This window comes from Miscanthus floridulus, unplaced genomic scaffold (assembly GCF_019320115.1).
Source record: "Miscanthus floridulus cultivar M001 unplaced genomic scaffold, ASM1932011v1 os_2306_1_2, whole genome shotgun sequence".
Lineage (NCBI taxonomy): Eukaryota > Viridiplantae > Streptophyta > Magnoliopsida > Poales > Poaceae > Miscanthus > Miscanthus floridulus.
Genome location: NW_027098220.1, coordinates 61858 through 133946, shown reverse-complemented (window position 1 = coordinate 133946; position 72089 = coordinate 61858). Strand labels below are relative to the sequence as shown.

General features: G+C 43.1%; 1 protein-coding gene, 1 long non-coding RNA gene and 1 pseudogene across 2 annotated transcripts; all 3 read left to right on the top strand.

The window, feature by feature from the left end:
- The first annotated feature begins 2426 nt into the window (after positions 1-2426).
- On the top strand, positions 2427-3140 carry LOC136534803 (uncharacterized; annotated as a pseudogene).
- A 42183-nt stretch (positions 3141-45323) lies between these two features.
- On the top strand, positions 45324-46518 carry LOC136534799 (uncharacterized). The gene is made up of 3 exons (XR_010778820.1): positions 45324-45368; positions 45464-45550; positions 46428-46518. It is a non-coding gene; the product is annotated as an uncharacterized lncRNA (long non-coding RNA).
- Positions 46519-57884: 11366 nt separating this feature from the next.
- Positions 57885-59142, top strand: LOC136534800 (peroxidase 5-like). The gene has a single exon (XM_066527164.1). The coding sequence runs from the start codon at positions 58357-58359 to the stop codon at positions 58936-58938; it is 582 nt and encodes a 193-aa protein (XP_066383261.1). The 5' UTR covers positions 57885-58356; the 3' UTR covers positions 58939-59142.
- Positions 59143-72089: the final 12947 nt, after the last annotated feature.

Here is a 72089-nt window from a genome sequence, read left to right as displayed (position 1 = left end):
TATCCAAAAGTGAACGTTACAAGTATGTATACAAACATATAAGCTAATGAGGATTGTCGATATGTATACGTCTTGAGAATCGATATGAAGTCTTTGTATGTCACCGGATCCCTATCTATTCAATCAAAGACCCTTACCATGCTCCTCCTGACATCGACGGCTATACAAATCTAGTGGTTGCTGCATGGATTTAATCATAGAACTAGATAAACTCTTTTGCATCGAATAAAATATATCGAACAAAGCTTTAAGTATAGAGTTGAACTTACTCGAAGTTGTATGGTAGCCATATAGTAGAGTGTTGTTGGAGATTTTTGAAAGCCATGGCAACGTATGCTATACTTCCTCTGACCCTTTTTTATGTGATGATGTCCTGGTTTGTTAACACCATACGTGATGACATCCTCCAAACATTTTCAAATTTTTACCACCGCATATGCATGTGATATCATGACATCTCGCCAAGTTTCATGATTTTCGGGATTCGTTTGAATTTTATAGAATTAAATAACCACTCGCACGCAAGTTTGCGACGTTGCCCCGTGAGCACGTTGATCGAAATTTGGAGACAGTTCCTAGATTTAGCATAAAGTGACACTAACAAACAAGAATAACATTTTTGGAATGGATCAAAACTATTATTCGATGCACCTGCAGTTCAAACCTACATTTTCCGGAAAATTGCAAGAAAACGAAATAAAGTGAAGAAATATAGCAAACAACAATGAAATTGTGCCAAATTTGAACATGTTGTTCATGGTATAAATACAAATCTAAGAAAAAAAAGTTGGTGGCAAAAAACAAAAAAAAATTATTTTGCCGAGTGCCCAGGTTTGGCACTCGGCAAAGTGAATATTTTGCCGAGTGCTAGCCCTAGGCACTCGGCAAAGCCAGGACAGGATTTTTTTTTAATTTTTTATTTCACCGAGTGCCAGATCGGGGGCACTCGGCAAAATACTTTCTTTGCCGAGTGCCCCGAATCTGGCACTCGACAAAGAGGTTTGAAATATAAAAAAACAGACACACACACAACACGCACACACCACGCACACACCACACACGCACACCACACACACACGGCACACACGCGCGCTGCGCGCGCCCCGCCGCCGGGCCATAGCCGTGCGCCGCCGACCGGCACCCGGGACTACCGACTCCTCTCCGCGTGCGCAGCTCTCCCCCCGTGCCACACCCTGCCGTGCTCCTCCCGGCCTCATCCTCACCCCACCCCCTCCCCCGTCTGGCCCCACCCCACGCGGGCCTGCAGTAGGAACGAGGCGAGGTAGAGGAGAGGAAATAGGAAAGGAGTAAGAAGAATGGGGAGCGAGGGAAAAGACAGCATATCCCGTCCTCTCGGCGTTCATTCTTCACGCCGGATGCTGTCTTCTCCTTTTCTTTTTTCGCTCTGACGCCTTTGCTTCTCTCTAGTCTCTGCCGATAAAGAGAGAGAGAAGAAAGGTGCCGCCTCGGTTCGTCGACCCTCACGCTGTAGCGTATCGTCCCCATTGTTGTCGTCGGCCCTCGGTCTTCGCATTCTTGCTGGCAAGGTATGCCCTAATGTTAGTATTAGTTAGTAAGTAGTAGTGTTAGTAGTAGTAGTTAATTAGTAGTGTTAGTATTAGTTAGTAAGTCGTAGTGACAGCAGTAGTTGTAGTTGTTGTTCATAGTTTTAGTGTTAGTAGTAGTTATTGTTGTATGTATGTGGTTGATGGCCTTCGTGCCTATGTTTGGTATACATGTGGTTGTTGGCCTTCGTGCCAATGTTTTCTGTAGGTTTTGGGAACCTCTCCGTGCAGGGGAGGTGCTACCGAAATTTTCAATGGAGTCTAACCATTTGCCTTTTCTTTGCAGGACGAGGACCGTTGGGAGGCACTCGGCGACCCCGATCGTCTTCGTCGGCATTGCGGTTCTGCCTACACCACGTTGCCTCGCCACTGCAGTGACTCGCCATCGCCCCACTAGCCTGACCTCACCGACACCCTAGGTATAACCCATCTTCCATTCTTGTATCTCGTGTAACCCTAGTTAGGCGTCTCTCGTCCGAAAGAGATACGGTCGTTGGTATGCAGATCTTTGCATACCAAATTCCGTACCTATTTCGGATTGTCCACATTTTCTGGACAGCCCGCGGATGCGTAGATGGGTTGGTTTCCATGGCCCGCTCCTATTCGAGACAGAGTTTTGGCACCACCTCCTCGTTGTTCTCCTGATACACAATCTCCCCGCCAGGACATGTATCAGGAGAACAGCGGGGAGGTGCTGTCGAAATTCTGTCTTGGATAGGAGCGGACCATGGAAGCCAACCTCATCTACGCATCCTCAGGTGGGATTAGTACCTATCCTTCACCTATTAGATGTATAGTAGGAACACCTTGTGGATTTACCTACAGTTTTTATTACTCGCTTACATATGCATGTGCCAGAGGATGGATAACCATGAGTGGATGTACACGGGCCACGCAAGTATGACCCTAGAATGGATGACCAAGACCAATGCTTTCCTAGAGCATGCATTTGGCGAGGCTGCTAAAGGGTCAGCCCGGATGCCGTGTCCGTGCAGCAGATGTGGCAACAAGAAAAGAAAAATTAAGAGGCTCGTGGGGGAAGATCTTATCAAGTATGGATTCACGGCAAACTATACCCGCTGGATTCACCATGGTGAAGCCGATCGTATTAGAGAGGAGGTGGTGAGACAGCGTCTCGAGGATTATGATGGAGATGGCGGGGTAGCAGACTAGATGGATGACATTCAGCAGGCACGGTTCGGTGAAGGATTGGAGGAGAAGCCAGAGGAAAGCGCAAAGACGTTCTATGATATGCTGTCTTCAGCGCAGAAGCCCTTGCACGAAAAGACAACGGTATCATAGCTGGATGCAATTGGATGCATCATGGGGTTGAAGTCGCAGTTTAGCATGAGTCGGGACAAATTCGATGGTATGTTGGCAGTTTTTGGATCCCTGCTTTCGGAGGATCACATCCTGTTGAAGAACTTGTACGAGTCACAGAAACTTCTTCGTGCACTTAAGATGCCGTATGAGCAGATCCATGCTTGTCCGAATGGATGCGTCCTTTTTAGGAAAGATCACGAGGGAGCAACGCATTGTCCAAAGTGCAAATCCTCTAGGTACCTGGAGGTCGACACTAGTGATGGCAAGAAGGAACAATTGAGTATCCCTACGAAGGTCCTATGGTACCTTCCTTTCATACCGAGGATCCAACGGCTGTACATGACAGAGGAGTCCGTGAAACAGATGACATGGCACAAAAATGGCAAAAGGTACAATCCGGACAAGATGGTACACCCATCGGATGGCGACGCCTGGACCCATTTCGATGGCATACATCATGTTAAAGCTGAGGAGGCTCGCAATGTACGTGTAGCGTTGGCAACAGATGGGTTCAACCTGTATGGATTGTCCACGGCCCCATACACTTGTTGGCCCGTGTTCGTGATACCCCTGAATCTCCCCCCCGGTGTCATCTTTCAACCCAAGAACGTATTTTTGTCGCTAATAATTCCTGGACATCTGGGGAACAATATGGGTGTGTTCATGGAGCCTGTGTTTGATGATTTGATCGATGCTTGGGAAAAAGGGGTACTGACATACGACCGAGCTACAAAGAGAAACTTCATAATGCATGTGTGGTACCACTACTCCCTGCATGACTTCCTGGTGTATGGCCTATTCTGAGGGTGGTGTGTTCACGGGAAGTTCCCATGCCCAATATGCAAGGCAGGTGTGAGGTTCACTTGGCTGAAGAGTGGTGGCAAGTTTTCTTCGTTCGACCAACATCGTCAGTTCCTCCCCCTTGACCATCTATTTAGATGAGACATCAAGAACTTCACGAAAGGTGTTGAAGTCACCGATCCTGCACCTCAGATGATGACCGCTGCCGAGATCCGCGCTGAGATAGAGGCTCTCAAAGTTGATAAAGAGAAAGGTCATTTTGATGGATATGGTCAGTACCACATGTGGACTCATAAATCGGGCTTGACTAGGCTTCCCTATTTCAACGATCTTCTTCTTCCACACAACATTGATTTAATGCACATAGAGAAGAATATCGCCGAGGCGCTTTGGGGAACACTCATAGACACAGAAAAGTCAAAGGACAATGTTAAGGCAAGAGTGGACCTGGCAGCACTGTGCGATAGACCAAAGCAAGTGATGAAGACTCCCGCGCCTGGCAAGAAATGGAAAAGGACTTCGGTCGATTTCATTTTAAAGAAGGACCAAAGGAGGGAAGTATGTCAGTGGGTTCAGTCGTTAATGTTCCCTGATGGGTATGCGGCGAATCTGAGGAGGGGAGTGAACGTGTCCACTTGCCGAGTGTTAGGGATGAAGAGTCATGACTTCCACATATGGATTGAGCGACTCCTTCTAGCGATGACCAGAGGTTTCATCCCCGAGCATGTGTGGCGCGTCCTGGCAGAGTTGAGCTATTTCTTCCGCTAGCTTTGTGCCAAGGAGCTATCTCGGGCTGTGATTGATGACTTAGAGAAAGTGTCACCTGTGTTGCTCTGTTAGATGGAGAAGATCTTCCCACCCGACTTCTTCCTCTCAATGCAGCATCTAATTTTGCACCTGCCTCACGAGGCACAAATGGGGGGGCCCGTGCAAGCCCGTTGGTGCTATCCAATCGAGAGATGTCTAAAGGTTCTTTGAAAAAAGTGTAGAAATAAAGCCAGAATTGAGGCATCCATGGTAGAGGCATTCATTCTTGAGGAGGTGTCAAACTTCACAACATCATACTATAAGAATAGCCTTCCCAGCGTGCACAATCCAATCCCTTGTTACAATACCGACGAGAGGTCATCAAATCTCAGCTTTTTCAAAGGTCAACTTGGCAGGGCAAGCGCTTCGAGCACCAAGACCTTGCGGAATGATGAGTGGCGCACTATCATGTTGTATGTGTTGTTGAACCTTGATGAAGTGAACCCTTATGTGCAGTAAGTTCTCAATGAGCTTGTTACATACGCCGTCACTATCGTCTATCTATCCAACCCCCTTGTCTCTTGCTTTTTTAGGGAATTTCTGAATACATACTGGACAGGAAATAGGGATCCTTCCCCTCAAGAACAAGATAGTCTTCTCAAAGATGGTGTGCTCGATTTCATTTCATGGTTCGAAAAGAAGGTACCATCCAATTTACATCGTTCCATCTGTGACATCCCACTTTGCTCCTACGAGCGAGTAATGATCTATCCGCCCTCACCTTACAGGCACGCACGGATGCGGAAATGGATGAAGAGTTGAAACAGGTTATCAAAGGCTTCCCCTATAGGGTCAAGTCATTCACCGTATATGATGTGAATGGCTATCGCTTCCACACAAGAAGCCACGAGCTCAGTCGGCCCAATCGAAAAACCACAAATACTGGAGTTCGTACGCCCGACACCGATGACCGCGACTACTACAGCATAGTCGAAGAAATATACAAGCTCAACTTTGAGCTTCGCGGAGGTCATAAGCCAGTCGTATTCAAATGCCATTGGTTCGATCCCAATGTCACGAGAAGAGCCCCTGAGATTGGACAAGTTGAAATTCGACAAGATTCCCTCTATCAAGGAGACGATGTCTATATTGTGGCTCAACAGGCCACGCAAGTTTATTATCTTCCATGGGCGTGCCAAAAAGATCCCACTCTTGAGGGTTGGTACCTTGCGCAGTTGGTATCACCGCATGGCAAAGTGCCTGTCCCAAACGATAAGGATTACAACTTTGACCCAAACACATATACAGGGGAGTTCTATCAACCCGAGGGGCTAGATGGCACGTTTGACATAGACATGTTTTCGCTAATGGGCATGGAAGTAGACAATGACATTGATGAGGACGATGGAGATGAGGACGATGGAGAAGAGGTGCAAAATGCCAAAGACTTAGCACTGCTTGAGCGATTACGGTTTGGCGTTGCCATTGATGACAACGATGGAGATGAGGCGGAAATGTTAGACAATATTGATAGTGATGACGACACTTATGATCCGGCCACTGCCGATCCTGAAGATTATTTCTAATTCATGTAATACTATATTATTATTATTTTCTAGTTATGTTTCGTTCATTTTGGATCTCTATATTTGTCTATATTGTGCTAACTGGTTTACTCTTTGTATTTGTAGGCACTCGACAAAATGCCGGGCGGAAGGCGGACCCGGACCTGCAACTCGCTCTACGCGAGGACGACTCAGGAGGTGGAGGCGGAGGCGAGGAGCCATCTAGCCCGCCGCTCCCGCGGCCGTCCGAGGAGGGCGGTGCAGTCGTCTGCCGTCCCCCGCCCGAGGAGGACCGAACGACGACCACTGACGACGAGGACCAGCAGCTGGCCCCCCAGACAGGAGGGGGTGACACTTCCTCTGAGGGGTGGCGGGGGGTGACACTTCCTCTAGGGGGTGGCGGGGGGTTCCACTTTGAGCACCTCATCGGTACCGTACTTGCACGGGTCCTCACAGCTCCCGGCGCGGCCGATCCCATTTCAGAGGAGGCCGGTGATTCGTCCCAAGGGCGACAAGTAAGTATCCGTTCATTTTGCATCTCTTCTTGTTCATATGCTGAAAACCGAACTGCGGACTAGCAATTCTTCTTACTGACTCCTGTAGGAACTGGGAACTTGTGTCCGGGGGCGATCATCGGTAGTGCAATGGGATCCTCAGTGGCCTGATCCGCCTACACTAACCTGGTTTGGTCACCCACGCCTAGGTTGAGTCGCCTCCCTGGATGTGGGACCACTTCAACTCCGCCGTGGATGCCGTGTACGGCACCGTACAGGAGCGGATCAGGCGTGAGTTCTGGGTGAGTCTACATCACACTACATTGCTCAATACTATGAATTCATTAGACGTTCTTGAAATAATGAAAGGACACATGATGTCTGTATGCAGGACTTCTTCACATTGGAGGAGGGGCATGACCCCGCCTGGGTGACGAAGGTGCAGGACAGGGCATGCAGGGGCCAAGTCACGGACCTATACTATGAGGCGAGGCTGTAGTGCCACATCAACCACTCGTGCGACGTCCTTGGTCGGTACCCGGGGAAGAGCGAGGCCAGGACCATGACACTCACCAGGGAGCAGTACCTCGCAGTAAGTTATAAAACATTGTTACTGACTCATTTCATGAAGAATAGGTAGCCTTCATTTTATATTCTAACATTTCTAATACTTGATGGCATGCAGATATGTCCTTCTTGGTGCGCCACCCACAGAGATTGTTGGGCAGCCATCGTGGACAAGTGGGTCTCCGATGAGTGGAGGGAGAGGCACGCCCTTCGTCGGGAGTGCCGCCTGCAGATGGGTGGGCCGGCGCACCACCAAGGCAACCGGCCCCTCAGTTCGTACGCCCAGGCCTGGGTACACGCTACGCACTTATTTATTTATTTGTTCTAACGCTCAATTCTCATTACTTCTAATCGTCTTTGTGTTTTCCTTGCAGTCCCAGTTGCATGATGGCCAGGAATGCAATGAGTTCATGGCGTACGCCATGGCACACAAGGGCAAGGCGACAGCCCCGGACACCATCTACAACCCGGAGGATGGGCCTGAGGCGTACAACAACACGAGCGTCCATAGCAAGCTCACCGACTACACCTCGGCGGCCCGCGAGCGGCATGGGGAGGACTTCGACCCCGCCACCTAGCCCCTTGATACCGACCTCGTGATGAGGCTCGGAGGAGGGAAGCAGCACAGCCGGTACTGGATGGCCTCCAACATGGTCGACTCGACCTCTGTGCCCAACCTCGCCCAGATCCGAACACAGAGCATGAGCTCCTCCGTCCCCATTCGACCTCAGCAGGCGAGCACACTGCAGCAGATGGTGGCACTCTAGGTTAGTTCTATTTCATTCGCCGTTCATTACTTTTACACATGTACCTTGCATTTGCATTGTTTAAACGTTGGTGATTGAATATTGCAGGCCACTGTGGAGAGGATGGAGGCTGAGAGGGTCGAGAGGGAGAGGGAGAGGGCCCAGAGGGAGGCCGAGAGGGCCGAGTGGGAGGTCCTGAGGGCCCAGAGGGCAGCCGAGGCGCAGAGGATGCATGACATGTTCTCATTCATGTCGAGCCTCGGCACCACTCTCCTGGGTGTGGTGGTGCCCCAGTCGCTGCTCGCTCCAGTTGTGCCTCCTACTCCTCTAGCTCTAGGCACTCTGGTGAGTATATATATATGGTTGATCAAGTCATTTAGCTTGTGTAGATACTAATGAATTCAATTCTCCTTTGTGCAGCAACAGTCGTCGGGTTCGAACCTGACTCCTTCGCCTCAGCACACACACCCCGGCTGGACAGGCCCACCACCGCACGGAGGTGCCCCTTCAGGCTCCCATTGGGATCAGTGGTAGTAGGTGGTGCCCCTTCATGTTTCATTGACTTTTCTTGATCTAGGACTTATGTTGGATAAAGACTTCTTAGATGTTGTCATGGATTTGCACATTGGATGTGCGTGTGATGGATTATGCAGGAGGATGTGCTTGTGATGGATGTTGGATGTGCTTGTGATGTATTATGGATGTATGTGATGGATTATGTATGCGTTTTGTGTGATGCTAAATGCCTGTGTGCTGTCTCATGTATTATATATGAGTTTTGCGTGTTTGCTTTCGAAGGAAAGCAACAAACAAACAAAATAGCAAATTTCCCAGCTTTGCCGAGTGTCAACACTGGGCAAAGAAGTCTTTGCCGAGTGCCAGGGGTGTGGCACTCGGCAAAGCTGGAAAAAAATACTACAAAAACAACCACTTCCCCAGTTTTACCGAGTGCCACAGCCTGGCACTCGGCAAAGAGGTCAATTTTGCCGAGTGCCAGGTGGTACCACTCGGCAAAGACTATTTTTAAAAAGATTTTTTTTAAAAAATGGTTTCTTTGCCGAGTGCTGAGCCCTGGCTCTCGGCAAAAATTCAAATTTTATCGAGTGCCAGTCCCTAGGCACTCAGCAAAGCCGGCGTCAAATGTTGACGGCAGTTATTTTTTTGCCGAGTGCGGGCTTGGCACTCGGCAAAGACTTTGCCGAGTGTCGATTTTTGGCACTCGGCAAAGAAATTTTTGCCGATAAAATCTTTGCCGAGAGACCTTTGCCGAGTGCGGCACTCGGCAAAGCCTTTGCCGAGTGCTTGGCTGGCTTTGCCGAGTACCCCCAGCACTCGGCAAAGAGGGCGTCTGCAGTGGTGAATGATACTGATTATATACCATAAATATTATTATTTCATGTATGTATTCGATCAAAGTAAAGTTGAGTATGTTTGACTTCTCGGGAGTGAATTGAAAACAACGGTTAAAAACGAACAGAGGGAGTATCTCTAAAGGTACATAAAAACCACAGATAAAAGTTAAAACGACATGTGAGTAGTAAAATTTAGAAGGGAGTGTCAATAATAAAACAATAAAATGAAATACGGTAGGCGATGCCGTTGCAATGTACACTAGCACAACAGCTGTAGTAGGGTGCAACAAATAGCACAGTAACGTCAACGAGTTGTACATGCAGCGTTGCAGTAACAAGACGAGTAAAAGAAAAGGAAGAAAAAGAGAGATCGGGGGGACGCAACAACGAAGGAAACGAAGCATGCAGAAAGTGGAGGACACTTTTGAATTTTCCATTCCATCCATCTCGGGCCCAGCTTTGGTCGCTGACACGCGGTCCCAGAACCAGACCCGGCCGGGGCCCACCGCACCTTCTGCTCCAACGGCCTGCAGCGCCCAGTTTTGTCTTGCGTACAGGCCCCGCGTACCGGCCGCTCGCTGCTGCGTGGGCCCGCACGTCGCGTGGTCACGCCGGTCAGAGGGCTGGCGGCTCCAGCTCAGCTCAGCGGAGTTAAATGGCGTCACAGGGTGAGCAGGGGAATGAGAGCCTGCGCTGCGCCGACACTGCGGCCTCTGCCCACTGGCCACTGCCAATGCACGCCGGCAGGCAGCAGGCTAGTGCCTGCGGAGTGGGACCCATCCAAGGCCGTAGCTGGGGGCCGTCCTGCATAGTACGGTGTTTGGTTCTTTAGTTGCTTCTAAAATTTATGTCACATCGAATATTTAGATACTGATAAGGAGTATTAAATATAGATTAATTATAAAACCAATTACATAGATGGAGCCTAATTTCTGAAATGAATTTTTTAAGCCTAATTAATCTGGCATTAGCATATGTTTACTGTAGCACCACGTTGTCAAATCATGGACTAATTAGGCTTAAAAGATTCGTCTCGCAAATTAGTCACAAGTTATGCAATTAGTTTCGTAATTAATCTATATTTAATACTCCATGCATGTGTCCAAACATTCGATGTGACAGAAATTTTAGGAGGTCCTGCAGGAACCGAACAGCCCCTTACTCAGTAACTGTTCCACGGCTACGTAGGCGTGTAACTTGTGTCAATTTGTAATAACCTCTACTACTATGAGATAAAAAAAAAACTCTTGTTGAAAGCTAGCTTTGCAAGGGTGGTTACGGTCTTAATAAGCCTATCAGCATGGGGGGTCTCAACCATAAAATCATTATGTAGCCTCTATAGCCGTCATGTAAGCAACATACACATCATTTATTTTTTTCACGCAGACCCCACTTGAGTTGTTGTTAGTAACTGTCTTCCCCTGCCTTCCCATATCATCTCTCACCTAAATCCATTTCTCTCCTTTTGTCTTCTTGGCTAGGCATATATGGCTGGCTATCGCTAGGTGAACGTGGGTGGCGCATGACCATGGGAAGCTCAATGAGCTAGCATGGGCAGATGGTACATCCAGGTGTCTAGATCCGACGTAACATGGGGGTCCGTGGGGTGTAAATGATGTCAGACGCCTAACACAAAGGCCGTGACTTCGCACTTAAGAAATGGTTTCCCCCTCTTTTCTCCTCTCTTTTCATGAACTATGGTGCTTTTTTTGCTTGTCTGACATGATATTTAATGCTATGATCGAAAACTATCAATGATTTTAGGTTGGAACTAGCCTTATAAACTTTCTCCTTAATAAAAACATGTTTAGACTGTTAGATTGATCTCTTAACCAATAAGCCCAACGGCCTATTGGGCCTTGGTCACGCGCCCTGATCGGGGGCGCCCAACCCTACATGGTTGGTGGGCCCCCGTCGCACTGCGCTATATATAGAGGTGGGGGCCGGCGGCTCGAGGTACGAGGTTCGCCGTGAGCCGCAAACCCCACCGACAAACCCTAGATCGATCTAAGAGGGCGCGCAGCCAGCGACGGGAAGCTCCGCTGACTTCGCCGTCGTCACTGCTACGCCATCCGTCTGCACTGCATCGACGTCCGTGCAACCTCTACTCCACCCGTCGTTGTCCGTGTGCTGCCTCCATCAACGAACCAGCGATGGCCAGCTCAACTGCGACTTCCTCCGAAGGATCAGGTTCATCACCAGCACCCCTCTCCTTTCTCCCAATCTCTCCATTGTTCTAGTTCATCATGTTCAACGGCAAACCGGCCTAGATCTACCCTAGTTGATCCACAGAAACAAACATTGGTACCAGAGCCTTTTTTCTAGCGGTAGATCTGGATCGGGGAAAGAAAGAAATCGAACCCTAACCCTAGATCGGGTTCGGGAAAAGAAAGAAAAGTTACCCGAGAAGAAATCAAATCGGGGAAAAGCTATCCAAACCCTAACCCTAATCCAGGAAGGGGAAGAAAGGGAAAAGGGTAGCCTACCTCGCGTTTGCGTGGCACCGCAGTCACGCCGGCGCGTGGGGAAAAGATAGGCCGACCGGGGGCATAGCTCGCCGGGATCCGGCACCCGCTCGGTGACTGACTGAGAAAGGAAAAGAACCGATTTCAAATCGGAAAAGCAAACCCTAACCCTAAAAAGGAAGCCTACCTGGGCTTTTACCCACCGCCGGCGGCATCGCCACTGCACGGATAGGAGACCGCGGCGTCGCTCCCGAACGGCGCGCGGGACAGAGCCAGGATCCGGCCACAGGGGCGCCGCGGCCAGGCCACTCGATGGCGGCGTGCTCACCCGCTGGGGAGCGCGCACGCCGGCGAGGGGGCCGGCGATGGCGCCGGGACCTCGCTGCTTTGCCGTTGTCGCTCGCTCGGTGTTTGACTGAGGAGAGAAGGGGAGAGCAGTGAGGCGAAGAGAGAGAGTGTGCGAATGAAAAATGGAGCTAGGGTTAAGGGAGGCGCGGCCGGCCGGGGTTTTTGATGCCCCGAGCTGTGCGCTCCACCGTTCGATCTGGATGGACGGACGGAGATGATCGGGCTAGCGCCGCAGCCCAGGCGGGAAAGGTCGCGAGGCCGAATTCCCAGCCCAGGCCCAGGTTGCGGCCTGGGCGCGGGGGAGCGCTGGCGCGCGTGGCTGGGCCGCGGGCAGCTGGGCCGGGAGCGCTGGCGCGCGCGCGTCAACCAGGCCATAGGCCGCATTTCGCTGGGCCGCGCACACTGTTTGCTGGATCGGGCCGAAATGGCCAAATAAATAGTAAAGTCATAGTTTTTGATTTTTTTATTTTCCAGAAAACAATTTGATCAATTTGAATTGAATTTTTGTGATAATTTTCTGTACAAAATTTATCCAACGATAATTTTTGTTCAGTAAATAGTAAAGTTGCTTCTGGAAAATAGGAAAATGATTATTGAATGTTAATGTTTCCGCTGCGTATTTAAAGTAATTATGGACTTTTAATTAAATTCGAACCAACGGGAGAATTTGATTTTAAGAGCCAAGAGATAAATATGAGTTGATTATGATATTGTTATTTTCTGACCAACGTTGTTAATAGCAATATTATAATTCTAATGATTATGCATTATTTCTATTTCTGCCCAACGGTGATGTAGATTTAATGTATAAAATAATTGTATGTTTTAATTTTGACCAATGTTAAACTAAGGCATGCAATTATTATTGTTATTATTTGTGTTCTCACACTATTTGAATTGTGTTTTCAGGAGGATACAACTTGATGAGTTGTATCAAAGAGATCCCCACTCTAAAAGGTGATAACTATATTGAGTGGAAGAAAAAGATAGACCTGGCTTTCATCCTCGCTGAGGTAGACTGGGTTGTCACCACACCGTGCCCCAGAGAACCTATGGCACCAGTGAGGGAGATAGATGAGACTGATGCTGCATGGCAGAACAGAGAGCGGGATTTTACTCCCGTAAAGATGTCCTATGACCTTGAGCATAGGAAATGGGTCACTGCCAATAAGAAGTGTTTGGCAGTGATAAAGAACACGATTGAGCCTGCTATTGTGGGCTCAATTCCAGACTGTGACACGGTCACAGAGTACCTAGAAAGAATAAAGAGTCAGTTCACTGGCTCTTCAAAGACATATGCAACCTAGCTAATCAAGTAGCTGGTAACAGAAAGGTACTCTGGTGGCGGCAGTGGCATTAGAGAGCACATACTGAGAATGAGCAATCTGGCATCTAAGCTCAAACCAATGGATTTGGCACTCAAGGATGAGTTTCTTATTCATTTGATTTTTGCTTCTTTGCCCAAAGAATTTGACACCTTTGTTGTTAATTACAACATACAGCCTGAAAAATGGGATTTAGAAAAGCTCATAGCCATGTGTGTGCAGGAGGAGGAAAGAATAAAAGTTTCACAAGGTGGTACTGTCAACTACCTAAAAGATAAGAAAAAGAACTATAATAACAGTTCTTCCTCCAAGTCATCTGGAAAAGGTCCTATGCAACAGTCTCAGAACAAGCAATTCCCAGTGGATAAAGATCAGTGTCTCTACTGTAAGAAGACGGGACATTATAAGAAGAATTGTCCTAATTTCCTAAAGATGATAATGAAAAATAAAGGTGAGAACATTATTACGTTCGTAAATGAATCATTGTATGTAAAGTTTTCAAAATCTACTTGGTGGATTGATTCAGGTGCAACTATTCATGTTGCTAATTCATTACAGGGATTCCGTTCGATGAGAACTTTGCAAAGAAGCGAAAGTTTCATTAAAGTCGCAAATGGAGTACAAGCAGATGTTGAGGCTGTTGGCGATCTTCCACTAGAGCTTGCTGATGGCTTCATACTTATTCTTAGAGATGTTCTTTATGTACCTTCTTTGCAAAGAAATTTGATTAGTGTATCAAAGTTGGACCATGATGGTTATAATTGCCATTTTGGAAATGGCAAATGTCAGATATTGTTTAATAATAAATGTGTTGGTCTTGCCTTCCGACAAGACGAGCTATATTTGTTATCACTTCGTGAAAATGTGAATTCCGTATGTGATGTGAATGAAAATGTATCCTCATCGAACAATGGAAACATAAAACGAAAGAGAGCTCACGATGCGTTGTCGAAATTATGGCACTGTCGTTTAGGCCATATTTCGAGGGGGAGAATAGAAAGACTTGTTAAGAATGATATTCTTCCTCCATTAGAGCTCTCAGATTTAGAACAATGTAGAGATTGCATAAAAGGAAAGTATATAAAGAAAATTAAGAAAGATGCCAAACGAAGCGTAGAAATTCTACAGATTATTCACATAGACATATGTGGTCCTTTTCCTGTGAAAAGTGTGGATGGTTATGATTCATTCATAACATTCACAGACGATTACTCTCGGTTTGGCTACATTTATCCAATTAAAGAAAGAACAGAAGCGTTGGATAAATTCAAAATATTTAAAGCAGAAGTTGAAAATCAGCATGATTTAAAGATTAAGATAGTCAGGTCTGACCATGGGGGAGAGTACTACGGTCGGCATACCCCATATGGACAAGTTCCTGGACCTTTTGCAAGGTTCTTACAGGAGAATGGTATAGTCGCCCAGTATTCAACACCGGACGAACCTCAGCAGAATGGAGTAGCTGAAAGGCGTAACCGTACCCTGATAGATATGGTGCGTAGTATGATAAGTTACTCCACTTTACCGATGAGTCTGTGGATAGAGGCGTTAAAAACCGCCATTCATATTCTCAATAGAGTACCAAGTAAGTCGATGTCCAAAACACCCTATGAGTTATGGACAAGAAGAGTACCCTCACTTAACCACTTACGTGTGTGGGGGAGCCCTGCTGAGGCTAAAGTTTTTAACCCAAACATTAGGAAGCTAGATCCCAAAATAGTGAGTTGCCATTTCATTGGCTACCCAGAAAAGTCAAAAGGTTTCTGTTTCTACTGTCCTAACAGACATACAAAGTTTGTGGAAACGAGACACGCTGTCTTTCTAGAGGATGAAATGATTAGGGGGAGCATGGTAGCTCGAGAAATTGACCTTGAAGAGAAGCGGGTGTATGCACCCACTCTGATCATTCATGAGCCATTTTTCTCACTACCTGCTGTTGCTGCACCGACAATGCAAGACACTGTGGTGCCAGCACCTGTTGTTATCCCGCCTGTGGCAATAATGAATGAAGATGAGGAACCTGTGCCTCAGGATCCTATAGAACCTATTGCCACACATGAGGGGGAGCAAAAACAGCCTCAAACAGAAAACATGCCAATTGAGGAGGCCCCTAGAAGATCTCAAAGAGTTAGAAAATCAGTTATTCCTGCTGATTATGAAGTGTACAACACTGAAGAATTTCAAATGGAGGATGATCCCACCTCATTTGAAGAAGCGATGAAAAGTGATCATTCATCAAAGTGGCTTGAGGCCATGGAAGATGAGATGAGATCAATGAATGCAAATAAAGTTTGGGATTTGGAGATAATTCCTAAAGGAGCCAAAACAGTAGGCTGTAAATGGGTCTACAAAACAAAACTTGACTCTCAAGGGAATATAGAAAGATATAAAGCCCGACTTGTGGCAAAAGGCTTTACACAAAGAGAAGGGATTGATTACAATGAGACCTTTTCTCCAGTCTCGTGTAAGGATTCCTTCAGAATCATAATGGCATTAGTGGCACATTACGATTTGGAATTACATCAGATGGATGTAAAGACGGCATTTCTCAATGGAGACTTAGAGGAAAATGTTTACACGGCACAACCGAAAGGTTTTGTCATGGAAGGAAAAGAACGTTTGGGATGCCGCCTAAAGAAATCCATTTATGGATTAAAACAAGCTTCAAGACAGTGGTACTTGAAGTTTGATCAAACAATAAAGAATTTTGGGTTTAAAGATAACGTTGAGGACAATTGTGTCTACGCAAAGTTTAAGAATAGGAAGTTTATCTTTCTTGTCCTGTATGTGGATGATATCTTACTTGCTAGTAGTGATGTCAGTCTACTACTGGAAACAAAGAAGTTTTTGTCCTCAAAATTTGATATGAAAGATCTTGGTGAAGCTTCGTTCGTTCTAGGGATCGAGATTCACCGAGATAGAAGTAAAGGGGTATTAGGACTGTCACAAAAGGCATACATAGAAAAAGTCTTAAAGAAATTCAGTATGCACAAATGTAGTCCCTCACCTGCTCCTATAGTCAAGGGCAACAGATATGGGGATTTTCAATGCCCTAGGAACCAATATGAGATCGATCAAATGAAAGTGGTTCCATATGCTTCAGCTGTCGGAAACTTGCAATATGCTCAAGTATGTACGCGCCCTGACTTGGCATTTGTTACCAGGTTACTTGGTAGATTCCAGAGCAATCCTAGAATAGAACACTGGAAATTGGTAAAGAAAGTCTTACGTTATTTGCAAGGAACGAAAGGCCTCATGATGACGTATAGAAGATCTGATTCACTCCATATAGTGGGATATTCAGATTCTGATTATGCGGGAGATAATAGAAAATCCACATCTGGATATGTGTTCACTCTCGCAGGGGGAGCTATTTCATGGAAAAGCTCAAAGCAAACCGTCACTACATCGTCCACAATGTATGCCGAGTTTGTAGCGTGTTATCAGGCAACGGGGCAGGTGAACTAGCTAAAGAAGTTCATACCCGGTTTGAAGGTGGTTGACGACATCAATAGACCACTGAAGTTATACTGCGATAATAATCCAGCAGTACAGTATGCTCACAACAATAGGTCAAGTGGTGCTGCCAAATACATTGACATAAAGTATTATGTTGTGAAGGATAAAGTCCGGGATCAAATGATAAGTCTTGAGCATATAAGTACCGAAAAGATGCTCGCAGATCCGCTTACAAAAGGCTTACCACCCAACGTGTTCAAAGAACATGTAGCCGGCATGGGGTTAAGGGAAAGCCTATGATTCCTGGACTATAAAGGGCCCAAAAGTTAAAGTAACTATTTCAGATTAGAGACGTGCATTGTAGTTGTTAAATTTATCGGCGATTGACCGTGACGATGAGACATGCTCTATGCATCATCTGTGAAGAAATGAGTAAGGATAAAAGGATTGAAGTTTAAAATTTAAAGATAAAAGTAATAGTGAGATCAAGGGGGAGAATGTTAGATTGATCTCTCAACCAATAAACCCAACGGTCTATTGGGCCTTGGTCACGCGCCCTGATCGGGGGCGCCCAACCCTACATGGTTGGTGGCCCCCCGTCGCACTGCGCTATATATAGAGGTGGGGGCCAGCGGCTCGAGGTACGAGGTTCGCCGTGAGCCGCAAACCCCACCGACAAACCCTAGACCTATCTAAGAGGGCGCGCAGCCAGCGATGGGAAGCTCCGCTGACTTCGCCGTCGTCACTGCTACGCCATCCGTCTGCACTGCATCGACGTCCGTGCAATCTCTACTCCACCCGTCGCTGCCCGTGTGCTGCCTCCATCAACGAACCAGCGATGGCCAGCTCAACCGCGACTTCCTCCGAAGGATCAGGTTCATCACCAGCACCTCTCTCCTTTCTCCCAATCTCTCCATTGTTCTAGTTCATCATGTTCAACGGCAAACCGGCCTAGATCTACCCTAGTCGATCCACAGAAACAAACATAGACACGGCGGGTGCGAAAATAAAAGTAGGTTTCATTACACAAGCTCCAACAGATTCAAATGGCTTACCAGCTTTTAACTATATGTAGCTTAGATTGTGCCAATCCAACCATAATCCACCCTCCTTTAAGTGTCCCTCGCTTTTGACAACCCAGCCTTTACGACCTACGATGTCCAAAACAACCTTTCATGTCCTCTATGATCCAAACGGGAGCTTAGCTATTACTCCCTCTATCCCAATATAAATCAGCTCCTAAAATCATCCTAAATAAAGCTATCTTACATTTCACCAATTTTATAGAAAAATATAACACCCATAAAACCAAATAAGTATATTATAAAAATATATTTCATGATTTCTCTAGTGATACTACTCAGTGTTATAAATATTGGTGTTTTTATAACTTTGGTTAAACTAAAATTATTTTGACTTATGACAACTCTAAAAGTTAATTTAATTTGAGAGGAAGGTAGTTCGGATCGAAAAACAGAATTACAAAAAGAAGGGAAAAAAGTGAAAGACGTGGAAAGGACATCAAACTGCGGTCATGCAATGCACTATATTACATGGATCGGATAACCTTAAGAATGCTGTTCCTTTGTGTTGAAATTATGAGATGTTTTGGTTTTTTTAGATATGTTGTTTTTACTATATATCTAGATATAATGTATATTGCTTTTTTATTTAAGATATAATATATATCTAAATGTACATTAAAAGCTATGTATTTAAAAAAAGCTTAAATGTCTTACAATTTAGAATCGGGAGAGTCACCTCGAATCCGAGCCGGCGCTTTAATTTGATCGGCTGCTATTACTATACTACTACAGTACTGTGCACAGCGAGCTCTAGCTACCGGCTGTGTACCAGCTACTGTCGTCGATGAGGCACGCATCAGGCACCAGTGCACCACGCACGCTTTACACGTACCGCACAGTGTGTGCACGCAGTGCAACACAGTTTCAGCTCAGTTGTGTAGCTAGCCAGCCGTTTCCTGCTCCTGTAGCTTACGTTGAACACACAGCTCCTTCACACCGCTTAACGGGTACATGCATGCTTTCCTCATGTATGTAATCCTTGTTGAAATGGCGGCTAACCGTGACATCCATGCATCATGGTGTACATATACGTGTGTGTCTGGAACGGGTGACACGTCGACGTCGTCCATGCATGTATGATGTAGAGCCAATAAATAATCGTACGAAATTGATTGACAGTGCTATATACACACACGATATATAAGGCTTAACTTTGATTGCTTAGTCAGGCAGGCAGAGGCAGGCAGCTTTGTTTGACTAATCTATAGTTGATGTTGTGTGCATAATAAATAAACTGGGCCATGCATGAGTGCATTTTAGGCATGTAAACTGCTATATGGCGCTCAAAAAAAAATGGCACCAACAATAATGGAGCACGTGTTTGGATTCTCAGGGCCGGGGTTCAGGTTACACGGGCGGCAAATGAGGGTGCGATGGAGACCATACCGAAAGCGACCAGACACTGCACAAGCAACGAACATTGAAATATACTTGTACTAATATATGTATGTATGTGTATATCTCTATATCTAGATATCTATTTCTCTCTCTCTATATATGTAATAAACATATAACTCATCTTTTGCGTAGTCTGCTAGGCGGGGATGAGCTCATTGTAAAATCTTTTGCCCCGCCTAGCGTGCCCAAGAGGCGCGTTAATGTAAAAAAACACTTTTCTTGATCTTAATACAATAATGTACAAATCTTTTGTATATTGAAGAAAAAAACATATAATTCATCGGTCACGGTTTTAACCCAGCTACCACAAACGTAAACAAATGACTAATTAAACGATTGACAAGTACAGAAAGGGACTAGCTAGCTCCCAAGAACATGGTGTGTGGTGTGGACGGATAGAAACGATAGAAGACACAGCCCTCGATCTGAGCTCTTTCTTTCAGGCCCCCTCGCGTTTGCTTTATTTTCCCTTTCTATTTGCTACATATGTATATTCAGCCCGTTCGTTTCGTCGTAAACGATTGTGGATTATTTACTGCTGACTGGTTTGGCTGGTTTGATGTGAGAGAAAAATACTGTTCCAGCTTATAATCCACGATTGTATACGATCGTATAAGCCCAGCCGAACAGGCTGATTACCTCTGGATCCATGTTCAACTTTCTTGGTGTTCTAACTTCTAGTAGGAATATAGTTGTTTGATATTGTAGATGTTCGTGCTTTTTTCTAAAAAAAGGTCAAAACTAGAGAAATTTAATTTAAGACAAGCTGAAATTAAACGACTTGTAATTTAAAATAAATATCTACTAGTACGGACGTACACGTATTTTTAGGCATGCTAGAAATGATGGGGGGAGACGGCGGCCACGCGCCGGAGCCGCCACAGCCTAGCTACCACTAGCTATGAGCTGATGATGATTGGCGCTGGTGCGCGCTCACATTGAGAAGTGTAGCTAGCCAGCCCATGCATCAACCACACCCCCCGGCGGCCGCCGCCCCGGAGCACTGGGTGGTAGCCGTCGCAGTGGACGCACGCCGCCGTCGCCGGCGGTTGTACTGTACGTATTCCCTCCGTACCGAAAGTCGTTCAGAACAGCATTTAGCATATTAATGAGTGGTTAACTAGGGTGTATTTTTTCTTATTTGTCCTTATTAAATAGGGCTACGGGTATTTTCATTATAACAATCGGTGGCAGATGGATTGGTTAGTGCGCTGTGGCCTGAGACTGGAGTAGCAAGGTTCGCGGCCTGTTTGGCCCAATTTTTGCCTGATTGGGCGCTCCGGTTTTTGCCGTTCGTGATTTTGCCTCTTTTTTCTTGCGACCGTTCGTGATTTTGCCTGATGCGTGATTTCTGCTCTCAACTTTACCGATGTGTTCTAGTGCTCTGTATAGAGCGAGTAGGGTGAGCCCCACAGCACGTAGCTAGTAGTACTCTCCAGCGTGCTCCCCCATATTGTAGCTAGCTCCCAGGATGGTCCATGCATGCAGGCACCGTGTATGGAGATGGAGCCAAGAAAAAGACGCCGGCAACAAGCACGGCACGTAATTTCCCACCTTGCTCTGACTGCATTGGTGGCGTCCATCATCAACCAACTGGATCCTTTGCGACTAGCTACTGCCTCGTGCCACTATCTCCAAACTACTCCCTCAGTTATACTAATTAGGTCAAAATATCTTATGTTAACAATTTTGTCGGGTTCATATACTCGGGGTCCTCAATGGGCCCGCTTCACAGCAAAAGCTCGGGCCAACAGACGGCGTAGCGACAACACGCGCCTCCCGGGCCAGCCCAGATACCTAATGACAGGCCGGGAGATCGATCCGATCTCTGACCAGAAGGCCTGGCAAAAGAGGGGATGTCGTCCGACTCCGACCTCCTTTTCCGACCAGGGAATACGCCGGACCTCTGCTGACCGTAGGCTAGCTCCCATATCTCCTCTATGAAACCATAGTATGTCGCCTGCACATTGCCGTTTTCATCGTGAGCATCAAAACGAACACCATAATTTTGGTATGTGCTCTTTTCATCTTGCTTTTTTGTGTAAAATGTGAATCCATTGATCTCATACCCTTGGTACTTAATATATGTACTCGAAGGTCTCTTGGCTAAGGCATCCAGTTGATTACCCAACTTTATTCCAAGCAAGCGGCGTCGCAACCAGTTGACAAATTCCTACTTATGTTTTTTATATAGCCAAGCCTGTGACCTACTCGGAAACAGAGTTTGCAGCGATTGCCTATGCTCGTCAATATATGGCATCACACCCTCGGCTTGTTGGAGAACAGCGAACTATGCCTGTCTAAAAGAAACATAGTCGTCTACTGTAACAGATTTCTCCCTGATCGTTCCTTTGCCACGTAGTCTTTCCCCGTGACGAAATTCTAGGAACTCTGACCATTTTGATGTCCAGATAATATGTGCAGAACTCAATGGCCTTCCTTCATTGACCATCCTTCAACCATGCCTCCTTCTGGCCTGAATCTGTTCCTAACATACCTTCTAAAAACTTTCATCAATCTTTCGAAAGGGAACATCTGATACAGGTACATTGGGCCAAGGTCTCTAATTTGGTCAACAAGATGAATGAGCAGATGCAATGAGATATTATAGTAAGTTGGCGGGAAATGCATCTCAAGCCTAACGAGAGTTTCGGCTATGTCCCGCTACAACTGCTCTAGTGTGGACACATCAATGACCTTTTTTGAGATCGTGTTGAAGAACGAGCACAACTTTATGATTGAGGCATGGACCTTTGGGGGGAGGATACCACGCAGGACAATAGGGAGCAACTGAGTCATAATGACATGACAACGATCGTCCTTCATAGGGCCATAGTTGAACTTGAGTTCTCTCATGTTCACTAGTCTCTTTGGGTTCGCATAGTGGCCTGTCGGGACTTTGAGTTCATTGAAGAAAGAAATAAGCGCATGCTTTTCTTCCTTCTTCAATGTTCATGACGCAACCGGAAGTTCGAACTGGCCATTCTCTAGCTTCATAGGATGCAACTCCTTCCTGATTCCCAAGTGTTGCATGTCCAGGCGTGTGGCTAGTGAATCCTTCGATGCCCCCCCGGTGTCCATCAAGGTGTTAAGCGTGTTAGCGCACACGTTTTTAGTGATGTGCATGGGATCAAGACAGTGGTGTACACTCAGAAATGGCCAGTAAGGTAGTTTCCAGAAAACAATTTTTTTCTTCCAAACTGCTCCCATCAGGCGCTGCTACTGCATTGTCCCCCTTTTCAAGGACAACCTCTAGTTTGTTTAGTTCTCGAAGTATCGCATGCCTGTCTCGGTATTTTGGAGCTAAGCGTTTCTCAATAGTACCATTAAAATCTTTTCTGTTCCTGTAGTAAGGGTGATTCTTCGGTAGAAACTTACGGTGTCCCATATAAACTATCTTTGAGTTATTTGACAGATTTACCATATTGGTGTCGTCCAAGTACTCAACACATCCAGTATAGCCTTTTGTCTTCTCTCCGGACAACGAACGTCGACCTAGGCAGGTCGGTGATTGTAGCGATAAGTACTCCCTTGATCGTGACATGTTCCTTTTTGTACTCGTCCCAAACATCCAGCACACCTTTTTCAAACATCTCCACTAGTTCATCGATCACTGGTTTCCAGAAACACATCGATATCATTCCTAGGTTGTCTTGGCCCTTGGATTAGTAGTGGCATCTGGATGTACGACCGCTTCATATAGACCCAAGGTGGAAGGTTGTATATACAGAGCGTCACTGGCCAGGTGTTATGATTACTTCTAACCTAGATCGACATGATTTATCCCATCTGTGCTTCAAAGCAAACTAAAGGTGTCTTACCTCTCCACCGATGTCCTTATAGAATATAGTGTTGACAGTCCTCCAGTCATGCCCATCGACAGGGTGTCTCATCATTGTATCTTTCTTACGCTCTTCGTCATGCCAGCGCAATAGTTTGGCTAACTTTGCACATACAAACAACCTATGCACCCGGGGAGCTATAGGGAAATACCAAATGACCTTTATAGGACCTCCTCTGGTCTTGGTACCCTCATTTGATGGTCCTTCCTTGTACCGTGGAGCTTCACACTTGGGGCACTTGTCCAAGTCTTTGTATTTTTCTTTCACGGTACAATATGTAATCATTGGAACACGCGTGGATTTTTTTAACCTCGAGGCCGATGGGGGAGATCATTTGCTTGGCCAAGTATGTCTTTTCTAGTAACTCTTTTTTATAGGAGTATTTTCCTTATTATGCCTAACAACTAATCGCTGAAGCTTTTATCGCTCAATCCGTTTGTCAATTTAAACTCTAACAGCATGATGTCGGTTTCTAGTTTGCTCATTGGACAATTCTTATACAATGGTGTTTTACCATGTTGTCTTATTTTCTCTAGCTTTCTCAGCTATCTTTCACTAAGACATCTGGTCTCTATATTACGTAGTAGCTGAGAAATGCCATCAGTTATCCTCGGTGTCGTCTGCTAGCGTGTTTCCTAAACATATTATTAACTATGGCCATAGGTTCTATGTTGACACTGAGTTCCTCAGTCAGCATCATGGATGGCTACGTCAGACATGTCCACATCATCATTATTTTCCTATGGAACATTCACTACCAACCTCGCCATGTATAGTCCATATTGTATAGTTTGACACGAACTCCCTGATAATCAAGTGCGATCGTATAGACTCAATTTGATAAAAGTTCATTTGATTCTTGCAATCTTTGCATGGGCAGAAGACAGGGTTCTCATTCCAGCATGGGCTTTGGCATCGGTGATAACCTGGCTGACGCCATGCATGTACCGCTTGTCCGTTTGGGATAGATGCATCCACTCTTGATCCATCTTTGCATAAAAAAAATATTAAGACTATAATTATAAAGAATTAATAAGAAATCGAGCTTCATGAACAATAATTGTAGCTCGAAAGTATCATTTTTGGAAAACATTATTGTACACTAATTATTGAAAAATTGAAATTGGTAGCCCCAGCCCTGTAAATTAAAAATCATAGTAAAAAACAATTATTGCACAATAATAAAGAACAACTATTCTACTCCATGCCACATAAAATAGAGACACTTATTTAAAAAAAGACTAAAATTAGAGACATGATCATGAACAATAATGTAGCTCCAAACAATGCCCATATAAATTGAAAAAACGCAGCCCTATAAAAAAATTATTGCACAATAATGAAGAACAATTATTATACTCCATGCCACATAAAAATGGAGACACTAATTTTTTTTTAAAAAAGTCTAAAATTGGAGACATGATCATGAACAATAATGTAGCTGCAAACAATGCGTTGGTATGTGACACATAGATTAATTTTCTCAATAAATTGTAAAAGAATCTACTCTACTTCTAAGAACTAATTATAGCATCACATACTAACAATGATGATCTTGACCACCATAGAATAATTAGCTACGAATTTAAATGTGTTCATAGACACCAACATTTTGGATGATGGATTCACCATAATTTGAGCCTTGCACAAATGTCCAATTGAAAAAGTGCTCTCTAGAATGGAGAAAGAACTAGAATGAGAATCAAGTAATGTAGCCATCAAAACGAAGCTAATTAAGCAACAAAATCAATAGAGTGGATGTTTGTTACTAACCTTAAAGCAAAAAGATCAAGCCATTCTTTAAAATCCAAGTGCTAGCTTCATGGTGAAGAGCCGGCGCAACAATGGAGGGAAGGGACCAAACGCTCGTCCCTGTTCTCGGGATAGAAGAGAGGAGAAAGAAGAGGACGACTGCAGTCTTTTTGTGCTGTAGACTTATCACCATCGGTTTTTGGTTAGAATCGACAGTGATAGAGCCCAATCACTGTCGGCTCTTGGCTTGAACCGGCAGTGATATGTGACCGTCAATCCACTGCCGATTAGAGACACAAACCGGTAGTGATAGTTGTCATCACTATTGGTTCGGTCACATCCCAAATTAATTTCTGATTTTTAGGGGTAAGAACCGGTAGTGAAGGGTCAACATTGCCGGTTCTCCTAATTCCTGGCAGTGATGAGGCCTGACAGTGAAGTGCTATTATGTAGCAGTGGTGGCACACCCAAAGAGATGCTCCATATATATTTTTCTTTGTGTGTGTGTGTGGAGCTGTTCCATCGTGGAACTTTTGAAGCAGAGTAAATAATTTTCCCTCCTTTCGACAACGTGCTTAGAATGGTCCATCAATACATGCATAAAATTTAGAGGACTAAAATGAACATGGTAAAAAGAGAAGCCCATTCACATTCAAATGCTCCTTCCGTCCAAAGCAATTCCCATTAGACTATGCCATTCTTTGACGGAGTTTCAATCAGCTCTAGCTTATTCCTATAGTAGCCAATGAAGCTGAAGTCGGTGAAGTAAATAATAGTGGCTTCACTGGCTTATAGTTGTGGGGAGGAGAAGAGATAAAAGAGCTTTATGACTACTGCAGAACAATGCAGTGCTAGGTGAAGCCGAAGCCCCTAAGATCTCTACCAAAGAAGGCTTATATGTCCCAACCTCCTTCCTACAATTCAAAGTAGGACGTGCTACGGATGCTTTAATGAGGAGCATAAAAAGTTTTTTTTTCTTAGGGCTCTAGTTCCTCCTAACAGGGCTTAGGCTCAGGCATGTCTTGTAGAGTAACTTATCAGGGGGAGCTAAAGTCATTTTAGAAAACGTTTGAAAACAACGACTTTAATGGCAATTTTGTTATGATTCGTTTCCAATTGTGAGGATGAGACGAAGAGAAACCATATTTTCACGGCTCTAGTTCCTCGGTCTTCTAGTATGGAGTTGTTTTGGCATCTAACGTTTGGCATGTCTTCGCGACAGGAGCCGTTAGGAGCTCGAGCCAGCGCAATGCCAAACGGAGCCTTGATCTGTCCAAAAAAAATATGAAGAACGCTAATACGCATGGATGGATGTGAGTATGGTGCTGTAAATTCACATGCTCACCATTTATGATCACCATATATGCAGTATGCATATCGATTCACAAGAAAAGGCAAAGAAAGAAAGGCAAGATGATCAGCAAGTCGTTGTCTTGCTCATGGACATTGGCTAGCTAGCTAGGTAGCTATACTCACCTATATATTCACACTTCACTTTCATGACATTGATGGAAATTTTCAGCATGTTCGCTTGTTGGTTTCAGTTAGAGCTTATCAGTCAGCCAACGGTATTTTTCTCTCATAACAAACCAGCACCAGCCGAGCTTATCAGCCCAGAAACCAACCAACGAACTAGGCCTTTTGATGGAAGAAGATCCCAACTCACATGAAGAGGACGTTTCTGGTTTCACATTTAAGTTCTTCATGTTTTCATGAGAAGTAGAGATGCTACATATATACTGGAACAACATAATATTATTGCCCCCTATGCTTTATTTCCAATAGAGATATTTATTTATTTTGTGAAGAAACAGAGATTTTTTAGAGTCCTTGAAAAGAAACAAAAATAATAATTTGAGTGTGATATATATACCTGAGGTACCAAATTTTTTAAGCTCTCTTAGGTTATATTCAGTGGTTACTTTTCAAGGTTAATAAAGAAAATCTCGTGCTAATAAGCTTGGAACGAGAAACAGCAAACACTGACACTACTACAAAAACTGATTTGTAGCAACGTCTTGCTTTCTTTGTAGGGGCGGCTCTATATTGAGCCACCCCTACAAATGGTTGCCAAATGAGCCGCCCTTACAAATGGATTTGTAGGGGCAGCCGGTGTTATCAGCCGCTCCTACAAATGGCCCGATTTGTAGGGGCGGCTCTATATCCAGCCGTCCATATAAATCGGATTTATAGGGGCGGCTTAATATTGAAGTGCCTCTATAAATAGACGCTGAGTATTAAAAATTAAGCACTAAAATTTAAATTTTGTAAATGACCTCGGATGGAGAAACAATCAAAATAAAAGTTGTAGATCTCGAAAAGTTATGAAACTTTGTAGTTGACAACTTTTTCAGTTGAGATCATTTACTACTTGAAAATACTGTTTGAAATTAAAATTTGAAATTATTGAAGAACTCTGATTTCTCTTTTTAATCTCTGGCTAAAATTTGTAACTAGTCTTTCTCCCTCATACTAACTTCAAATTTGATGATTTTTTTTTCTAAAAATTTCTAAAATCATGCCCTATTAATTTATTGTGTTCTTATCACTATTATTTTATCCATCTTTTCATGTGACCGTGTTTTATCTACTTGAATTTTGAATTTCAAAAAATAACAACTTCAAACGTTATTTTGGAACACTATTTGATTTCAGATGAAAAAATCATGAACATAGAAGTTGCAGAACTTATCAAGATCTACAAGTTTTATTTTGGTCATTTCTCCATCCGATAAAGTGGTAATAACATTGTTCATAAAATTTACATATCTCTCTTATAGTTTCATATACAATAAGAGGGATATGTAACATTTGTGAACAATGTTACTACCACTATGTCGGATGAATAAATGATCAAAATAGAAGTTGTAAATCTCGAAAAGTTATGAAACTCTATAGTTGACAACTTTTTAATTTGAAATCATCTTGTCAAGGAAAACTACATTTGAATTTCAAAAAATTTAAAATTTGAATTTTTAAAATGACCTCGGATGGACAAACAACAAAAATGAAATTTGTAGATCTCAAAAAGTTATGAAACTTTGTAGTTGATAACTTTTTGATTTGAAATCATCTTGTCATCGAAAACTACGTTTGAATTTCTCAAATTTGAAATTTGAATTTTGTAAACGACCTAGGATGAAGAAACTACCAAAATAAAAGTTGTAGATCTCGAAAAGTTATAAAACTTTGTAGTTGACAACTTTTTCATTTGAATTAGTTTAGGGCCTCAACTAATCAATTTATGCTCAGTTTTGTATAATATGTGGGGAACCAAAATGGAACGTAGACACAAGTCATCATGAGGTGCAGTGGTAGAGAAGTTTACGCACGAGCGAGAGATCGCGGGTTCGAAACCCGGCTGGCACAAAGTGTGCAAAAATCATGAAAAAATGCTACCTCCCTAGAGTTAGGGCGTGTGTGGCTGCCGGTGGGGTCCTCCTTGGATTAAAAAAATATGCTATTTTTTGTCTCCTTTTTCGTGATTTTTGGAAATTAATTTGTAGGGGCGGCTGATAACACCAGCCGCCCCTACAAATCGATTTGTAGGGACGGTCTAGGAACCGCCCCTACAAATTAGTGATTGGTAGCTACCTTTTCATAGGGGCGGCTGGCAAAACCACCCCTACAGAGGCTTACCAGCCGCCCCTAAAAACCTTTTTCTACGTAGTGTGATCCGATCGCTAGCTACACATATATACCTGTACCTATAGATGGTCCCTCTTAATTCCTTTCTAGTGCAAAACTTTCATATTTCCCGACATGTATATGCAACAAACCTACTAGTTCAACAACGGTGAGTCAATTTGATATATGAAGCAACAAATATTTTAATATATATAGATTAATCTTATGAAGTGCTGTACATTCCCCACCCCCTAATCCAACCCAACCTAATTTCTTATGACACGTGCTGACTGTGAGTATTTCTTCCATATATTCATATATATGAGCCCATGTACCAGTTTTATTATGAATCACAAGTTCATGTGATCAATCAAAAAGAAATAATTTGATAATCTACAGTTAAGGCAAAGGAACTATGTATTCATGGAATGATCTTCTTAATGAAAATGCACACGGCTAGTTTAATTATCTTTGCTGCAAATAAATAAGCAACAGGTGACAAGAACACATTATTACCTCACTGAAAAGAAATACTATGCACTAGTTGTCATCGTGCACTACATTATAAAGGTTGTTTCTACTAGAAAACTTATATATATATATATATATATATATATATATATATATATATATATATATATATATATATATATATATATATATATATATATAGGGAGAGGCTATTCAGTAGCCGGCTACAAAATAAGTTATTCTGTAGCCACTTCCATTTACTATAATTTTATATACTAATTTACTATAATGTCAATACATATTTACGATAGTTGGGTTACTATAACACATGGGGATATTTACCATAACGTTATATTAAACCACTTAGTAAGGAGTTACTATAATCTCGTAAATTAACATAGTAATTATCATAACTCAAAGTGGCTACAGAATAAGTTATTCTGTAGCCAGCTACAGGATAGTATATATATATATATATAGAGAGAGAGAGAGAGAGAGTATCAATGCCATTTCGTTTTTAGTACCAGCTACCGGTCTATGTAGTGGAAGTAAAATGGCATCATTATTTTGTGAACAAATGCTGATATATTGTTCATGTTTACACCAAAATTTGATAAGAAAAACGTGAGAATTCGAAGCTTCCAGGATTGTGTCATCAAGGAATCGATTGGATGTGAATCGCTATCAGCTGATTTAGATGTGATGTCAGAATCAACTATTTTATAGATGACGTCAGCAGATGGTGTCAATAGGCTATGCTTGAATGGTGCCAGAAAGGTGTGTCGGACTCTACAGATAAGAAAAATTAGGGTTCAAGTTATTATTAAGTTAGAAAGTTTTCTTTTATTTCAAGAATTATAACGAGTCGTATTTGAGTAGGATTCGTATTTGGGTTCCGGGTATAAATATTAGACCCACAAAAAAAATGAACACTCAATCAATACAATTTTTCTGGCTTTCGCCATCGCATTAGGAGTAGGAGTACTATAGATCTCGGTGAGTTCTTCAGCGAACAGGGCTGCATCGACTGATCGACCTCCAGCTTTCTTGTGAGTACCGTCACGACTTGTATTGTGCTCGTAAAGCTGCATCAGCTAATTGATCTTTTATGAGCCATAATATAAGTTAGTTATCGATCTGTATCGTAGTTTGTAAGGCTGCATCAGCTGATTGATCTCTTATGAATCATAATATAGATCAAAGTTATCGATCTTATGTTAAATAACTTGTTGTTTAATACAATATCACCAGTTATCAAATCTTCTAATATTAGTAAAGTTTTTTCTTGTTGTTTTTGGTTGATTCACCAGTTATCGATCTTGTTATAATTAATGTTTTATTAATTATAATAAATCACCTGACTGAGATAGAGATAGATTGGCATCATATCATCTTAATTGGTCGTCCTTCGATCTGGTCACGCTTTAAATCTTATAATCGATGGCTTAATTCCGCTAGATCGGCTATTTTATCTCTATACCAATCAAACATAGTATGCTTTCAAAGACATGTTTTAATCTTGAATAAAATCACTAGTTAATGAGATCTAATCTAATGACACTACCATAGCTGCATCGATACGGTTGAACCTCACTGGTAAGTCTTTAGATTAGAAATTATCGATTAGTTGTCTTGTTCATGATCAAGATATGTACTCTGTTTGTTTGCTAAGACTACATCGACTATTATAGCCGATTTGCCTATACTCTCACGCATATAGCATGTTTTCATGAATCTGTCAACATATAGATGGTTTTATAGATTCTTTGGCTTTAGTTTGTTATTATTATCATAGCAGCATCGATCCGATCGAACCTCATTGTTGATGTTAATAGATTAGATTCAAACTACTTGTAGATTTATTTATATTAGACAGTCGATTTGTTCGTATGTTATACTCTTTTCATCAAACTTATCGGCTCGACGCTTTATATCGATCATGTTCCATTTAGCCGATGATGCTTTCTGATGTTCCGTGAGCATCGGTTATTTTGATTCGTATCATTATCATTTGATATTAGCCAATAATTCTTGATTTAAAGATCTTCATTTCATGGATACGCTGGATATCGACTATTTAGTCGATAGCCTTGTTGAATCGGCTATCTAGCAATACATTTGGAACGGGCTGGTGCAACATCGACATGTTCTACCTTAAATTACTGATAAGATTTTTTCTCTCCTTATCAATTACATGTCTAATTGACTGGCACGTCGTTGAGTTTTTAGAATCGGTTGGTTCTGTGTTGAAGCCAAGCAGATCTCTGGTCTCGTTCCACTCAGATCATCCGACTTGCTGTGTGTTGATCACATCACCATATTTTTGTGTCAACACACTTTTTGGCATGCTCGGTGCAACGACAATCATCATGGCAGTTCACAACAACAAGGATAATCTTATGGTACCTTATGATGACTTACTTGATGAGGATAAAGATGTCATTGGTACGTCTATATAGGAGTTTCCGAACAAGTACTTGTTGTTATACACCAAAACACGTGACAATAAAGTTGCTCAGAAATATCCACTGTCGAGAGTTTTGATGCATAGACAGTCAGATACAGATAAAGCTGATGATAGGCGTTTCTTTGTAGAAGCTTTCAACAATTCTATTCATGATGCAATATTGAATCATAATACAACTTTCTTGAATATATTCCACAATACCATGAAGGAGATGTTTTATGGATTTCCACTTGATCAGGTTGGACTGGCTTATTATAATATTCTGTATCCATCGACTCAAGGCACTAATCAAGATGGTACTAGCCATCAAGAAGCAGCACTAGCTAAGTATGATGATGCCTAGGCAATTTAGAATTCATCTGAGCAAATTTAGGGTGCTACTACTAATCCAATAGATGGTACAGATGATAAACTAGGATATGGCTTTACATCAGCTGATGAGTTGGAAGAAATAGATAGGTCCTGGAGATATGCCTAGGCTGACGTATGTAAGTGCTAAATTAGATCCTGAGTATAATCAAGAATTGATAGATTTGTTAAAAGAATTTAAAGATTATTTTGCTCGAGAATATTATAAAATGCCTGGCTTAGATCAATCAATTGTTGAACATCGGTTGCCAATCAAACCTGGATATCGGCCATTTAAATAACCTCTAAGGAGATTTAATCCAAATGTTCTTGATGATATTAAGAAAGAGACTGATAGACTACTAGAAGCAAAATTTATCCAAACTTGTCGATATGCATAGAGGATATCGAGTGTAGTTCCTGTGTATAAGAAAAATGGGAAGTTGAGAGTCTGTATTGATTTTAGAGATTTGAACAAGGCTACACCGATGGATGGTTATCCAATGCCAATGGCCGATATGTTGGTAAATATAGCAGCGGGCACAAGGTAATTAGTTTTATGGATGGTAATGTGAGTTATAATCAGAATTTTATGGCTGAAGAAGACAACAAAAATAGTCTTTAGGTGCCCTAGTGCAATCGGCTTATTTGAATGGGTTGTGATGACTTTTGGATTGAACTTATCAGAGGGCAATAAATTATATTTTTCATAAGTTGATTGGCAGGATTGTTGAAATCTATATTGATAATGTGGTGGTGAAATTCAAGGGGTACAAAGAACATCTGGCTGATCTATGGGAGACTTTTGAGTGCACAAGAAAATATGGTTTCAAGTTGAATCCTAATAAGTGTGCTTTTGGAGTGTCCGCTGGACAATATTTGGGTTTTATGGTCCACGAGAGAGGAATTGAGATGAGAAAATTTTGTATTTGGCCCTAAAAATAATGCTCCTTTCTTATTTGACATCGAAACTGAAAATCTTTCCTATATGTCCTGAACTCGAGTTTTTCTTTCCTATTTGATACTTCCGTCAGTTTGAGTTGTTAACGGTGTCAAGTCCTATGTGAAAAGTCTGTTTTACCCCTAGAGTTTTTTACTAATCCTGGCATTCCATGGTTAATACTGCTATCTTTTATGAATGTTTTTATCTTAAACTGCAATGTTTCATAAAAGATAGCAGTATTAACCATGTAATGCCAGGACTAGAAAAAAACTCTAGGGGTAAACTAGACTTTTCACATAGGACTTGACACCGTTAACAACTCAGACTGACGGAAGTGTCAAATAAAAAAGAAAAACTCGAGTTCAGGACATATAGGAAAGATTTCTAGTTTCGATGTCAAATAAGAAAGGAGCATTATTTTTAGGGTTAAATACAAAATTTTCTCAATTGAGATTGGTCAGAAAAGTATGAAAGCAGTTAATAAGGCAGTACCTCCAACTAATAAAATAGAACTATAATCTTTGCTTAGTAAGATTAATTTTATCATAAGGTTTATTTTAAATATGTCAGTAAGGGTTTCTACTGTTTTCTCCTTTGTTAAAGTTGAAAAATGATCAAGAATTTAAATGGGGTGACGTACAACAAAAATCATTTGAGGAGATAAAAGAGTATATGAAATCTCCACCTATGTTGGTTCCTCCTCAGCAAGGTAAGCCTTTTAAGTTGTACGTGTCGGCCGATAGCCAATCGATTGGAGGGGCATGTGTTTACACCAAAATTTGGGAAGAAGAACGCGGGAACTCGAAGCTTCTAGGATTGAGTCATTAAGGAATCGATTGCATAAGGATTGATATCAGCTGATTCAGATGCAATACTAGGATCGGTTCTCTTCGGATGACACCAACAGATAATGCCAATGAGCTATGGTTGGTGTCGGAAAGACATGCCAGACTCTACAAAAAGGGAAAGATTAGGGTCCAAGTTATTTTAAGTTAGGAATGTTTTCCTTTATACCAAAGATTATAATGAGTCATACTTGAGTAGGATTCATGCTTAGGTTTCGGATATAAATATTGGACCCCGGTTATTGTAAAAAAGGACATCCATTCAATCAATAGCAACTACTTTTTTTGGCTTCACGCCAACACTTAGGAGTAGGAGTAGTGTAGATCTCAGCGAGTTCCTCAACAAGTAGGGCTGCATCAGTTTGGCTGACCTCCGACTTGTCTGTAAGTATCGTCATGGCTTATACTTCTATTCATAAGGCTGCATCGGTTAAGTTCAACCTCCACTACGAGCTCTAGCATAAGCTAGTTATCAATTCTTATCTAGTTCAAGTACAGCTGGATTAGTAAGTTCAACCTCCACTGCTCAAATTAGATTAAGGTCAAGTTATCGGCTCTACCTAAGGGTGGCATCCTTCTGGTAGATTCATTAAGTTACCGATCTTGCTGATGTTCTTATTGTCATTAGTTTTCAGCAATATCAACCTGCTCAATCGAGATCGATCTAGATTAGCCTCACATCCTTTTAGTCCATCGTTTATTTTGTTATATTGCGATGGTTCTTACTTTAAACGATGAATTATGTTTCATCGGCCATTCTGCTTCGATCTTGGTCGTGCATAGTACGCGGTCAAGGCATGTCTGATCTTGAGAAGGTTTACTAGCTAGTTGAATCTAATCCATAGCTCGCCATTATGGATATATCGACCCCCAATGTTAGTATTTTAGATCAGAGGATGCTAGCTGGTAGATTTGCTTTCGACCAGACATGACCCTGGCTATTTGTTATGCCCACATTGGCTAAATAGCCGATCGCCTGTGCTTTAACTCCTACAGTGTGTCTCTATAATTCTGTTAAATGTTAATAGATTTGTTTACTTTAAAGGGTTGATTTGTTGTCTATCATGGTTGCCATCAATCCGATCGAACCCTACTGTTAAAGTTAACAGGTTAGGTCTGATGAGTTCATAGATCTGTCCATGTTAAATAGTTGATTATTCAAATATTGTAGTCCCTTTTCTACCTGAATCGACTATTTCAGTCAATTCACTTGTACTTTCACACATATAGCTTGTCTTTCAGAAAACCTATCGATGTATAGACGTTTTTATGGATTCTTTGATTTTAGTTTGTTATTATCATCATAGCTGCCATTGATCCAGTCGAACCTCATTGTTGATAGTAACAGATTAGATTTAGAGCGTTTGTAGATCCATTTGTACTAGACAGTGGATTTTTTTTGTAAGTTGTATCCTTTCTCGTTAGATTTATTGGCTCAATGCTTTACACTGGTAATACCCACCTAGCTGATGATTTTACTTACATCTACGTGCATTGTACTTGTCATCATAAAATCAATTACAACCCACGAGCTTTACAGTCCTTAATAGCCAATTTCTTTGCATATCGGCTGTTTAGTCGATTTTTCTCGTCTGGCTACTCCCGAAGTGGCACACTTGGAACTGTTTGGGTAAGACCGGTATGTTCCACCTTAAATTACTAATAAACTTTCTTTCCTTGTCAATTATAGGTCAAATTGACCGGCACGCCTTTAGGAATTCATAGGGTCGACTAGTCCTGCGTTGAAGCCAAACAGATCTCTAGCCTTGCTCTATCAAGCAAATCCTTCTGGCTTGCTGTGTGTCAGGCGCATTAACACATTTTTGTGCCGACAGTATTGTTATTATTTCGCCTCAGGAGGCAAGTTATGAGTTTGCCTTTCAAACCAAACCAATGGCCACCAATAATCAAGCAGAATATGAAGCTATTCTTAAGGAACTTTAACTTCTTCAAGAACTAAAGGCCGAGTTAATTGAAATATTTAGATATTTATAGCTAGTTATTAATCAGTTAAACGGCCTGCATGAATGTAAAGATGATACTCTAAAGGGATACCATGATGAATGTCGAAAGTTACTTAAGGAGTTTCCCCTTTCTATTCCAAGAGCACAAAATCAAGAGGCCAATCGGTTAGCTCAGAATGCATCCAGCTATCGAGTGTTCCAAGAAATCTTAAGTAGTGAGACCATGGATAATGATTGGAGAGTTGAAATAGCCAATTACCTCAAGAATCCATCATAGATGGTTACTAAAAAATTGAGATATAAATCGACTAAGTATGTTTTGTTAGATGATCAGTTGTTTTACAAAACAGTCGATGGAGTTTTAATTAAATGTTTAAGTCAAGAAGAAGCGAGAGTATTGATGGGAGAAGTGCATGAAGAAATATGCGGAGCTCATCAATCAGCTTATAAAATGAAATGGGTTATTCACACGTCTGGATATTTCTAGCCAACAATATTAGAAGATTGTTTTGAATATTACAAAGGGTGTCAGAATTATCAACGTTTTGGTAATGTTCAAAAATCGGCTACATCAGCTATGAACCCAATAATTAAGTCATGGCCATTCTGAGGCTAGAGAATTGATTTAATTGATCAAATTTTTCCACCTTCAAGTAGAGGGCACAAGTTTATATTAGTAGCAATAGATTATTTTACCAAGTGGATTGAGGCTATTCCTTTGAAAACAATAACTTCAAAGAATATGGTTGATTTTGTCAGGGAGCATATTTTTTATCATTTTGGGATTCCTCAAACCATTACTACTAATCAAGGGATAATGTTTACATTAGAAGAATTCAAAGATTTTGCTGCTAGTATGAGAATTAAATTACTAAATTCTTCTCCTTATTATGCTCAAGCTAATGGTCAGGCAGAGGCATTCAATCAAATTTTGATTAAGTTGATTAATAAGAAAATTGAAGAGCAACCAAGGAAGTGGTACCTGACACTTAATGAAGCATTGTGGGCATATAGGATGGCTTTCCATGGATCGATTAAATCATCACCTTATGAGTTTGTATATGAGCATAATGCAATTCTTCCTTGGGAAATTTAGACTGGATCAAGACATGTTACATTGCAAAATGATTTGATAGCCGAAGTCTATAAAAACCTTATGATGGATGATTTGAAGGACTTAAGTTGTCATTGGCTGCGTGCTCTTGAAAATATTGAGGCCAATAAATTAAGGGTTGCAAGGCATTATAATAAAAAGGTCAAGAACAAATAGTTTTGTGAAGGAGAGCTAGTTTGGAAAGTAAGATTGCCGATTGGGACTAAAGACAACAGGTTTGACAAATGGTCGCCTAATTGGGAAGATCCTTATCAGATTAAACGTTGTGCGTCCGGCAATGCTTATATTTTGGAAACGCTAGAAGGGGAAGAGAAGTTTGATAGAGCAATCAATGAAAAATTTCTAAAGAAGTATTATCCTAGCATTTGGATTAATACTTGATAGCCGATTTGTTTAGTCATCGGTTCTAATAGCCGGCAGCAGGAGGGTATCGCCTTTAGTTAAAAAAATAAACTGAAGGGGTAAAAGCTGATACGATATGTATCACCTATAGAGCAAAAACACGCACAAGCACAATCATGATTCATATTATGGCAGTTTCAGAGATGAATTCATAAGAAAAAGGCAATAACTTTACTCATTCATCGTTTGTTCCTTGTACAAACTAATCGAACACCTTGTTCATAATAACTTGAGCTGGTGTGATATCTACAATGGCTGCCGCATCGGCATCGAAGTCCTCAATTAGCTCCTTATGCATGTTAGGATCATCAGCCATTAGGAAGCCTGGCTCCATGGTACGAAGGTTGTGCCTAGTCTAGACTTGTGCCGTGGCCAAAGCCACCATTGCGCCGCAGCAAACGACATGGAGGGCAATCTCTTGGGTGTGCGCCGAGATGTCGTGCAGACAATTGATGAGCAGAGGGCCCCAGGCATTGATGACCGTCGTAGTTGTGTTCACCTCCAGTTGGAGGTTTTCCAACTGTACCATCAGGGCTAGCAATCAAAGAGGCAAAAAGATTGTCAAGAAAAGGGCAGTGAAGATAAGAATGAGGGTTTTCTTGGAATTAGGCTTACCTGCCACCATGGCGTCGGACTCGGTCAACCTTGCCTGAGCGGCCATTGGCTTCCTCCTCTAGGGCGAGGTGGGCGGCCTAGGAGGCCTCAAGATGGATCTGAAGCTGACTGTTTCTCCGAGTTGACTTGGAATAACAGTCCTTGGCAGCTCTCCACTTTTGGAGGAAGCATCGGGCATCATCATCAGTGTATGAGTCAGAGGAGTCTGATGACAAGTCCGACGTGGGGGTAGCGGTAGATGCAGCATTGGAGGGCCCATCGGCCCTGGGAGGAAGAGGTTGCAGTCTGTCATTCAGGATGAACCTATAAACAAGTTAGAAGATGATTCGTTGTCATGAATAGAAGGTGTTTGGTCTTACCTCATGTGGCAGAGGTGCTGGCTCATCGACATGTTCTCCTTCGAGACCTCCTTCACCGCGCGCTTGACGTGGTTGTCTTCACCAGCCATGGGTTTCGGTTTGGATCTTGAGAGGGGAAGAAGAAGAAACTGCTACAAGGTTCTTGAAGATAGAAAGACGCAAGGGATTGAGAAATAGTTTCATATATAGATGTGTTTGAGGCCGAGGCCCTTGGCTGGTATTTATAGCCACGAATGCGAGATGGTTGATATCTTGGAACGTGTGAAAGCAACCCCAATTAATTGAAGGGAAGCGCCACTTCACTAATAACGAGGGGAACGAGGCGTTGATGATTGAGTAGGAATTTATAGGGTTTTTGCAATAAGGGCCTTTTCAGATCCAGTTAAGTTAGAATCAGGAATCGACTAATTTAAATCGGCTATTCTAGCCGAACCAAGAAGTACAGTTGACCAACAGGAAGAGTACAATTATCATCAGGTTTACACAGAATATATACTATAGATGCTAGAACATAAATTACAAGTTAAGAGCATCATGAATTGCTCTTAGTGCTTTCAGCCGAATAGTATCAACTTCTATAATTTGTTGTTTGTCTTCTTTGGCTGATCTAGAAATACTCTCAAGACTACTGTGAATAGCTTTGCCTTCCTTAACCTTGGTCAACATCTCTTGTTTCTTCTGTTTGATGGCCTTGGGAATCTGAGTCAAGTTAGACTCATGACAGTCAATGGCAGCTTTCACACTTTCCAGCTCCTATTCGAGCTCAGCACGCCTAATTCTCAGCTAAGTCAGTTCTAGTTTAATTTTGGAAGAAGAATTCTTCAGATTGTCGATCAGTTATGCTAATACTTTGGCTTCCTGCTTGTTAGAGTTCTTAGCCATCAAAGCATCACGGTCAGTTAGGTTTCTTTTAGCCTTTTTCACCTTGGGAGCTTGATCTTCGATGTTGGACAGAGATATCAAGGCTTTAGCAAGATTTGGGGGCAGATCATTCTTAATGGCTAAGAAGATTCTTCTCATTGGATCTGCATCCTGGACAAAATCGTCTATGTTCCTCTTGAGTATTGGCAGCATGTCTTTTTGTCGATTTTTTATCTCATCTGATAAAATTTCTTAACAAGAAATGGTTGATGAGCTTATCTTGTTTTCATCTATGTATTCCTCAAAGATGAAAGAATAGCTCAAAGCTGGAGAGTTAAGTGCCTATATATGAACAAAAGGAGTCTTATTAGAAATAGCAAATGAGTTAACAATAAGATGGATGGTGAGAGGGAGATAGTACCTTTTCTGAAAGAGATCCTAGCTGAGGAGAAGGAACAATTGATGATGTGTCAATATCCTTTTCAACATTCGATTGAATTGGCTCTGGGCTTTCGATGCTAGTGTCTATAGGCATCAAAAAGCTTTTTAGTTTATAATTGCTATAGAAGGATAAATGAGCATATGAATTTCTTACCATCGATTATTTGTCGAGCTGGAGAATCGACAATTTGAGTATCAGTGTTAACGGGATCCTCTTCCACTGGTGAGTTGTTAGATTTTTGCTCTTGTGGAGATGTTTTCCTAGGTGGTGTCTAATAAAAGAAAAGGATTAGAGATGAGTGAGGACTGCATAAGATTGAAGGCTTGAGGAGATACCTTGGTAGTATTAGATGCTAAAGTAGAGAGGTTCTCATCTTTTGTCGTCTGGGATCTGCCAGGGACATCAGTTGCTTCAATTGTAATCGGCTCCTTAGGAGGATTAGCCGATGAGAGATTAACAAATGCTGATTTAAGTGCCTAGGATAGCAGTTTAGCACCCATAGCAGATTGAGATGCAATCATCGATGACTGCGAGAAAGGAATTGAATTAGAAGTTGAATGTCATCTTAAGAGGGAAGATAAGTTAATTTACTTGAGCAATTGATGATTTTGTTCTACAAAGTCTCTTTCTAGTGGTGGTTTTCTGAGTTACACCTTCAGTTGCCTTATGTTTTGAAGACTGATATGTCAGGATTGCTAGGGCAGCTAGGGTTTTCATCAATTTTTTTAGAGTGGGTGTAGTTGATCCCATTCTTGAGGTTGGATATGGTGGATAATATTCTTTGGGATGCCCTTTCCTATCCACACTTGGGGGATCAAATTCGGTATCCTGCAAAAAATTTGTTAGATGAACTAATAGGAGAACTTGATAATCCTTCTAAAAGAACAGTGGTGAGTTACCTCACTATCAAAAGCTAAGTCATTGTCCAGGGCTAAATAGTTAGGATGAATTGAGTTGCAGAAGAGGTGAGAGTGACATTCTTGCCACCAGGAGTCAAAACAGGTTTGAAGAGAAGGTGGCTCTTGTCCATTCATGGAGACAAAGAGAAGAAAGATTTGACCGCAATTGAAAGACTCTAGAAGCTTCTATTATTTCACTGATACCTTCTTTTGGCTTCAGAGTATTCCTAAAGAATAGATGAGGGGGTAGTAGACCAAGGCTGAATTGACTGGCCATAAATGAGGGGATATAGAATTCATAAGTTGAAAGATTATCTAGGAGACAAGCACCAGTAGCCACTTTGCCATGACCATAGCGAAATTCAGCAGGTAGCACGCATGGTTTGATGATGCAACTAAAAATTGCAACAGCTATTTCATCTGAACAACCTGATTCAAACCGGAATTTAACTACAGAACTAGCTCATTATCTTCATCTTCATCATAAGGTAGCCAAGTCAAAATGTTTGCATCAAACCCTCTATAAAATTTCTTGAAAAGGTGCCCTACATCAACAACAATTGTTATGACTGATGCAGCTTCGCCATAATTTATACACTATCGAGTTCTTCGCCATAATCTTCAGCAAAGTTGGAAGAAGGAAAGCTCAGATTCCTAAGATTGGGTCTTACAATCTTATGCATGTATAGATTCATCCATAATTATATCAACCACCAAGGGCTACTGATGGTATGCACTGGTTCATTTTTCAGCAATTAGGTAGCTACTTGGTGCATCTGATGATAAGCAGATCCTAGCATATATTTTCTAAGGGGGATTTTATTACCAATTGCTAAACGCTCTACCAAGTATTTATGATTATAGGTTGGACCACAGGATGACCCACAAAAGATGGTTTTTTCTAGCCACAAATTCAAGAAAGCTACATGTTCTCTATCATCAATAGTCGATCCATTCCCAATATGATTCAAAATGTAACTTGCCCATTCTGTGCAGTATGATATTTTGGCTAATTTCTTGGATCCGTCACTTAAAAAATCATAAGGTTGCATTGATCTTGTTATTCTAAGGCCAGTTAACATGCAGTCGGCCAAAGTAATGGTCATTGGACCGTGACCAAATATGAAAGCATTCAAAGTGTTGGACTAAAAATAAGATGCAGAGATCAGAAGTGAATCATTTCTCTATATTCCAAACAGTGAGATTGTCAAGCATGGGTTTAAATCAGAAATTTCCCAATCTCCAGCTTTCTTTTTGGATACCTTGCAGAACCAATCTCTCCATCCTTTAGGCATTTTGGGCCAGTTTCTAAAAGGAGTTTTGGTGTTCCAGGAAGATAAATCTATTACAGATTGTTTGAAGAGAATTTGACTGATTTCTTGGTTGATGAAATCAGATGGATCAGGATTGCCCATAGATCTAAGATAATAGGCATTAGGAACAATAGCTGATGGAATCAAAATTTCATTACTCATTTCCTAGAAACCAGTTGGGATGGATTTAAGAAGAAGGGAAAATACAGAGTAGCAGTTAATGCTTAAAAGTCAGAAATCTAAAGGCATACCTCAGAAATATGATTTTTGGTTGCCATTGCAGCCGAAATAGATCTAAATCTGAGGAAGGTTGTAGAAAGGTGGCTTGAACAATAGTTTGGCAAAGCAGAAGATCAGCTAGGGTTAAGGCTTTGGTGGTGGCGGTTTTGACTGTTGGAGCTTGCTCAAGAGAAAAGGGGAAAGTAAGCAGGCCGAGCAAGTTGGAATGATACTATTAGGATATTATATAGAATTTGGCCCAAGAAATCAGGAGTCATGCGTATATTTTAGAATGAGCAGTTGCAACACGGTGAGCAGATAAATAGAAATTTTAGAATAAAATTATTTTTATCCCAAAATTGGAGGGCATGTGTTTACACCAAAATTTGGGAAGAAAAACTCATGAATTCGAAGCTTTCAGGATTGTGTCATCAAGGAATTGATTAGATGTAAATCGATATCAGCTGATTTCGATGTGATGTCAGAATCAACTATTTTATAGATGACGTCAGCAGACGGCGTCGATGGGCTATGCTTGAATGGCGCGAGGAAGGTGTGTCAGACTCTACAGATAAGGAAAATTAGGGTCTAAGTTAGGAAGTTTTCTTTTATTCCAAGAATTGTAATGAGTCGTATTTGAGTAGGATTCATATTTGGGTTCTGGGTATAAATATTAGACCCTGGTTATTTTACATAAAAATGACCACTCAATCAATACTATCTTTTCAGTCTTTCGCCATTGCATTAGGAGTAGGAGTATTGTAGATCTCGATGAGTTCTTCAGCAAATAAGGCTGCATTGACTAATCGACCTCCGGCTTACTTGTGAGTACCGTTACGACTTGTATTGTGCCTGTAAAGCTGCATTAGCTGATTGATCTTTTCTGAGCCATAATATAAGTTAGTTATCGATCTATATTATAGTTTGTATGGCTGCATCAGCTGATTGATCTCTTACGAATCATAATATAGATCAAAATTATCGATCTTGTGTTGAATAACTTGTTTAATACAATATCACCAGTTATCGAATCTGTTAAGATTAGTAAGGTTTTACTTGCTGTTTTTTTGAATCACCAGTTATAGATCTTGTTATAATTAATGTTTTATTAATTATAACAAATCACCTAACTAAGATAGGGATAGATCGGCATCATATCATCTTAATTGATCATCCTTCGATCTGGTCATGCTTTAAATCTTATAATTAATGGCTTAATTCTGCTAGATCGACTGTTTTATCTCTATTCCAATCAAACATAGTATGCATCCAAAGATATGTTTCAATCTCGAATAAACTTACTAGTTAATAAGATCTAATCTAATGACACTATCATAGCTACATCGATCCGGTTGAACCTTACGGGTAAGTCTTTAGATTAGAAATTATTGATTAGTGATCTTGTTCATGATCAAGATATGTACTATGTTTGTTTACTATGACTACATCGGCTATTTCAGCCGATTTGCCTATACTCTCAAGCATATAGCATGTTTTCATGAATCTGTCGACATATAGATGGTTTTATAGATTCTTTGGCTTTAGTTTGTTATTATTATCACAGCTGCATCGATCCGATCGAACCTCATTGTTGATGATAATGGATTAGATTCAAACTGTTTGTAGATTCATTTATATTAGACAGTTGATTTGTTCGCGTGTTATACTCTTTTCATCAAACTTATCGGCTCGACGCTTTATGTCAATCATGTTCCATTTTGCCGATGATGCTTTATGATGTTCCATGAGCATTAGTTATTTTGATTCATAATATTATCATTTAATATTAGCTGATAATCCTTGATTTAAATATCTTTATTTCATGGATACGTCAGATACAGACTATTTAGTCGATAGCCTTATTGAATCGGCTATCTAGCCATACATTTAGAATGGTCTGGGTCAACACCGACATGCACTACACCACAACATCGCTTCACCGTCAGACATCTGATGCTAAAAATTATATTTGGCGATGGATGATCTGACGCTAAAGATAACTCAGAGACCATCTGATGCTAAATTCTTATTTAGCGATTTAGTGTCTGTCGCTATAGGTATTCATATTTAGCGTTGAATCGTCTGTCGCTAAAGCCAAGTGTACCGTCAATCTGTCTGTCACTAAAGAAAATGGGCCCATGCTGAGCTCGCTTGCCCCAATTCATATTTTAGTTTGATTCACATGCTGCTTTATCTTTGTACTTGATAATAAAAAAATAAAAATAAATCATTATTTGAAAGTAAAGAGCGAAGCAATTTCGCATTTAGCCCATCAGTGATTCGGCCCGTCTCAGCCATCTCGGAGCATACTCGCATTTCACTGTCTGGTCGACTTTCAATGGCCTAGATACACAAAATGATGAATAAAACACAGCGCTCTCTTCTTCTCAGTCGAAACCCTACTGCCCTCTCTTTCTCTCTCACGCAGTCCCCCACGAACTCCTACTCCCCTGCTCTGGCGGTGCAGGCAAGTATGGGACGAGCCCCCCATCCCCCCTCTGGCAGCGTGAGCTTGCAGGCCATGGCCCCTCCAGTGGCACACCACTCCTGTGGTGCGTGCAGGCTAGGGATGGCTCCCTGCCTACGCATCGCCGCTCGCGACCCTAGCTCGTGCACCGCCAGGCCGACCCTCGCCGTGACCCTCTGCCCCCACCTCACCATGGGAAGAGCTGACAGCGGATGGCAAGTCGGTGGTCCATCCTCCATAGATCAGGCACCAATGGTCATAGATCTGAGTGGAGACATCGATGAGGGTTTGTTTCTTGTCCTCGCTTGTCCTTTTGTTCTTAACAAAACAGATATGTTGCGAGTATATTTGAGCTTACGTCAAACACATTTCTATTTAGAATCATGGTGCATGCATTGGTCTGTATTTTATAAATAGACCTGAGTGGGTTATAGTTGACCATGCTTGTTCTGCATATTCATATGTATCTGTGCCACTTTATGACACTCTCGGTATGTTCACAACACAAAATGACTATACTATAGTTCTCTTGTTCATTTATGATTTGTCTAGTGACAGTTTTTGTGTATTGTACATTTGTACTTTCAGGCCAAGATGCTATTCAATTCATCGTGAACCATGCAGCGGTGGAAGTAATATTCTGTGTGCCTCAAACTCTAAGTATTGTGAGCTTTAATCACTTCTCTCTTTCAACCTTCGACAATTACTAGTTCCTAAAATAAAATTTGCAAATGAAGCCTATGATGAGGCTGCATGTCAGAAGTCATCTTAGTCATAACTAGTGAGGCTGGAGCTGCTCCAGGAATTTGGGCCATTCTTTATTTGTACTTGTATAACTCTGATAACAGGTTTCTCTAGCATAAAAAACATCGTATAGTATGGGACAAGTGGCAGCCATGACAACCTTTTTGCAGGCCCATATACATGAAAGATATGGTTAATCTTATGGATACTAGGGCCTGATATTTAAAGAATAAAATTTTTGTTCTTATTTTGAAAAGCTACAGTGGTTTATTGATGCCATTTAGCTTTCAACTTCACATTATTATAGTATTATTATGTCATTCTACATTTAAAAGACGTAGACTGAACTTACGGCTATTATCTTACTCATGGTTATCTATTGATGGCAGCTGTTAAGTTTTATAGCTCAAATGCCATGTGTTCGGCTTATAGTGGTAAGTCTGGGCTGCTTACTATTGACAAACACAATGTAATATTCATGATTATTCAAGGACCTTTCCTCCTTAATTTTCCTAGTTTCTTTGTCTAGGTAGTTGGTGGAGATGATGCAAATATGCCATCAACGCTAGTTACTACTGGAGTGGAAATCATAACTTACTCCAGGCTGCTCATCCAGGTGCTCATGATGATTTTTCTCTTTTAACGTTTTCAAACACTACATAAAGGGGTAAAGGCTACCATGGTATAAGTTGCTTCTCATAAACTGCATGATTTTACTGAAGTGGATACCCTTATTTCTCAATGTATCTGAACTTAAGGAAATTTTGATACAACTGCATGGCAGCCATTTTCATTGTCATTAATCTAGAATGGCCTATGTCAGATTTGTGGATGCACTCAACTATAAGTATCCCATGTCCTTTTGGTTCCCTGTTTTCTTCTTGTTCTTTTTCCTTGCCAATGTGCTTCAAGAGTTTGGCCCTTAGAAAGTTGGTGTGATTTCACACCTAAGCCGCACATATGTACTTATGTTATTTGTATTATGTTCCTAGATTTTATACGTGGGATGCCATGATTTCTTTACCATCCTTTGTTGAGTGGAACTTAGATCTATCTAGAATGCATACTGAATCTTCTAGTTCAGATTAACCTAAAATTTTTGTATCTGCATGCTTGTATGGCTGTAGAGGTTAGTTGTTTTTGTTTTACTTGTTTTTTAGGGGAGTTCTCATTTTATTCGTTGTATGAAAATTACACATGAGATTACAGATCAAATGTTCTCCTTGATGGTTATAGACATACATGCATTTGATGGATATAGGCATACATAGCATGCTCAAGCTGGAAATTACCTTTACTTTGCATATATATAAATGTGTATGCATTTCCATATTAAAATTTTCATTTATGGAATTTGAATATTTAAGTTGTCAATACATTGTCATTGGCGTTTTAATTTTGAATAAAGAAGGGCACATCACCTTCTGTTTTCCACTTGCTCCTATATATTGTGCGCCCTTGTTTTCTGTAATCCTTCAATTCTTTAAACTCAGGGAAAGGCCAGTCCTCAACATTTTCGTCCACCAAAACCTGAAGATGTTGCCACTATCTGTTTCACTAGTGGCACTACTGGCACGCCAAAGGTAAATCATCCATCCTTCGATTGTTCTTTGCTTCATTATTTTCTATATGTGCCTGAAGCTTGGATTATTGCAAACAACGGTATTTCTCGGTGCAAGCCATTGTGTCTTACTACGACAGACCAAATGATGCCATCTTTTTTTCCCTGAAGCTACTCTTATTCCTTAGATTCTTTCTATTTTTTAGTTCTCCTACCCTTACAACAACCTCACCATTTTGTTGCATCCTAAGGCTGCTCTCACTTTCCTTCTTCTCAAAATTCTTCTTGTTTCTTTATTGCCATGCCCTTACAACTACCTGTTGCTGCAAGGTTTTTTCCATACAGTTTTGGTTCCATCCAAGAGGTATGTTTCTATGTGTTAAAATACATGTTCAGGTTCTGATTGTGCTAATGTTACCACAATTTTGTATATTAATTTGCCTCAAAACTATGGTATGAATCCAAACTTATATGCTTTGTGAAATCCGGTTTCTTTATATACAACATATGTCTATGGCAAAGGTGCACAGCCCACCCACAACAGTACATAGGTCTATTTCTCTGCTCACTAGCTAGGCATCTACAAATACAGAGTTTTTATAGCTTTCCCCTCAGTTATATAACACTTGAAAATATGAGATATATTACCTTTGTCTAGCCTGCAACTCCAATGGAATGCAAAACAGCTTTACGTGTACACTTATATTTGTCATCGCCTTTGTCCATGCCAGCTCTGTTCTGTATTGAATACTTATATGTAGATGCCCTTGACACATTTTATATTTTGGTTCCGGTTGGTTGGATCTGTGTTCCATTTTGAGAAATAAATTGATAAGGTAAGCCCACTAAATTAGGAAGTGACATGAACCTATGTTCTTCCATTCAGTTCATCTCAGATTTTAGGCTCTAAGTTAACCTTAGATTGTACCGAAGATGGTGTACATTTCAAAATTTGGTTATTTGGTTTTATCTTGCTACACATTGGATGATTAATTCATACAATATTTTAAGTGTCATCACATTTTTCTAAAAAGGTTTCTATATTGCCAAGTGAATGCATTATTAGAAATTAACAAATATAACTTGGAAGTTCTGACTAACAATAAAGAATTTACAATCTATAGATTTAGCATGAGACATGGTACTCCCAATCAAGTTAGCCTAAGTTGTTTCATTCGGTTGTAAATGTTACATGTGTAACATTAATTTTTTAGTGTACCACATTGAACTTTACAAGATGAGCACTAATCCATGTCATATTTTCACTGTTTAGATATTGTGCAACTTTCTACTGATTTTTCGTGTTGCAACTTCCTGTCCATTAACTACCATCGCTTCGTTGGTAGCCCTTCCCTGTCACTAATCAGTCTAAGAGTTTTTCAAACATATTGAACACAACTGTATATTTCCATCCTAGCTCTCCAGCGACCACTTTCTATTGCCCTGCTCGCCTTCTTGAGCAAGATCAACAGAAACGGGGAAAACTATCGTTAGTTACATTTATTTCAGTTGAATAGTTGGGACATCAAGAATACAACAAACCCCCTCAAATGTGTACAGTTCGTTCATCATGGAATGATCTCTATATATCCCACTATCTTTTGCAATTTAATTTGTGCAGGGATGCACAAAGTATTAACGATGCAGTTCAATTTGTTCTTCAGAATTTTATATAAATGAACAGACTCTGCATCCGGATGGAGCATCAGGTATGCTGCAGGCTTGAAACCTAAGGCAAAACCTGCCTTCGCTCCTTAAAATTTTACCCTGCAATTTACCATACCACATGAATGACACAGGTAATTAGATCCATTATCTAGTTAAACCATTCATGCTAATACCTATTGTTCGTTTGGCCAACCAAGGAATTGGCTTGCCTGCCGTGATTAATTACCTTTCCTTGTTTTGCCTGGTGTTTTTTTGCCTTCAAAATCAGTTGGTGGTTTTGTAAATCTACGACTTAGATGGCGTCAGATATGATTGTAGCCAAGTGGCCTTCTAAAATAAGTTCACATGCACTTAAATCATGTGCTAATGTTAATTGTATATTACATACATATCAATTCAATGATTCATAATGTCTCTGCTTTTTTTTTGTTGGGGGGGGATTAAATCAGTGCCTATGAGAGTAAACTAAGCTATGACTGTATTTGTGCACTACCATACTATGGCAGTATGTTTAGATGATGAAAATATGATTTATAGTCCTTATGTTTTCAGTACAATATCTAACATAGATACAAGTTACATGTGTCATTGATCTGTTACCTTGGACAATAAATAGATTCAACCAAGCTCAAACTCTGAATACTGCAAATTGGGTTTTATTTTCCGAGTTCACATGCATTTCCTACTTATTTCACCAAGAACTGAAGTCATTTCTATATTATTTTCCCAGTCAAGTGTTCATATAAAAAAAACAGTGCTCTCTCAGTCAATGGACAGTTCGTCTAACTATGCTACCTTACTATGTTCAATGTAAATTATATATCTATCCATCTATGTTGGAGGACAAGCAAGATGAGGCTCAGACAGTTTGAACAAGTAATTGGATGTACATCTGTAATGCAATGTCTGTTATATCCATTTAGAATTTAATTTTAATTTTTTTGTGAATTTAAGGATCAGTTTTTTTTGACTTTGATAATGTAGATTCAGAATCTAGAGACAAGTGATTTTAAGGACAAGTGCTATGTTTTGTTGTTGTTGTTTTTTGCTACACATACAACCTGCTGTATTGATCGATGTAAATGGTAAAAAATTAATCTCCACACAAACTAATGTATCTACTTGAGTATATATGCCATGCTCAATACGCAAACTATGTTTCCATTTTCTAAATTTGTCAATTCTTAATGCTTTACTGTGTTCTGCATCCATACTATGATTTTTCTATTTTATGCTAAATAAATGTCATGTACTTTCTTATTGTTGCAGTTGCAATCACTACTTTTAGTAGCACAAGGCACATGCTTCCACAACCAGATTGGCTTGGATGGTTTTGGAGGATGTTCTTTGTCTCTAGATGAAGTAGATGTGGTGAGCTTACCTATGTGAGCTATTGTAAACTTTTGGTCAAATTTGTGAAAATGCATCAATCTTTATTGAAATTGAATTCTAGTTGTGTATTTGCTGAATGAACTTTTGAAGCTCAGTGTAACATTTGTAATAATTGTTGACCAATCAATTTTTATTTTTTTAACCATTTAAAACTAACTGTTGGACCATCTGTCGCTAAAACTATATGTAGCATCAAATGATCTGTCGCTAAAGAGTAGTAGCGGGTTGTTTGTCAGCTAAAGAGTAGCAGCAGGTTACCTGTCCGCTATAAAAATTCAGGGCAATAGGCTATCTGTCGCTAAAAGTACTGTTTGACGCTAAAGATTTTTAGCAACAGGTCATACAGCGTCTGCAGAAGTCTGTCGCTATAACTTTTTAGCGTCAGATTGTTTATCGTTGAAGCCGCTTTTAACGTCAGACCGTCCATCGCTAATCTTGGTGTTGTGGTGTAGTGATGTTCCACCTTAAATTACTAATAAGATTTTTCTCTCCTTGTTAATTGCAGGTCAAATTGACTGACACGTCGTTGGGTTTTTAGAATCGGCTGGTTCTGTGTTGAAGCCAAGTAGATCTCTGGTCTCGTTCCACTCAGATCATCTGGCTTATTGTGTGTTGATCACATCGCCATATTTTTGTGTCAACAGTTCATAAGAGTATTAATCAGACTATTTTGTTCCCTTGAAAAGAGATCACTAGCTATGATATATTTTACATTGTTACTTAGTCGACTCTAGAACTCATGTACATAAATAATCACCTGCTAATAATAACATTGTTTTTCCTGTTTATTAAAAGTGAAAATAGCTAATAAGGGTTAGAAAGCAGGCTATGAATTAATATTTGCAGTCTAACCATGAGAGTGTACCATAGATCGAGTCTGCTTGAACGGTAACCTGGATATGAATGTATGCACGTAATTAAGATATAAAGCACTATGCATGCACATCCTTATGTTTCTAATCAAAGATATGAGAGCTTAATTATTTCACTTAACTCAAAACAGTTGCAAGCCAGAGGACTTTATATTTTTGTGCACATCATATACCAAATTGACAAGATCTTGCTAGTCGATGTATATCTCACACGCATGCATGTGTGTGTCGCAACTAACCATTGTTAATTGTCTACTAGCAATACGTAAGGCAATCACTATATATGCTGGTTTTCTTTCAGTGGTTAGATAAAAGAGTTACTAATATTCCATTACGTACTCTCTACAGTGGTTAGATGGAGTACGCTAAGGAAAACACAGCCAAGGTCAAATCAAAGCTGCTGCCTGCTGCTATATATATTATTTTCACATACAACATTTCGATCTGACAAGCTAGCTAGGCATGGGAGAATCGTAATTATCAGCCTTACATGATCTAAGGGACGGCCCTGCATTAAGGCCTAATAATGAGTGACACTGAGCAATGGCAGAGCCTGCTCATGCTGTCATGCATGGAGCATGGTAAAGCACACAGGAAAGCTCTCAGGACTGGAGTCATGGTCTCTACCCATCACTACGTACGTACTGCCGCTAGTAGTACCTATATACTCCTACTACTGTACTCCCTATAGTACGTGTACCGACGAAATGAGTATGTCAAAGTCAGACCCAGATTAACATGGTTCTTCAATTTATATACTCCCTCCGTACTAAAAAAAATAAGTCGTTTTGGACAAGGCTTGATGAAATATTGGAATATAAATCATGAATAACTTTTAAGTTGTTGAGTTTAGAAATGTGAAAACCATATGTATAGATTTGTCTTGAAAAATATTTTCACAAAAATTTACATATATCACTTTTTGATAAATATTTTTATAAAAATAAATAGTCAAAGTTATGCTTTAGAGACCGTGTCGCTGTCCAAAACGACTTCATTTTTTTTTAAGTACGGAGGGAGTATACTTAAGTACACTGTACACCATGCAGTACACTTGCATTGTGTGATGACTAGCTTGTTCTTCCCCACATGTTAATGAGTTTTTTGTATTGCCTTTTTCAATGCTACTCGCTATAGTATATGCACTGTGCAGTGTGCACTACGACGCAATGTGGGCATTGCATGATGCATCAACATGCATGATGAGATTCTTCTATCTTCCTCTCTCACTCTGACTGACGCCAAAAAGATCGAGAGGAAAAACTAGAGTCCAGCAGAGAAAAAAAAAGCTCTCTTGTATGCTTTCCAACTCGTTTCCCTTTTTTTTCTTTGTAGTCGTCTCGATCGCTTGCAGAAAGGCAGGGATGGCATACACAAATATTGGCATTACTAGCTTTCATGTTTCGTATATGCATGTCTGATGAACACTTCACCAGTGTAGATGTAGCAGAAAGAACAGAACTGCTTGCTGCAGAAGAAACAGCAGTAACAGTCTAACAGGAGCAGCAGGGAAGGTATGCATGGCACAAGAGACAAATGCGCGAACCAAGTCAAGAGGTTGAATAGTATGCTCATAGCTAGAGAAAAAGTAGAGAGATCGTAGATCGAGATGAGATGCGCAGAGAGAGAGAGGATGAGCAAGCAAGCGTTCGAAGGTAGATCACCCTGCTCTCTGTGAAGGACATGAGAAGGATTTAGGATCTGACCTCCATCCCTCCCGTAACTACCTGACCTAGAGAGAGAAACCAGAGAGAGAGAGAGAGATCTGGATAGCAGCTGAGCTGAGCTCTCGGGCGGGGGTGTTTGGTTTCTACGAAGCGCCTAAAATTTATGTCACATCGAATATTTGTATATATGTATAAAGTATTAAATATAGATTAATTATAAAACTAATTATATAACTTGCGACTAATTTACGAGACGAATCTTTTAAGCCTAATTAGTTCATTATTTGACAAAGCGGTGCTACAGTAAACACGTGCTAATGATAGATTAATTATGCTTAAAAAATCATCTTATAAATTAGCCTCCATCTATGTAATTGGTTTTGTAATTAATATATATTTAATACTCTTTATTAATATTTAAATATTCAATGTGATATAAATTTTAGGGGTGACTAAACAAACAAACACCCCTGGCTGGCTCTGGGCTCTGGCTGCTGGCTGGCGCCGAGGAGCTCCCACATTTTTAAAGGCACCTGCTTGATCCCCTCTGCTCCCTACAGCCGAGGTGCTTTGGAAGGAGAGCCCCAATTGACCTGCCCAAAACACCACAGCAAGAACAATCTACATGCATGCAGTGCGATACAACACACTTGTCGCCCCTCTCATCCTAAGAGGTATATACATGCACTCTGATCCTGAACTAGGAGCACTCCAGATATGATCATGAAGTGCGTATTAGCAATTGTTATCATATGTGGGGATCGGAGCACACAGTGTTTCCTAAGCCCGGTCATGCATGCTGACACTAGGCAATTAGCTTGAGAAATGCAAGAAATCAGTAGTAGTTCTTCTCCAGGAGGCAAAAGAAGAAGAATTCGAGCAGCTGTGCACTTAATTAAGCTTTATATATAGCTAAATTAGCAGACGAGGAAATCAAGAAAGAAAATCGAGGAGAGAAATTAACCATCAATTAATAATTTTTTTTGTTGCTGCTTTGTTCTTAATTTCCTTGTTTCCCCCTTCACACTGAAATTGCTAAAGGAAATTGAGAGAGAGATGAGCTATATACGGGTTACGAGCTAAGACTGACTTGTTGGTGTAGTGCTCCCTCCAGCTCGATCGATCCTTACTTGCACCGGCCGGCCACGTACCACCGCCGCCTTTGTTTACTTGGATTGCTGGATCTCGACGACGACGACGACCATTGGTGCCCGCCGTCAGTGCAGTGGCGCCAGAAGGCGGCCGGGAAGAAAGTAGTAGTAGTAGCTGGCTGCTGCTCTAGTGGTAGATCGTACGAGTACGACGACGAGACGACCACGACCTCTCCGGCTGCCATGCCTTCACAAGTCAAGATTCAAGGAGCACCTCGCTTTCCCGGAGGAGGAGGACGACGAGGACGGCGGCGACGGCAGGCCGTGCTGCGTGAGCGGCGCACTAGTCCTCCACCCACCGCCGCCGCCGTTTTCCTCCTCGGAGCCGGCGCAGTCGAGGTTCACCCCAAACAGCCGCACCCGCTTCGAGGCCGATGACCCCACGACGGGAGGCGGCGGTTCGGCGTGCTGCCCTGGCGTTGTCGGTAACCGTACCGGCACGGAGTCCAGCACCACCGTGGAGGGCTGGTGGTGCTGGTGCGGCCGGTAGAAGAGCAGCTGCCTGCTGCCGGCCCCGTAGGCGTCGTAGCCGACGTGGCGGCGGAAGAAAATGAGAAGAAGAAAAAACTACACGAGAAAGAAAAAGAAAAAGAAATACTCTATAAGGAAGGAAAGAGAAAAAAAAGATAAACATACCAACCTATGGGTGAACACAGGAAAAACAAAAATGGAATCAAAAGAAAAAAAATAGAGTAAAAGAAAAAAGAAAAAAATAAAATAAAGATAAAAAAGGCAACGTAAGAAAACAAAAAAGAAATATAAGAAAAAAAGAAAAAAGAAACGTACCTGGGTTCCAGACACATGCACTGCTTGCTCCGCATATTGTTGTTATTGGACCTAGAGAAAAAGTCAAAGAAGCAGCCCAACTGCAGGTGCGGTGCTCGCTCCAACGGGAGTGTGGGAATTGGTGCTCGGCGGATGCGAGCGTGGGAACTGTACTCGGCGGACGGCTGCCAGTCTAAACATTCAGACGGGAAGAATTCTACCAAGGTTCAGCGTAGGAGATGGAGAGAGAGTTGTAGAAAGGAGCCCTGAGGCTGAGTCCCTTTTCCTTAGAGCAACTCCAGTGATGGCCGTCAAAACAAGGCCCCTACTTTTATTTGAGGGCTTTCTCTACTTTTGAGGGCCATGTTTGTTTTGATGCACTCCAGTAGTGGTCCTCAAAATATGGGGACATGTAGGCCATGATTTTCATGGCTGGAGCTTGTGTGTCCCCTTTGCATGTCTCGATCCGTGTCTCCGCCTGCATGGATGACATCCGTGTGCTTCTCTTCAAAGGTGGGCCCCCCTTTTTATCTCTGTCCGCACCGCACGCCTCGAGAACACGGAGCCATGGTCAGCCCCTCGCCCCCTCGGTCGTCCCTAATCACATGTGCAAGAGGACAATGAATGACGAGCTCGCCCTTGGCGGTGGCGATGCCCATGGTGGGGCACGTGTAGGGTGGGAGATGGAAGCGCTGCTAGTTGAGCTCGAAGCCTCAAAGGCACACGACGGCTTCTTCGTCGTTGTCGCCACCGGGGAAGAGGTGCCGGACGACGACCTACGTGAACCCCATGTGGATCCTTCTAGCGGCGTGCACGTGGCCGCCGCAGCCGCGGGAGAACCCATTGACAGCGATGGCAGCAAACTACAAGGTGGCCACGTCCTCCTCGTACAAACAAACAGATCAAGTAGTGCGGGGAGGGAGACGGACCTCACGCCGAGAGGGATGTGCCACGAGCGGTGGGGAGGAGTGGCCTTGGGTCTTCTTCTCCAGGCGTAGACGAGGAGTGGGGAGTCGCACCGGTGACAGATGAGGATAACGTAGCGAGCAAGCAGCCACATAGGCTGCCGTAGGTGGACGAGTAGCCATGCGGGTAGCGAGCAGGTAGTCGCACTGTGCCACGGGCGTCGGGGAGGAGTGGCCTAGGGGCCTCTTCTCCGGCCACGGGTGAGGGGCGGGTATAGATGGCCATGCAGCTCGTGGCACGACGGCCCCACACGAAGCCAACATTTTTGGCCCGACACAAGCATGACCCGCCCTGGTGGCGAGCAGGGCATGGGCTGGCCTGACCTCGAGTAGCAGGCCGTGCCTGGGCCGCTGTTCAGGCATGACGGGTGGCACGACATGGCCCGCTGAAATACATTTGGCCCAACAAGGCCCGCTACTCAATCAAAAATTATCCATATCCTTTTAATCCTATCCTTACCACCGTGTCTGTCCGACTCGTACTTGCTATTTGTGTCACGCCGCTTTCCCTTTCCTCCTCGCGACTCTTCAGCCCACGCCGCTTCTTCCCCGCTGGGTCCGGCTCATGACACCGCATGGCGCCACCTCCTTGCTCATAGCGCCACCGTCGAGCGCGAACGCCGACGCCCCCTCCCTCTACTCAAGCGATGCCACTGGGAACCATCCTCAGTTCGCCACGAGAATGAGCACGTCATCTCCGAGCTCCACCCCTTCCTCTCCTTCCATCTCTCTCTGGCTGCGCACGCTTGGTCGTGGGCTCCGGGCTGGCCTGGCACGCTGGACTGGTCGTGCTTCTCGGGCTAGCCCGGCCCGAAAAATAGCCTAGTAGGTCGTGCCTAGGCCAGAGGTCAGGCACGACTGCCTGCCTCGGCATGGCCAAGGAGGCACGACGAGTCGTGCCGGCCCGACTCCCATCGGGTCATGCCTGGCACGGGCTCATGCCGGGCCAGGCCAGGCTGGCCCATTGGACATCTATAGGGGTGGGGAGCCGTGCCGTAGGCGGACGAGCAGTCGTGCGGGCGGCTGCTGCTAGCGAGCGCGAGCATGGAGGAGGTACATCGACGATGGTGACCATGGAAACTTCTTCGGTGATGAGCTCCGGCCACGAGGGGCTTCTTCTCCGTCGGGTATAGAGGAAGGGCGTCGGGGTGCAGCCAATGCGTGACAACAACCGTAGAAACAGCAGAGTAGAGGCCCCCCTCCAGAGCCCCCAGAATTAGATCCAGAGGGGGGGCTATGAGGGCTAAATATGGCCAACGGGCCGGCCCAGTCTAGCACGGCACGGGCCCGTGCTAGGCATGGTCCGATAGGGCACGTCACGGAAGGGCCCATCAGGCCACCGAGCCGTGCTGCACCAGTCCATCGTGCCTGGCCGACAGCTCAGGCACGGCCTAGTCGGGGCAATTTCCATGCCGGGCCGGCTCCATGAGGCCCACCAAATGCGATAGAGAGGAGGGGGAGGCGAGGAGTGAAGGTGGCGGCGGCCGCCGGCGAGCTCCCCCTTGGGTCGCTTGATGCTGGATCCGGCGAAGTAGCTAGCGGAGGAGGCGAGTCTGCCGAAGTAGCGGTCAGATCGAAGGTGTAGAAGGCTGGATTGAGGCTGCTCTGCTTGAAGCCGCTACAGGGGGACATGGAGGAGGTGGCCAGACATGCGGGGGGTCATGGAGGAGGCGGGCGTTGCCGTGCTCGACGCCGGTGCTGCTATCGCACTGGACTTCAGCGTGGTAGAGGGATGGGGAGGAGCCGAGGAGGAGCGGGGTTGGCGCCATGGAGGGGATGGAGGCTGCTCCGCTCGAAGTCGTGCGGGCGGCGTGGAGGAGGCAGCCACAGCCAGACGCGCGGGGGGCCGTGGAGGCGGCGGCCGCTACCGCACTCGACGCCGTCGCGTGGTGGAGGTGGACCTGTGGAGGCGGCGACATGGGGATGGGGGAGGTGGAGTGGAGTGGAGGTGGAGGCGACAGTGTGGCCGGGGATGGGGGAGGCCGGATGGAGGGATTGTGGAAGCGGAGTGGAGTGGAGGTGGAGGTGGTGCGCCGGGTGGCCGCGCTGGCTTCCTCATGGCTGCGCAAGTCGAGGAGAGGGGAGAGCAGACCCGCGAGAGAAGGGAAGGGATGCGGGAGGCGGCAGCGCGACAAGCGAGGACCCGAGGTGCGCGACTACTCGAGTGAGAAGGGGAAGGCAACGGTGGCTGCGGCGGCTGATAGGGAGTTGGAGTTAGGGTTTGGAATTAGAGCAGCTATATATGTTATGACTAGCGGGCCTCTATCAGGCCTAAAGCTTTTAGCGGGTCGTGCCGTGCCGGCTCACGTGCCTGGGGTAAGGCCCAGGCACGGCCTGCTCCTCCGGGCCGTGCCAGCCTAGGCCCGCTCGTCGCCGAGCTGGCCCGGGCTTGGACAGGGCCAAAAAAACGGGCCTTGGGCCGGGCCGACGGGCTCAGGCTGCATGGCCATATATAGTGAGGGCCTCCTCAAACTTGAGAGCCATAGTAGGAGCCCTGCTGGAGTGATTTTTTTTTTCTTAGCCCTCAAAATTAGGATGAGAGCTCAAGTAGGGCCTGAGAAGCTCTTAAAACTTTCTTCTGGAGCTGAAGATGGGCATTAGAAACCGAGGAAGTACTTTGTACAGTTCAGCAATAGGAATAGTACTCCCTTTGCCTTGGGCTGGGGGCATTTTAGCACTGCAAACCAGAAGAATGCCCGTGTGCCGGGCCATCACCGATGGATCATTTTCAGCATTAAACATGCTGGTCGAGCCTGAGCTGCTGCATCCCCGTTTTATTTGGACCAGCGGTTTCTTGTGCACGCCCAGGTAGTCACCAGCTGGTGAGACGAGTGAGGTCGGTGTCACACAGTCACTAATGGTCGTTGCAGCTAGCCTGGGAGCGTAGCGTAGGAAACAGAACATTCCATTTCGCAGCTGCAAAACAGAGCACGACGCTAACCTCTCCGTCCACACGACACAGAGCCGTCGAGCCGTCGAGCCAGCCACCATCACAATCCGGCGGCGGTTTGACGTCCATGTCTCGTGACCGGCCAGCGAGGCCCGGGAGCGGCAAGGGCGAAAGCTACGAGGCGGCCGGCCTTGGGAACGCGGCGTGGGCACGTCAGGACACGTTCGTGGGCGCATGGTTTTACGTGGATCCGACGCGCACCCCATGTGCCCTCCCCGGTCCCGGCACGTTCACATGGCCTATCCCATATTCCCCATCCCACTCTGCCGTCGCAGTCTCGCCGCGCCCGGAGGTTCCTGTGCGCGACGACCGGACGTTCCGGCCTTCCGGGTCCGCATGCACGTGCCACCTCAGCAGTGCGCCGCGTCTCGTTCGCTGGTTGGCGTGGCGGTTACTGACAGAAAGCTCCGGTTTTGATTTGTCTGATCCTGATGCAGGTCGGGGGCAACGCGTACCAGGTGCCGGCGGGGAGGAGGGACGGCAACGTCTCGTCGGCGCAGGAGGCGGGCGCGAACCTGCCGCCGCCGACGGCGAGCGTGAGCCGGCTGAACCAGGTGTTCGGCGCCAAGGGGCTGAGCCAGTCGGACATGGTGGCGCTGTCAGGCGCGCACACGGTTGGCGCCGCGCGCTGCAGCTCCTTCGACGCCCGGCTCTACTCGTACGGGCCCAGCGGCGCCGGGCAGGACCCGTCCATGGACCCCGCGTACCTGGCGGCGCTCACGCAGCAGTGCCCGCAGGCCCAGGGGAGCGACCCGGCGGTGCCCATGGACCCCGTCACGCCCACCACCTTCGACACCAACTACTACGCCAACCTGGTGGCCAAGCGCGGCCTGCTCGCCTCCGACCAGGCGCTGCTCGCCGACCCGACCACCGCCGCGCAGGTGGTCGGCTACACCAACAGCCCCGCCACGTTCCAGACCGACTTCGTCGCCGCCATGCTCAAGATGGGCGCCATCGAGGTGCTCACCGGCACCGCCGGCACCATCCGGACCAACTGCAGGGTGGCCAGCTAGCTGATCGATCCATCTACCGGCCGGATTGCTGGCTGGGTGTGATTAAAATCATACGACGACGAACTGTACGTACGGCGTAGAGTGGTGTGGTCCGATGATTCAGATTGTACGTGTCCATCGATCGAGCTGTAGTCGTGTACGTAGTACAGTACGTGCTAGCTACGGATAAAAAATTCCCAAGCCCAAGGCACCGTCAATTCGTAATTCGTTCATTCTCATGATCATCAAAATCAAAAGGAAAAAAAAAAAATCCCAAGCCGCAAATCTGCATGAATCCAACAAACGAACACTCTGGGCTATGCTTGTTCATGTCGGGGCTCTTTGGGCCTCAAGTTGCGCCAGCAGTCAACAAGCCCAGCGGGCTACTCCACACGCTCGCTTAACTGGGCTGTCTACAACTACAAGGCCCCGTGCGAACCAGGCCTTGTGCTTCCCTCCATGAGTTATCTGAGCCTGGGCTGCTCGGTGAGTCTGGGCCTTGAACGCGTTCCAGTACCGTAGCATCGTTTTTCCTCCAAAAATTGCAGATGCGCATGCATTGATGCAAGCTCACTCACTCGTCTCTGCTGCGACGCAAGCATGCAGCATCCATGGAGTCCCCGGGCGCAGAAGATCAGCGGCACCAGCAGAGAGCACGGACTCTTGCTGCATCCTACACCCACCCGCCCGCCCATGAGGGCGTGGCCCACTGATGCATGCAGCACGCTTCGTGGAGAAAAGGCTGACCTGCTGGTCCAGGCCAGGCCAGCGGCAGGCGCCCGGCTGGGCCGACCCCGCCGGCAGCCGGCCACTGTTCAGCGTGGAGTAGCACAGTGCCGGCTACAGCAGCAGATGTATGGTACCGCCACCGCACCGCCCCGCACACACGCAACGGCCACACGATGGAGCGGCAGCAGCCAGCAGATCTGCACGTCCGGTGGTGTCCGTACCGGCCGCCACCGCCAGCCAGCGGCCCAGCGCCAGCGCACGCGACACGCATATATGATTCGTCATGGCGTCGCATGCCATCGCCGGCAGCACGCCGCCACGACCGTGCGCAGCATGGCATGCATGCTGCCGCCGCGGCGCGGCAGGGAGCAGCCGTCAGCACTCAACCGTAGAACAGTGCAGTGTGCCAGTGCCTGCCTTCGATCGCATCGCGCGGGCGATCGGTGCGGTGGTGGTGGGGATTGATCGGCGGCCTGCATGCATACATACATGCAGATACAGTCCCCCTTGGCTTTTGGTTGCGGTTCAGACGTACCACTTCTTCCTGCATTACTATTTCAGAGAGTATCCACCACGGCACCGCTGTCTAATCTGCTACTGCATGTCGCCGGTGCTAGCTCTTGGACTAGAAATTCCGAAACTGAAAGTACCTGTCGATATGGATCGATGCATCGAGAGCGGCGAGTCATCAGCTAGCTAGGCTAGGGTAGGGTCCACCTCTTCAGCTCCGCGTACATACTACTGTACATCTGTATATTGCCTTCTACGACAAGTCACGATCCAGGCAGGAGAAGGGTCGCCATATATATATCCATATGATGAGCACGCACGGTGCTACCAATCCAATCATCCACCACACGCACGCACGCAGGAGGCCGCCGGGCCGGGACTCTATCTGATGTTCCGGGACGACCGGGTTTTGCTGCTTCCACGGAGACATCTCCCTGAAGATAGCAGATGCATGGACTCTAATGTGGCCTCAAGCTAACCCTGAAAGCTGCATGTGTGGAAGCTGTGCCGTGCGTGCAGGAAGGAACAACGACTACTCCGGTACTCCCCCATGGGCCATGTATTCCAACTCAGACCATCGGCGTATGTGCATTACATCCCTCTAGCCTGATCGAATTCTTCCAGATGCACTCAACTCCGTAGCGTCTTCATCGAGACGTACAGTCTTTTTGACCCGACCTAACCACAATTCACACGCATGCAGCTAGCAACGAATCCAGTGATGGTTAAATGCTTTTGCTTGTTCATGGGAATCATGCATCTGTGGACGGCGGCCGATGGAGCAGCTAGCTCTAGCTACTCTCTCCAGTGACGTGGGCGCACGCTTTTCATCGTCTTGTGCGTTTCAGCAGGAGACAAGGAGCAGCAGCAGCAGCAGCTTCTCACGAGTTCTGAAGATGGATGCACTCGTGAACAGTAAACTAACGAGGGGATAAGATTCCGCGTGTTCGTTCGCAAACGATGCCTTTTGGCTTTTGCAGCGTGTGTGGCGTGGCGGACGGGGACTAAAGTTCAGTACGTGTCGCATAGGATATTTAGATACTAATTAGAAAGATTAAACATGAGCCTAATCAAACTTAATAGATTTATCTCGTAAATTAGTCTCAATCTATGTAATTAGTTTTATAATTAGTTTACGTTTAATACTTTAAATTAGTGTCTAAACATCTGATGTGACAATGACTAAATTTTTTATGGGGAACAAACATATTGCCAGCAGCAGCGACACTCGCTCTGCTGCACTGCATGCTGCCACGGCAAATGATTCAATACCTATTTTTGGTCTTTTCCAACTAGAAGACCCAAAAGATAACCATTTCGGTAAATGGGTCTTCAGAAAAGAGGATACTTAGATTTGGGTTATACCTCTTCTGACACCCAAAATGAGTCTTCCATATAGATACTCTATTGGAGACTTATAGGTATTGTGTTGGAGACCCATTTTAGATTTGAGTTTCGTAATGGGTCTCTTGCTGGAGACAACCTCATGTATGTGTCGTGTATGCCATTATTTTTATGGGCGTGCAGCCATGCTCAAGTACTCTACATGCAGCAATGCCATGTACTCCTTCGAACCTGAAAGAAAGCGTCGCTACGATTTCGTGCTTGTCAAAATTTCTAAAGTTTAGCTGAGTTTATATAAAAAAGTAATATTTTGTATCTCTAGATAAGTTTCTTATGAAAATATATTCAAATATATATGTAATGATACTAATTATGTACCATATATATTAATATCGTCTTATATATATTTGGTAAAGTTAAAAATAATTAACTTTTGGTTAAAGAGAGAATGATATTCTTTATGGGACGGAGAAAGTACAAAAGCTAGCTTTGTTATGTTGCAAACAGCTAGGGCCAGTTTGTTAGGCTCCGACTCTTCTTGTGAAGTAGTAACTTCTTTGATGGAGCTAAAACTATTTTAAAAAAAATATTTGGTAAAAAACGGCTCCAGTGATAGATTAATAATAATTTATGTAAAATTTGTGAGTAAGAGCTGAGATAAGACACTTTTTCTGGCCCCAGCTCCTTAGCACAAAAACATCGCTAGCCGGCTCCTTGCAAAGAACCGCAAAAAACCGGAGCCGCAACCATGCTAAAGGTGCCTAAGTAGTACACTATACCAATACTACTTGGACGAATTTCAGCGGCGCGTTTTTTTAGGAAAAAATGCTATATTTTACACTACGTAAAAATGATTTTTAGCAACGGTTCGAATTTTTTTGTAGGGGCGGCTGATGATGGAGCCGCTCCTACAGTGACGTGCGCGGGTGCCCAGACACCAGCCGCCCCTACAAATGGAACAGCAGGGGCGGCTGGTGATACGAGCCGCCCCTATAAATAGGGTCTGATTTGTAGGGGCGGCTCAATCAGCAGCCGCCCTTAGAGTTACTATTTGTAGGGGCGGCTGGTGATTAAGCCACCCCAACAAATGCCCCCATATATATAGCTCCGATTTGTAGGGGCGGCTTAATCACCAGTCGCCCCTATAAATGACCCACATGTAAAACAGCTGTAGCATCCTTCTTCCTCCTCGGGTCACTCACTCCAACCCATGAAATAAAGGTGGGGAGGCCTTGGGCACCTCTCAAAAATTGCTCTACTAAGGGGGGAAAATTTTGATCTCAAATCCTTTGGTGGAGAGGCTGTAGAAGGTAAGAAAATGTTATTCCACACTTTTTTTGAAGTTTTAATGGTTGATTAGTGAGTAATTAAAGTTTTGTTTTTCTCTCTCTTCTATGGTGCTTGAGCTACTTATAAAGCAAATTAGACCCAAGTTTTAAATGTATTAGGATAAATTAGGGAGAGGAACAAGATCATACCCTTATTTAGTCCATGTTTCTTGATTTTAGTGAACAATTAGTTAGTTTTATACATGTTTCATGTGCATGTAGACCTAGATCTAGGGTTTGATTTTTTTATTAATTTTGTTTTTGTAAATTTATGTTTGATAAAATTGGACAATAGTTTGTATGAAAGATATTAGGTAAAGTATAATTGTTGCTAATTGTTGTCTTTGAAATTGTTTATTGTAATCAATAAATATGTATTTTAATTATTTATTGATAAATGGGCCATTAATTAATTTTTCTCTATCATGGTGTGTTTGTATGCTTCATGTAATTATATTAGATTTATATTCATATATATCTGAAGTATATACAATTATTCTCAAGTAATTATTAATTTGATTTATTTTTATATATATTTGAATAAGTAGTCCTTTAATGTTTGTTTTGTTGTTGTTGTAAAAGATAGAGTACAGGAACTCTTGGATGTATGGTTCGTTAAGGTTCAAGGTAGGTTTTCATGAAGACGTGGATAAATTTATTGAAGCCGCAAAGAAGCATGCAACGACATTAAAAGAGAATAAGGATACAATTATTTGCCCCTATAAAGATTGCAAGAACCGTATGGCATGGACAGATGTGACTATCATCAGATCACATTTGATTATGTGATGATTTGTTGAGGACTACATAGTGTGGATTCATCATGGTGAAACTGTTATTGTTAACGATGAGGATGAGGAGGAATATGATGACAAAACCATAGAATCCCTGTCCCAATATTCAGCAGAGCTTGATGCACGAATGGATTTCGAGTTTGGCAATGAACAAGGTGGTGATGCTGGTGGTTGGGATGGTAACGACGAAGGTGGTGCCAATAATGATGGTGGAGCATGTGTCAGGGATGAAGATGATTTGGAGGACATGATTCGAGTCCTTGGACCAGAGATTTTACTAAATAGCCCGAAAGGTCTAGAAAATTTGGAAAGTATGACAAAAGCATCGAATGAGACTATGTATGGTGTTGAAAAGGGTTGTCCGACATATTAGACATTGCTACGTTTTGTGCTTGAGCTACTCATCCTGAAGGCTAAGTATGGCTGGTCAGACTGTAGTTTCAATGATCTATTGCATCTCCAGTCATGGGTGCTGCCACAACCAAACTCAGTTTCCGCCAACACATACCAAGCGAAGAAGGTCATCGAGCGAAGAAGGTCATAAGTCCATTGATAATGGGGGTTGAAAAAATCTATGCATGCCCCAACCACTGTATACTTTTTCGTGGTGAAACGTTCAAGTCACTAGATAAATGTCCCTAGTGTGGGGCCAGCCGGTATAAGAACAATGACCTTTATGGTGGGGACGAAGCCTCTACGGGGAAAAAGAGTAATAAGAAAGGTACAAAAAAGGTGGTATAAGAATCTCAACCCCTAGAGGACACTCCATTAGGCAACGATGCAAAGCTGAGAAGAATTCCTGCCTTGGTAACATGGTACCTGCCAGTGACCGACTGTTTGAGATGTATCTTCCTAAACCCTAAAGAAGCCGCACTCATGACATGGTGGGATGATGAGCGTAAGGTGGATGATGATAAGATTGCACACCCGGCTGATTGTAGTCAGTGGCAAAGGTTTGATGAGAAGCACAAAGAATTCAGTGATGACCCAAGAAATATATGGTTTGGCTTAAGCACTGATGGAATGAATCTCTTCAATGAGAGGATGAGCGACCATAGCACATGGCCAGTGATCTTGACCATGTACAACATCCCAATATGGTTGTGTCAGAAGAGAAAGTACCTTCTTACTATTCTTATTTCTGGCCCTAAACAACCAGGCATTGATATAGACGTGTTCCTTGAGCCTTTGATGTAAGAAATGGAGAGGCTATGGAGACATGGGGAGCAGATGTATGATGCGTTCCGAAAGAAGGACTTCATATGTAGAATAATAATATTTGTTACTACCAATGATTACCCCGCGCTGTTTGCTTTGTCTAGATAGATCAAAGGGAAGACGGGATGCTTGGTTTGCTTGGATAGTACTACATAGGTGTACCTGGATGCATCCAAGAAGATAGTTTACCTAAGGAGCCGACGCTTCTTAAAGACAAGTCATAAGTACCGCAGCAAATTATTTTTTAGATTTTATGACAACGCCCCAGAGATTGAACCCCCTCTGGAGAGACGTCATAACGGAGAACACGTGTACAGAATGGTAAAAATCATACGCGTCGTCTATGGAAAGAAGAATCCGGATGGGACGAATAGAGATAGAAGCACACCTCCTATCAAAGACGTACCTTTCAAGAAATAATCGATCTTCTTTCAGTATCTGCCTTATTGGCCAGACTTAGAGGTCCCCCATGCCATTTATGCTATGCATGTGCAGAAGAATATCTTTGAGAGTCTCATTGCTACCTTAATGGACATAGGCAAGTCAAAGGATGGTCTGAAAGCACAGAAATACATGGTGCAGCTAAACATGATGCCACAGCTTCACCCCGTACCTGAGGCTAATGGAAAATACACTCTGCCCACGGCGTGCTTCAACCTAACACTAGACGAGAAGAGAGCTATATGATGCTGATAGTGTTTCTACTGGGTTTTCAACAAATGTGAAGAAGCTAGTGTCGATGAAGGACTTGTTAATAACACATTGCAAGGCTCACGATTGCCATATGATGCTGATAGTGTTTCTACCTATTGCAATCAGGGCTATAAAGCCAGAGTTCTTGAAAATGGTCATCACCCGCATGTGCTACTTCTTTTCGAAAATCTCACAGAAGACGATTGACAAGCAAGAGCTGAGTAACCTACATGAATTTGTGGTGGAGACACAAAACCAACTAGAGATGTGTTTACCTTCTGCTCCACATCTCATGATTCACATGGTTCATCAGATACATGCACTAGGTCCTTGCTACTTGCATGAAATAGGGTCCTACGAGCGGTTCATGTCGGTTCTAAGTTGATACGTGCATAATCGAGCATACCTAGAGGGCTCCATGATAGAGGGTTACAGTACTGAAGAAGTCATCGAGTGCTATCAAGAGTACCTAAAAATACAGAAAGGGATTGGTAAACCTGATTCTGGTCACAAGGGTAGGCTGGCTGGGAAGGGCACCAGTGGTAGAAAAGTCTTCATCGACCATGATTACAAAGAGGTGAGTTGGGCGCATTATAGTGTCTTGCAGAGTACACAACTGATGCAACCGTATATTGATGAACACTTGGCTATCATTATGGCAGAAAAATGGTCGTTCGAATGATTGGGTTATGAAACAACACAAGCAATGACTAACTACATGGTTGAAGGACCAAAACATACCGCTTGGAGAAACCATAGACTCTATTACCATCAGTAGGTTGACGGAGGGGCCATCGAGATAAGTGACATCTTGGAATGCTTATGACATCAATGGGTATACATACTATACCCACGCAAAGGATAGTAAATATGTGAACCAAAACAACGGCGTTTGAATAGAGACTCTCGGTGGATTGGGGCGAAAGATCCAATACTTTGGTATCATTAAAGAGATATGGGAACTTAACTATGGAAGGGATATAACGGTGGCCCTGTTTCGATGCCGCTGGATCAAACAACACCAACTGAACGAGATCGGATTGAGAGTCTTGGACCTCGAGAATCTAGGCTACCAAGATGACCCTTGGGTGCTCACTTCTCGTGTCGTACAAGTTTTCTATATGTCTACCCCACAAAGTAACCTCCCCTCGAAGAAGAAGACAAAGCACGTGGTTGCCTCTGGAAAACAACACATTATTGGAGTTGATGGCGTGGACGATGTTGAAGCTTACAATAACTACGATGAGATACCGTTATTCACATACTTTTCTAAGAAGATCAGTGTTGTGGAAAAGAACCTACCCAAAGACATATTGCCATGGAAACGAAAAGGTGTCAAGAGAAAAGTCGTTACAGCGGGCTAGCTAGTTGTTGAACATGGAGTGTTTGTGTAAGTGTGTGTTTGTAAGACTTTATTTATACATGCGTGTAAGGCTATATATTTATGTATGTGTGTAAGACTACATATTTTTGTATATGTGTGAGACTACATTTATGCATGTGTGTGAGACTACCCTTTGCAACATCCAGATGAATCTATTTGAACATCCACTTTATTACTACTAAAACTTTATGAAATCACTTAACACTTTATGAAATGAAGAAATAACCAAAATAAAAGTAGGAGGTCTTGACGAGTTATACAACTTTTATATTCATCACCTTTATAGCTGAAATCATTTAGTGTTTGAAAATTAGGTTTGAAGCTGTCATTCTCTAAAATTCAAAATTTGAATTATTCAAAATTAGTGACAAAGATAGATGACTAGACTAAAATGATAGAGCATGATTTTAGAAAATTTTAGGAAAAAAAAACCATCACATTTTGAGTTAGTATGAGGAAGAAAAACGAGTTACAAGTTTCAGCCACAGATTAAAATGAGAAATCACACTTGTTCATCATTGATCATCATGAACAATTGTGATTTTTCTTTTTAATCTCTGGGTAAAATTTGTAACTAGTCTTTCTCCCTCATACTAACTCCAAATGTGATGGTTTTTTTTCCTAAAATTTTCTAAAATCAGGCCCTATCAAGTTAGTGTGTTGATTTGGTCATCCTTTTCATTTGACAAAGTTTGAGCACTTTAAATTTTCAAATTTAAAAAAAATGACAAGTTCGAATGAGATTTTCAACCATTAAATGATTTCAGCTGAAAAAGGGATGAATACCAAAGTTGTATAACTCATCAAGATCTACAACTTTTGTTTTGATCATTTCTTAACGTATGGTATTTGTTATGCACTTAAACATACGCTATACTTCCTCTGATCCTTTTTTAGTGTGGAATTCCACACTAAAAAAGGATCAGAGGAAGTATAGCGTATGTTTAAGTGCATAACAAATGATATATTTTTTTAGAACTCAAATTGGCTTACAATTTAGAACGAAGGGAGTATATATATATATGTATGTTACATGATGCACCATGCATATATATCAAACAATTATGTCGTCTGTGATTCTGTGAACAGTATCACGAGCTTTTGTACAAGAATTTAATTTTGTCCTCCTAGTGCGCATTTTAGACATTTATACAAGAATCATTAATGGCGTGACTCGACGGCTTTTGTACTAGTAGGAGGGCAACGATTAGTTGCATTTAGCTGTCTAGCGATCTCCCCAACAAATTTAATTAGGCATTTCACAGTACGTTTTGTTGTACAAATTAAAAATGGAAGGGTAAATGGCAATTAAGGAACAGTATGCATTGTGATTAACGAGTAATGGCCATCATAATCCGCCTTTTAGTTGGCAGCTAGCAGCTGATATGCCAAATTCAACATGGTACTTGCACAAGTTGATTGTTCATTTTAGTCGGGTGCCAATGAATAGACCTGCTGCTTACACTAATCAGTTAAAGCAGGGTTGGGTACTATTGTGGTTGTGGTGTTGTCTTTTTTTTTTCTTTTTTATTTGAGATAATCTTGTAGGATTCTTTGTTTGTATTTTTCTTCTATATCAATACTCCCTCCGTTCACAATTCTCGATTTACGAGAAGTCAAATGATTTAAAGATCGATCAAAATTATATAAAAATATACTAATATTTATGATACAAAGTAAGTATCATTGAATTGCAGTATGGAAAATATTTTTACAGTAAACCTAGCTGAAGATATAAATATGTTAATAGTATTCACTATAAACTATATTAGAGTTAAACTAGTTTGACTTGCACGTAACCTATAGTTACATTCTTTCTTGGACGGAAGGAGTAGAAACAAACACTATCATTGTCGGTTAGTTAGAAAAAAGGGTGGAACACAACTACTACTCATGTAACTATTTTTCACATATACTATGTCTATTTTTTATTGTTGTTTATCCAACATGTAATTTTGTCACTGCTTGACTATAGAAAAAATTACTAATTGTATCTTATGAGTTGTCCTTTTAATTATAGTACCCAGTTATCTAAGATTGTTGTATGAAAATTCAAGCACTTAACACTACTACAAAAAGCATTTGTAGGGGCGGCTGATAACCCTTTGTAGGGTCGGTTTGGCCAGCCGCCCCTACCGAACCGTCTCTACAAATCATGCATTTGTAGAGGCGGTTTCCAGACCGCCTCTACAAATCGATTTGTAGGGACGGCTGGTACTACGAGCCGCCCCTACAAATTCACCCCTACAAATAGATTTGTAGGGGCGGCTCGTAGTACCAGCCGCCCCTACAAATCTATTTGTAGGGCGCGGCTGTAGTACCAGCCGCCCCTACAAATACCTGTTTGTAGGGGCAGTTCAATCTAGAACCGCCCCTACAGTACGTTTTCCCGTAAAAAAAATCAAATTTACAATTTAAAATCACGTTGCCGAACGCCCCGTGACCAACGTTTCGAACCGCGTTTGCGTTGTCGAACGCCCCGCGACCAACGTTCTGAACCGCGTTCGCGTTGTCGAACGCCCCGCGACAAACAGGTATTTGTAGGGGCGACTACAAGCACAAGAGAGTATAAACTACAATTACAAGTCCAATTCAGAAGAATATATACAATCCATCATTAAATATACAAATTCCACACATATTGTTATCAACGTCCTAGAGCTAGCCTTTCAGTCTCACGAAGGTGTTGGTACTGAGAATTTGTACCTAAGTCAGACTCTCGGTCATGGTAGGCGCCTTTGACGTGTACAATCTGGTCCAATATGAAGTTGCAAAGGTCGCCGACGAGCTCTAAGAGTTGGTCATCCTTGTATGGGTCTCTTTTCATTCATTTCTCTTCTCTACACTATAAGAGAACAAGTTTTGGTTTAGTATTTCATACCATGTATAAAGTTTTTATACTACGGGTGAAGAGGTTCAAACTTACCCTTAAGAAGTGTCTCCTGTAGGCACCGATGTTACTCATCATAGAACATATATAGTATCCACAATGTACACTCCCAGGCTTCTGCTTGGGGCACTGTGTTTTGCATATGAAAATGTTAAGTAATGCTTTTGACAGCCATGTAATCGAGTACTGAAGAAGTAAATTACACTTACCGCACATAGTGTTTTTATATCCAGCTTTTCCTTCCTTGCTGGATCATGCCTTCCTTGATGATTAGTGACATAGAACCTAAATGCCCTGTTCGAATTATTTTAGCAAATACAACTTGTTAGTATCCAAAAGTGAACGTTACAAGTATGTATACAAACATATAAGCTAATGAGGATTGTCGATATGTATACGTCTTGAGAATCGATATGAAGTCTTTGTATGTCACCGGATCCCTATCTATTCAATCAAAGACCCTTACCATGCTCCTCCTGACATCGACGGCTATACAAATCTAGTGGTTGCTGCATGGATTTAATCATAGAACTAGATAAACTCTTTTGCATCGAATAAAATATATCGAACAAAGCTTTAAGTATAGAGTTGAACTTACTCGAAGTTGTATGGTAGCCATATAGTAGAGTGTTGTTGGAGATTTTTGAAAGCCATGGCAACGTATGCTATACTTCCTCTGACCCTTTTTTATGTGATGATGTCCTGGTTTGTTAACACCATACGTGATGACATCCTCCAAACATTTTCAAATTTTTACCACCGCATATGCATGTGATATCATGACATCTCGCCAAGTTTCATGATTTTCGGGATTCGTTTGAATTTTATAGAATTAAATAACCACTCGCACGCAAGTTTGCGACGTTGCCCCGTGAGCACGTTGATCGAAATTTGGAGACAGTTCCTAGATTTAGCATAAAGTGACACTAACAAACAAGAATAACATTTTTGGAATGGATCAAAACTATTATTCGATGCACCTGCAGTTCAAACCTACATTTTCCGGAAAATTGCAAGAAAACGAAATAAAGTGAAGAAATATAGCAAACAACAATGAAATTGTGCCAAATTTGAACATGTTGTTCATGGTATAAATACAAATCTAAGAAAAAAAAGTTGGTGGCAAAAAACAAAAAAAAATTATTTTGCCGAGTGCCCAGGTTTGGCACTCGGCAAAGTGAATATTTTGCCGAGTGCTAGCCCTAGGCACTCGGCAAAGCCAGGACAGGATTTTTTTTTAATTTTTTATTTCACCGAGTGCCAGATCGGGGGCACTCGGCAAAATACTTTCTTTGCCGAGTGCCCCGAATCTGGCACTCGACAAAGAGGTTTGAAATATAAAAAAACAGACACACACACAACACGCACACACCACGCACACACCACACACGCACACCACACACACACGGCACACACGCGCGCTGCGCGCGCCCCGCCGCCGGGCCATAGCCGTGCGCCGCCGACCGGCACCCGGGACTACCGACTCCTCTCCGCGTGCGCAGCTCTCCCCCCGTGCCACACCCTGCCGTGCTCCTCCCGGCCTCATCCTCACCCCACCCCCTCCCCCGTCTGGCCCCACCCCACGCGGGCCTGCAGTAGGAACGAGGCGAGGTAGAGGAGAGGAAATAGGAAAGGAGTAAGAAGAATGGGGAGCGAGGGAAAAGACAGCATATCCCGTCCTCTCGGCGTTCATTCTTCACGCCGGATGCTGTCTTCTCCTTTTCTTTTTTCGCTCTGACGCCTTTGCTTCTCTCTAGTCTCTGCCGATAAAGAGAGAGAGAAGAAAGGTGCCGCCTCGGTTCGTCGACCCTCACGCTGTAGCGTATCGTCCCCATTGTTGTCGTCGGCCCTCGGTCTTCGCATTCTTGCTGGCAAGGTATGCCCTAATGTTAGTATTAGTTAGTAAGTAGTAGTGTTAGTAGTAGTAGTTAATTAGTAGTGTTAGTATTAGTTAGTAAGTCGTAGTGACAGCAGTAGTTGTAGTTGTTGTTCATAGTTTTAGTGTTAGTAGTAGTTATTGTTGTATGTATGTGGTTGATGGCCTTCGTGCCTATGTTTGGTATACATGTGGTTGTTGGCCTTCGTGCCAATGTTTTCTGTAGGTTTTGGGAACCTCTCCGTGCAGGGGAGGTGCTACCGAAATTTTCAATGGAGTCTAACCATTTGCCTTTTCTTTGCAGGACGAGGACCGTTGGGAGGCACTCGGCGACCCCGATCGTCTTCGTCGGCATTGCGGTTCTGCCTACACCACGTTGCCTCGCCACTGCAGTGACTCGCCATCG

Excerpts from the sequence above, each read along its gene's own strand:
- LOC136534800 (XM_066527164.1), top strand. The coding sequence starts at position 58,357 with ATGCAGGTCGGGGGCAACGCGTACCAGGTGCCGGCGGGGAGGAGGGAC.